The sequence below is a fragment of the Protopterus annectens genome, chromosome 4.part1 (assembly GCF_019279795.1).
Source record: "Protopterus annectens isolate FY-2018-M chromosome 4.part1, PAN1.0, whole genome shotgun sequence".
Taxonomy (NCBI): Eukaryota; Metazoa; Chordata; order Ceratodontiformes; family Protopteridae; genus Protopterus; species Protopterus annectens.
Genome location: NC_056734.1, coordinates 776571452 through 776643540, shown reverse-complemented (window position 1 = coordinate 776643540; position 72089 = coordinate 776571452).

Genomic DNA, 72089 nt, shown 5'->3' with positions numbered 1-72089 from the left:
ATGCACGATGACATCAGCTCCATCAGGGCTACCAGCCTGTTGGAATTGAGCTCAAGGAGCTCACATATTTCTAGCTGGCCTGGCAAATGAACGAATGTGGGAAACAGCAGTTACATGCACGCACTACACTATGCAGCATGGGAAACAGCAGTTACAGGCTAGCACTACACAGTATGCATCATTATTATTTATGTTCAGGCAGATAGCGGGCACTATGCAGCATTATTATTTGGGCCGATAGTGGGAACAAATGGATTATGTCAAGCTGATAAACTATGATGTTTGGACCGGGGAACCAGTGGAATGAGCGTAATGAACACTCCAAGTAAGGAAACACACAGACAATGGTGTGTGTGTGTGTGTGTGTGTGTGTGTGTGTGTGTGTGTGTGTGTGTGTGTGTGTGTGTGTGTGTGTAGACTGATTCTATGCATAGAGTTTATATGCGCTGTGCAAAAAATGTGAATAGGAAGTTGAGAGAAAGAATCTGTGATTATGTTTCAAATACAAACAAGAAAGTGATGACAAATGCGTTACACAAGCTTATACAAGTTAAAGGGGTTGATCATATGTCTGAATTGTATTAGAAGAATTAAAGCTAGATGGCAGAGGTAGTAATATATGAGGTAAAACTAAGCATTTAGAATATAAGTGGATCAGTACTTTTAGAGCGGACAAGGACCTGGTTTACATTGGATTGTCTGCTTAATACCTATCTTTAAGCAAAGCAGCTTAAGAAGACAATTCATGAATTGCTTGTTAATTAATTATGTCATGTGGTAAATGTGTATAAATGGATTTGCTTTGTAAGCAACTGTTTTTTAACACTTGATAAAGTTGTAATGCGAAGGCTCTGAGGGCTTGTGTTTTTTATATGTGTCCTTGTTAACATTAAATATTTGTGGTTTTCTTGAGACATTTTTTCTGTTTTATTTCCTGACTGGTATACGGCCCAAGGACTTATCTGCTTTGACTTACATTTTTGGGGCTGCTGTGTGGCAACAGTACTAACAGTTACACTTTAGTTAATAAAAATAGACATAAAAAAGATATATCATGTACACCAGCCCTCATTTATATGTAGTTAATAACACTTATTTATGCTGTACTTTTTAGGTAAGTCAGAAGTTAAATTCCTATTGTTATAAACAATAATCTAGATCTTTAAGTCACATGCACAAATAGTGAAAAGGATTTACCTCAGTACTGAGATTGTCATAATGCAAGTAATTTCAAAATGTAAAAATTAAAAAAAAAACTGCATCATAAGTCTATAGCAAATATTACAAGAAGCACAGCAAATCACACATTTATTTTTCAATAATCAGCTGACAGCTGTTATGAAAAAAATACAATGCTTGTCAAGTATGCTTTATAAATGCTTCCCACACTCGTGAAAAGTGTAGGATGTGTGTGTGTGTGTGTGTGTGTGAAAATGCCCCCCATTGGTGGCTAGAGATACTCAAGCTCAAACCCTGTACCTTGGGTACAGGGTAAAAAGAGCCTAAAGTCCTAGCCACAATCACTTGTGAGCTTTGTCCAGGTTTTTTGTGCTAAGAGTTGAGAGTTATGGTGAGAAGTGAGAACTGAATTTGTATTCCCTCATTATTGGCTTTATATGTCCAGGGTTTTTGTGCTAAGAGGTTGAGAGCTATGGTGAGAACTGAATTTGTATTCCCCCATTTTTGGCTTTGTCCAGGTTTTTTGTGCTAAGAGGCTGACAGCTATGGTGAGAAGTGAACAATTAATTCTCTAAATGATAGCCATTAAGTTTCAGTCTTCCTATTTTTCAGGAATCTGCTGATTTGGCATAGTGGTATTATGCTCTGACTGTAATGCATAGGATCCTGGGTTCCAGACTTGCCAGTGAAATGTATGGTGGTAGCACAACATGTTATTCTAGCAACTTTCCAAAATTATACAAGCAATGTTTAAAATGTGTCACTGTTTTTTGACCTTTTGTCCCCCTCCCCAAAAAAATTTTAATTGAAAATAAGTTCGAGAAGCTGTGCAAGATGCCTATGGCTTACACTACTGTCATTCTATTTATAGTGCGGGTGTGAAAGTAAACGATTATGATGGAAATGTTCTGAATTGGGCAGTTTTGTCATTATTGGTTCATGCATTTTGTTTCATTGCCTACAGAACAGCCTACTGGAAAAAATGTTCAAACAATAAATTTAAAATGTGCTCTGTCTAACAAGTGTGCTGTATTATACAAGAAATATAATTTAATAAAGTCAGGAAGGTGTATCAAAGAATACATGTATGTTTCTTGTTTTGTGTGCAAGGGGCCAATGATATGAAAATAGCCCAAAGGTAATCTTTATCCACCACTAGCCAGATGCATTTTCTTTGGATGTGGTGTGGGTTTCAATGCTGTTTCAATGAATATGAGTTTCAAGGACAGAGAAGTTTTAATGCCAAGTCTATTTTCATTGTGAGACAGTATTGCTTTATTTTCCAGATGCCTATTGGTGTTTGTGCATTGTTGTGCTGTAAATATAAAATCAAAATAATCATTGTAGAAGTAAAGCAGTATGCACACATTAGTGTTTATGGTAAATGGGGTGAAATAGCCAGGTAATGGGACATTGGAATGGCTGCAGGGGGACTCTGGTGCCATATTTTGGTTGTCTGTTCTTCAGTTTGCATTTAAAAGTTGATATCCCACAATTCCATTGGAGTGGGTGGGGTTACGTAATTATGTTTGCAAATTAGATGTTAATCAGCGTATGGTTTTGTACCTATTTTTCATGAGCCTTGTCCAGATTTTTAATGTTTCCCGGTTGAGAGACATGATGCTGCCCCTCCTCGACAGCCCCCAGCACTGCCTCCTTTGCAGCTGTTTAGATGCAGTGGCAGCTGCCCATGGCTGGGGACCTCTGCCCCACTGTTTCCATGGGCTTGTTAATGCCAAACACCCATCCCTGTCCGAGGTGTATCCCCCCACATGTGTCATATACCAACCCTGTATGCTGTCTTGTCTGTGATCCTACCCTACCTATCCTCCACAGCCATACCTACTCTCCTTCCCCCACATCCAACCCTCACCCTACAGAAATATAAGGCCAATTGGCTCCTAGGACATCTGCCCTATACATAGCTGTCCATTTATCACACGTGCCCACTGGACACATGTAACCCTTGTAATATGCATCACAACATACTCCTGTTATCCTCACCCCTGTCCCTGAGGTGCAAGATCCTGGTATGCACATCACTCCTACATGTTCCAGGTACACGTGATGAGGACGACCCCATTGCACACATAATACCACCGGTCTCTCTATGGTTACCCCATTTACCTTTATCATGATGAGGATGTTGCACACAGCACCTTGCATGAGTACTGTTCACACATAATGATTGGACAAGTACTGTTGTGTTAATATACATTACATGCACAGAGTGATGTATACGACCAATGTACAACTGTTTGTGTGTATGAATGACACATGTCTGTCTGAGGGAATCTTGAAATTATATAGAACAACACCACTACATAATACAGGCATCGCTGGTGTTTCCCGTTTCATTCATTTGTAATGATTTATTGCCACATGGTATGTTCCAGATATATCTCTATATATGTATGTACCTATATGCTGGACATAAACACTCACATATACATCTACATGATGAGATACATTCTTATACTGGTGAATGACTTCGCTGTATGATATGTTTGTGGTACTGTCCGTTGTCTGTATATCTGCCATGGCATATTGGTAAATCACATTAGCTGTGTGTGCAGGGTCCTGGTTCTGAGCCTTGCAGAGGATGTTTATTTGGTTGCAGGGCAGAACAAGGCCATTGGATACGGAGGGAGTAAGGCACATTAAAGCAGTTGTGAGTGGGTGTGCATGGGTTTGCATGGTGTTAAGCAATGCTAACCTCTGGTTACAGCTTCTTACACTCGGTTAGCCTCTACATTGCTTTACCAGTGCAATACTCACATACTGGTAGCCAAACAGGCTTACACCTGCTCGCTCCTACACTTGCAAATGCACCGACATTGCTGCTTGCATCTAGACTGTGATGGATATCTATAAGAAAAGTGCCACTGACCATTTCGATTTACTGTTATCAATGCTGACCTCAATAATTTCAGAATCAGAACTGCATGAAATAAATGAGAATTTATCAGAGGATGACATAAATAAAAATGTTACCACCTCTTTTGTTCACTCTGTGGTTATGGTACTGCCTGTAATCCTGAAATAGGCATGTTCATTTTGCTAAACGTTGTTTTAGTAATTGCAATGATATCAAGTCTTCCTCCCATCAAATATGTAAGCCCTTCTAGTAATGATAGTAAATTGATTATCTACCTTAATAAAAATAAGATTGCTGTGAGGTGTAGGAAGAACATCACAAAAAAAAACTGGAATTGAAAAGTTTCAGACTTTCAGTTAATAATACTACCTACTTCTGTGGTAAAACCATAATCACTGGCTTTACCAGAATCATTGTAATCACCTACCATCACCACCAACATATCTTTTTCTACCATTAAACACATTTTTCAGTGCCACTCTGATATCACTGATAGTCTTCTTCTTCTTCGGCTGTTCCCGGTGTGGGGTCGCCACAGCGGCTCACCTGCCCACTCATGACTGGCAGTAAAATTTTACTGTGTCGAGTTGCCAGCCTGGCACCCAACCTTCCACAGAAGGCACACACACACATGCACTCATGCCTAGGGCCAATTTAGAGTGTCCAATCCACCTACAGCATGTCTTTGGGATGTGGGAGGAAATGGCAGCACCCAGAGGGAAACCCACGTGACCACAGGGAGGACATATAGACTCCACACAGAAGGCACTCCAGCCGAGGATCGAACCGGGAACCTCTTGCTGTGAGGCAGCAACGCTAGCCACTGCACCACCGCGGCTGCCCTCTGATGTCACTGATAGTGCTGCCACTAAAACAAATTATACTAATTTTTTCCTTATTAAAACTGGGGAGTGAATTGTATGTCTCTAGTCACAGAGTCCCCTACAAGTACTTTCAAATCTTGAACTTTTAAATTCCAACCCCTTGCCTACTTATTACTATACATCAGCAGTGAGTCAAATGCTCCAACATCAGTGTGATAACATGGACTGGTGGTTTTAGTTATATTTCCCACTTGTGCTCTTCTTCCCTTTTTTTAACTATTTCCATTTATAACTGCATTAAAAACACCAGGAAAAAAGGTCAACTTTTCTATTATTCTGGTCCTAAAACAATGAGTGAGAAGGTCACTGAAAAAAACAATCAGTAAAAACAAAATGAAAACTCCAGCAAAGTTAGAACTTTCAATGAGTGACCTCCCAAACCTCTTGTATCAGATGCACATGGGATATATGCAAATGATCTTTATGAACATCAGGTGTTTAAAATAATTGGTGGTTCTGAATACCTATGACTTGTTTCGTCATTTTAATGGACAATTTCAGGCCAATGTAGCCAAACCTCACTATCTGTGGATATGCATATTTCGGCCTTGTTATGACCTCATCAGCACAAGTGGAGTGTTTGACTAAGCATTAGAAACACAGGGCTGTTATATCCAGCTGATGTCAATTATCATTAGGGTCACTGTAAAAATATCCCAAACAACAAACTAAAACAATGAGTGAGAAGGTCACTGAAAAACCAATCAGTAAAAACAAAATGAAAACTCCAGCAAAGCTAGAACTTCCAATGAGTGATCTCCCAAGCCTCTTGTATCAGAGGCAAATGGGATATATGCAAATGATTCTTATGAACATCATGTGTTTCAGCTAATTGGCGATTCTGAATGCCCATGACTTGTTTTGTCATTTTAATGGACAATTTCAGGCCAATAAAGGACCTTCTCACTCATTGTTTTGGTTTGTTGTTTGGGATATTTTTACAGTGACCCTAATGATAATGGACATCACCTGGGTATAACAGCCCTGTGTTTGTAATGCTTAGTCAAACACTCTGCTTGTGCTGTGCTGATGAGGTTATAACAAGGCCGAAATATGCATATCCACAGCTAGTGAGGTTTGGCTTTATTGGCCTGAAATTGTCCATTAAAATGGCGAAACAAGTCATGGGTATTCAGAATCGCCAGTTAGCTGAAACACCTGATGTTCATAAGGATCATTTGCATATATCCCATTTGCCTCTGATACAAGAGGGTTGGGAGGTCACTCATTGGAAGTTCTAGCTTTGCTGGAGTTTTTATTTTGCTTTTACTGATTGGTTTTTCAGTGACCTTCTCACTCATTGTTTTAGTTTGTTGTTTGGGATATTTTTGCAGTGACCCTAATGATAATGGACATCAGCTGAGTATTATTTTGGTCCTGGAAAATATGTCCTTTTCTTTCCTGACTAACTAGAGCTGCAATAGGCAAAGGAGTTCCCTGAGATAAAACACAATACCAGCTCCCCAACAGTGCCATGGCCTCTAAAATACTCACCCACTTCACGAGTCCACTGAAATAAATTCTGCTTGTTTATTTCCAACCTCACCAACCCCAAGAACACCACCTACCATTTTCAAACCAACATGGCTCTTACTCACTTATAGAATTAAGCTACTCCTATGGCCTCTTCTTTTCAAACTGCTACAGCCAGGTGCCTTCCTACCACTTGTTGCCATCATAAAACCACCCATTATAATCTTCTCTCAACTGACTCCTTCACTTCAGTCACCCCCCCAAACTAAATACACTTTACCAACCTCTTCTTCTTTATTTTTACACTCAAACTCTGTCAATCCCTCCTCATCTAAAATAAATCTCCTCTTTCCCCACTTTCAAAGCACAACTCAAAAGACACCTCCATCAAATATCTGACTGCAAGTACTTTTCTACTAGATATCACCAAACTCCTCCTCTCACTGACATAATTTCTACTTCCAGCTTCTGTTCTCACCTGTTGCTTACCTCCCATATTTACTAATAAAAATAATCCACATTTGTTTTTCTCCTTTCCTAATAATATTTGGATCATTGTTTTATTTGCCTGCTGGACTTTGTATCTTCTATGTTTACTTCACATTTGTGAATTAGCTCTGTCTTATTTATTTATATAATCCATTATTTATTTATATATTATATTATTTATTTATTTTTTTTCATTTCTTCACCCAGGTTGTGCCTGTACATGGTCTTTTGTGATTAGCGTATACATCGGTAAACAATCGTGAATAAATAAATAACTAAATACATTTCCCAACATTCAGCATTAATCCCAAATGATTCATCTTCACTAAAACATATTTTTTGTAACAAGGGCAATGCTATCCTTGCTCGAACAGTTAGTTTATGAGCATTGAGGGTCTTTACATCAAGTCTTGCATAAGTTGTTATCAGAGTATAATTAATCTTGCATGCCTATATCAGATAGAATCACCATATAGTCTGTAAATCTATAATCCTGTAATATCAGTCTGCTCCTCTCTACGTTATGTTATTATCAACACTGGAAAAATATGGTTACATTTTGCATAGAAAATCCTTCAGTCAAGTAAAAATTGTAAAGCATTAGTCAACGCACTCACAAACCAAACTATTTAAGTGACCTGAGAAATAAGTTCAATTGCCTACTACCAGCAACTGTTACCTGTGAATGTCTGTCAAAGATAAAACCACACCACTTGTGTCTCAAGGAATCCTAATAGAAAGTAGTCGGCAAGACATAAAAACTGTTGAATACACTGAACAACTAAGAAGCACTTTTATTCAGAAACGTATTTAGACACATTACCTTTATGTTTTATTATTTTAAAATTGAAAAGTTTATTCCTGGAAAACTGTAGTACATTTTACATCAGAGAATACATTCCAGACAGAACAATGTTACTGATTGATAATCAGAAGCAAATAAGTATGTGCTAAAGCTTGCATTTTCTTCAAAGTAACTGCATTTATTAAGAGCCAGGGAGACGCGAGAAGTAACATTTCTAGTTAATAGACTAATATTAGACAGGTGCTGGCATATTGCCAGATGTGTAGATTATAACTACTAAAGATTTAGAAAAATTGTCTTGAGACACAGTACTGTTAGATCCATGCATAGAGGGCAGACAGAACATTATACCTGGCAATTAATTTAGATTTTTAAGCAATGCAAAGGCAAAATCAGTGCAAGGGTTGTTAAATGGTCTATGTAAGATGGAAAAAGCAAACCAAAGGGTATGAAATCAAAACTCTACAGTTAAATTATACACTGCAGTTAAAGAAAATAGAAATAATGTGTCTGTTTTCAGTACCATGTCACAAGTGCAGAGGCATAATCTTAAATTTCAAAACCTGCACTATGTCTTCTACTACTATGGAATGCAATCACCTGTTTCAGAACATAAATATTATGGGTCTCTATGTACCCTACCCTGTCCTTTACGTTTCACACAGAGCAAACAGCTGGCAAAGTCTCACTATAGCTGAAGGTGAGTATCTAGCTCAGCAGGTGTAGAGAGCTCATTCCCTGAACACAAGCCAGGTGTTCATCTAGCAGCACAGGACCCTGCTGAATGTGACATGAGAAGGATGGGTCTGCCTGACCTGGTAGAGAGATGGAGTAGGACTGTCCTGCTCTATAACCTCACTGGCCAGGGTGTTGACACTTGGGTGCAACTTGTGGCATGTATTCAGCTCATCAGACTGCAAATGCTGTAGTCTTTACTGTCAGGTGCATATGCACAAAAAGGCATAGTAGCCCCTGAACACTGTACATGTCATTTCCCTCACCCAAAAGGAGTGGTTTACCCTTAAAGAGATATACCTTCCATGGCTGCCTGTATGACAGCCACTTCTCAGACTGCTCTCACCCTGATGATGGGGAATGAATCACCAGTGGTGGCAGCTCAATGATTGGCAGGTACAGAAGACATAAAAGATATTAAAAAAATCTCTAACCTTTAGTCTCAAGAAGCAAGAAAAGCGCTTAACAAAAATATCATGCTGTCTAAACTTGAGTATTTCTTAAGGGTGCCCTCCAAGCTGTCCTCTTATAAAGTCTCACTACCACAGACCAGTAACACCAAGATCTGTTGATTATTCTTTTTTGTAGATTTCACAAATCAAATTACTGTCATGTACTTTAACGTATAATTGGATCCTGTAACTTGAAGGGTAATATAACTATTGGGCTACCTACTTATACAATTTAGTCAAACTTGTCCTCGTCCACAAAACTTTTTGTAAGAATAACTGCATACAGCATTAACTCTAATAGCAATGACACTGTCACCTAAAATAGACCCCACTATGAAACAACAGTAGCTGAAAAAAGTATTTTTTAATGGAATCACCATCGAGTGGATATGTGTTGTCCAATCATCACTACATACTGACCTTCCAGATCATGTCAAGGAAAATGCCTCCTCGCTAAATGCAAATGAAGATGCTTCAGAACTACAACACCTGTAAGTCTGTTCCAAAATGAAGTAAAATGTTTTAACAATTAGAAACTGATGCCTCCTTGGGATGCAGTATAACTAAATATTGCACTCTCTTTTTTTATGTTGTGTAATTTTTTGTATTTTTATTTTGTTTCTCTTAGATAATATATGGAAATGAATTGTTATATATTATGCTTAATGATATACTAATGAGAATGTGAATGCAAAGGATTTATTGTCTGTTGTTTTCAGTTATACACCAATGACATCATGCTTGATTGTGTTTGCTGTGAAGAAAATTACTTTGTTTTTCTCTGTTAACATTGTAACCTACTTATTTGGTAAATTGCTATGTGTATACAGTTTTCTATGTTGGTGTTTTGGAGTATCAGTTATGACTGAAAAGGGCTTTCAGGGCAATTCACATAAAAACTACTTTGGTGCAAAGACAGAAGGCTATGAGTCAGTAATGAGTATTGTCATGTAGTCTAGGATTGATTCCCTCGACCTCCATTTGATTATTGAATGAATCAACAATCAACCAAGCCCTTCTCCTCATGGAACTCAAAAGATTCAACTTTGGAGATAACACTATTTGTTGGTTTTGCCACTCTAAAAGACAGAACCTTCCAAGTCTATAGCAATAGCTAATCTTTTACCACTGATAAACTTTATACAGGTATACCACAAAGGTTTGTGCAAGGTTGTCTTCTGTTCTCTCTCTCTCTCTCTCTTTGTTAATAACCCCCCAGAACTGCCAAATATTAAATTAATAATGAATGCAGATGATATGCTGCTCTTGCATTCCAGTTCTAGCCACTCTGACCTGCGAAGCAAGTTACAGGACAATGTCAATTACTCACCTGGTCCACTTCTAATAAACTAATAATTAACCCTAAGAAAAACAATATCATGGACTTTGCCACAGCTAAAAATTACCTACTATTTCTCCTATTGTCTTAACAGATTTTAATGGGAGCATAGCACCTAGCTTCACTGAACAGTGGACCCTATACTTAATACTTGACTTTGCTCTTTTTACAGCTTTTGTAACTAATAACATCCTTGCTCAATTAAAACCATGTTACAAGATCTTTCACTTTCATTTACCTACTGCTTGCAGGGCCATTGCTAAAAATATACAGTGGAATATTTCTTTCCTTTTGTCATTATGTATTCAACCCACAACACTGACAGAATACAGACTGCTGATTATAAAATCTGCTGATTCTTCCTGTTAGTAGATCTCTAGATGCTAAAACATTCCCGTTGGCTTACAGTGTCTCATGGGATCACTTTTCTTCTAAGGTTCTAAAGCAGAGTCACTGCCCTCTTTAAGAGTGAAATTATTATTACAAGACAACAACAGTACAATGACAATAAATTGTGTTTAGTATGCCTTCCATTTAAAACTTCTGTAGGTAAGTGAGCTTCTCTACACAGGCACCTGCTACCTGTAACCACCTGCCTACTGACATGAAAAATCTAAAAACAATTATAACATTAAAATCTTTAAAGATGAAGTTACAAATCTTTTCTTTACTGAATTTACCTGCAACTTTTGCCATGACAATGGTTAGATAACTTACCAACCTATATTATGAAAGCAGAATATATTTAAGAAACTTTTCTCAACCTCTTACTTAGGAATTTATATGCATGTATTTCATAAGCATATAGAAGATTTATCTATTATATCTATAACTGCACTGTAGTTTATGCATATCTTTCCTTGCTTTCTCTATATATATTTTTTCTTTTTCTTTAAATGCACTCTGACTGTGTCTTTTAATCTTAGCCTATCTTGAATCTTACCATTATGTTACGAATGTTATGTACTCATTCTGTGTATAATATTGTCAATTAAAAAGACCGCAATGCATTTTCTGCTCCTTAGCATTATGTCATGGCTGAAAAGGGTCAATAGACCAGTCCACTTACGCAGAGAACAAATAGTAAATACGTCAAATAATAAAATAAAAAAAAGAGTCATGTGGCCAGTGGGATTGCCTGGTTAACAACTGAACTAAACTATATTAAATTAATACATACATATTGCATTCTATATCAGCATCTAACTTAAACACAACTACTAGCATCTTTGAACAAAATTCCAAATAAATAAATATTGCATTCTGCACCAGCATCTCATTTAAATATTGCTATTAGACTTCTATCGATATCAACTCTGAAAAAATGTCCTTTTCACACTCATTTACACAACTTAAAGCCATCAGTCTGTCACTTTAACAATTCGTGAATGCATGAGCTCTGCACTTAGTGTGCACAGTAATTCCTAATGAAAGTGCAATCAATTTGTGATCAACCTTCTGAAATATGACAAAAGCATCACAAACTTTCAACACAAACACACACAAGAAGTTGCCAGTAGAAAAATAATTTAAAAAATCTTTTTATATGGGGCCAGCACATCTCATCCCCCCAATATTATATATAACAACTCTGAGATCATTGTAACTCAAAGAAAAATATAAATCTCCAGGATAAAACAATCTTAATTTGGCATTCACACGTAAGAATAATGATTACTAATACGGCATCTGCAAACCTGGCAAAACTTATAGCCTGTTCACAGACTCTACTGAAGTTACTCTCAGAAACATTTCAGTTTTAAATGCTCATTTGATTCTACAACATTAATATCCTGACATTGAGGGGTTTTTTTTTCAACACACTATATTAAAATGGTTGCTGCCTACCTGTAATTTACAGATTTAGTTTTTAGCTATACATTGTTTATTTTCATGCCTCTAATAAAAGTGTTTACAGAGAATATAGTTTCTGCTATGTCATCTCTTACCAGATGACCTTCTCGATACTATGCTATTACCAGTATCGTCACTTTTGTTTTTACTAATTTTGAAGTTTTTAGGCTTCTCTCACTTTATTTGCATAAACAGTCTTGGTCTTGCATATTTCCATCTCTATAATTTTCAGCTGCATAATTGACAATTCATTCATGCAACATACATCTATGACTTTTCCAGTCTTAACTTGGCTTTTCTTAATAATCATCCATTTAAGTGACCTCTTCATTTGCCTCAAACTATTCCATCTTTTATTAGTGTGTTACATAGTCTCCCAGATTCACAACTTTGTAAACCATATTTAAAATCAGAAACATAAACATCTGAATACTCTTGGACTCATTGATTTCTTATGAAAAATAATTGCCTCACTTAAGATAAAGTCATCTTTCACTTGCAGTATGCCTAGGATTTACTTTTTTACCTCTTCTTTAAAAGTAAATATGTAACTATCTTGGTAGTGGTTGCATTACCTGGTGTATGAAGAAGCATGGCAGACTGGAGCCTTCCAGTTGTGCCCCTAAAGCCATTCACAACACAGAATCCAGTGAGTTCATTGCTCAGAGATATTTACTGTAACTTTACAGGTGTTGGTTGCAGGGTCATCACCTTGAGCTAAAATTGAGGAAATTCATCAAAATATTTTCATGAAAGATCCATATGTTGATTCGATGGAGTGTTAATCAAGTCTTCTGTATGAGTGCAAGAAATTGAAACAGCTGTGTGGTTAAATAAATTATTTTATCAAAATTTAAACTGAAATAAAACAAAATCAACAACAACAAGACTAATGGCAGGATTACTCTTGGTGTGCCCCTGAGACATCATTGGAATTATTGAAGAAACAACACAGAGGGCCAAAGGTAATAAGCATAATTGTTCTAAATACAACAGGAGTAGAAATAAGTTTTTTTATGACACTGTGAAGGCAGTATATTAGTTAACATAGCAGTATAATACATGGAACACAAATGATCACACATTTACAGATGCTTCCACTTCAAGCTTTTACTGTAAAGTGAAACCACAACCGTGTCACATGATTCCTCCCCTAACTACTTATACTTGTAAAGGTACAGTACATCACATACCTAATATTTGTCACACATAATCTTAGCTATATTTAAGAAAATGACAGAGTCTGATTATTTATGAAGTTCCGTTATGTATCTGTGGAATCATTGAGGCTTAAAAATGCATAAAATGAATATATACTATAAGAGCTATCCGATCTTAACCCACCCTCTCAGCCTAATTACCCAATAGCAGCTCCCCCTCATTACTCCTCCCACCTATAGCCATCCTTCTTAAACTCTGTAATCTGTACTCCGCCCAATAATTATAGTCCCCTCCTCTTTCCTTAAATCTCTAGAATACCTCCATCACTTTTTTAAACCCTTTCTTCTTCATAGCCTTTTCTATTTTCCTAACCAGTCATACCCCTCTCCCTTTGCTCCAACATGCTCGCCTCAAGTTATCACACCCTCCAGTCCCCCAGCCTCCTCTTTCTGTTCCTACTTCCCTTATACTATGCTACCTCATATTCCAGCTATGCTTGTCTAATACCACCTACAAAGACAACTACCATACAAACCCACCTTCTCCCTCACTCTTACTCCCATTTCCACTCTATCTCCTCTTCTCTCATTCAGCCCAACCCTCTGCACCTATTCCACCCTAAACTCTTCTCCTCTAAAGTCAAGACACTGTCACCTGCTCCAATCTAAAATCTGCTAAAATTCATGCCTGGCAGACCAATATGGCTAAAGGATATCTCCTTCAGCAACCTAGTCCAAGCTGGTGATATCCATCCTAACCCTGGTCCTACATCCTTTATTAACAACACTCATCCCTTACCCTCTTCCTCCTATCTCAACACTCTAAAGATATTTACAATTAATGCACAAAGTCTAAACAACAAAGTACACCAATTTCAAGCTTGGTTAAGCCATAACCAACCAGATATCTTAGCCATCTCTGAAACCTGGCTCAAGCCCTTTATCTCCAACTCTGAGATTCTGCCCCCAGAATTTTATTGTCTCAGAAATGACTGACTAAATAAAAAAGGTGGAGGCCCTGCCCTAGTCTACTCCAACCTTCTTACCTTAATTCCCCTCCAAATTCCAATTCCTCAGTTCCAGAACACTGAACTAACTGCTGGAATTCTTAAACTAAATAAACATAAAAATATCTGCACCGTTGCCCTATATATCTCACCTGGTAACAATATCTCTATACTCGAAAATATTCTCTTATGGGCCTCTACTGAAATTAACTACGAAACTTATATCCTTGATGATGTGAATATTGACTGGAATAAAATCAATTGCCCCTCTCCCTCCCTATCCATTAACCTCTATAACTTCACTCAAATAATCCTCACCATCACTCGACCTAACAAAATAAACCCTCCCGGATCCACTATAGATTGGATCCTAGTCTCAGATCCAAATAAAATAACCAATTCTGGCACAATTCCTGATACCTTTAGTGACCACCTCCCAGCCTTCATGCATCGTTCAACTAGCTCCTCCCCACACCAGCATCAATACATTCAAACTCGTAACCTCAGTAGCTTCAACCCAACTACTTTCTCAAATACTTTCAAACAAATTAACTGGCAAATTCTAAACATCCTTCCTCTTGACAAGGCTATAGAATACTTCAACTCTGTCTTCTTTGATACTTTAAACTCACTAGTCCCACTAAGAAACAAAAGGATAAAAACTAAAACTGCTCCTTGGCTATCCCAAGAGACAAAACAGATTATGCACCACAGAGACAAACTATGGAAGCTTTACCAAAACAATACACTGGCCAATACCTTGCTCCAATATAAACAGCTCTGAAACCATGCAAAAGGACTAATCACCAACGACAAAAAATCCTGCTATATCAAACTTCAGTCCAATAACAATAAAAGCCCCCAAAAATTCTGGAACTCAGTAAACTCACTCCTCAATCCAGGCTCCAAGAATAACCCCTGTCCTGACCCAAGTAAATCTGATCTCAAACTAGGCTCTGAATTTTACTCATTTTTCATAGACACTAATACTACCCTCACCAAGACATTTCCCAAAAATAACCCAACTGCTCTATACTCTCCCCCTTCTAACTCACCTCATCTGTTTGAACTCAAACCCATCTCCACTAACTTTATAAAAAAGCTTTTGCCCAAACTTAAACCTTGCTCTAACGCTCCCGACAATATTCCCTCTTTCTTCCTAAAATGTGCTGCTGATGGCATTGCTCTCCCAATCAGCAACATTATCAACCGATCCATAAAAGAATCATACATCCCTAAACTCTGGCACTCAGCTTATATTCTTCCTCTTCATAAAGGAGGCAAAAATACCAGCATCTCAAACTTTTGCCCCATTGCTTTGCTCTCACCAATCTCCAAAATCCTAGAAAAATGCATCCACCTCCAACTTATGCCTTTCCTGACCCAAAACAATCTTCTAACTCCTACCCAGCATGGCTTCCATCCAGGCCATAGCACAATAACCGCTCTACTCTCTTTCCTAGAAACTGTCAATCAAGCCTGAGATTCAGGACACTTAGTTTCTACTGTTTTACTCGATCTGTCTAAAGCCTTTGATACTGTTTCCCACAAGCACCTTCTCTGTCATCTCTCAAACCTTAATCTCCCACATAATGCTTTATCCTGGTTCTCCAGCTATCTATCAGACAGATTACAGGCAGTCAAATGGAAGAACTCCATCTCTTCCTTCCTACCTACTCAGCTAGTGTACCACAGGGATCCATCCCTGGGTCAATGCTTTTTAATATCTTCATCAATAACTTTCACACTGCTGTTCCTGATGCTAAAATCATTCAATATGCAGATGATTCAACCTTAGTCTGCTCTGCCTCAAACCTCTCTGAATTGCTGACTAAAACCCAAACTGCCTTCTCAACAACTAAAAACTGGATGTGCCAAAACCACCTCTCTCTCAATGAAAATAAATCAAAGATTCTACTATTCCCTCCCACAAAGACCCTCGCCTATGATAAAAACAACTTCAAAGTCTATAGTCAAACCAACTCACCTACAGAAGTAGTTCCCTCTGCCAAACTACTTGGCATTACTGTAGATGAACATCTCAAGTTTGATATTCATATTCAACAAAATATTAAGAAAACCCACCAAAAGTTAGGTATGCTGTATAGAAATAATTGCTTTCTCTCCAACTCTACCAGGCAAACCCTGGCCACGGCTTATCTTCTTCTTTCCTTATTATATGGAGTCCCTCTCCTAACCAACCTGTCCTCCTCTACCACCTCTAAACTAGAAAACTGCTACAACAAAATCTCTAAATTTGCCTCTAAATCAAAAAATACCACCCATCACTGCCTAACCCTACAATCCCTGAATTGGCTTGAACTCCCAAACTACCTAGACTATCTCCAACTCACTACTGCACATAGACTCATATTTCATCCAACAAAATGTCCCGCTCTAACTAACCATCCTTCCCCCTTATACACCCAACAGAGCTCTCAGATCTGAAAATCAGAACTTAATTACTATCCATAAACCTGAACTTCCTGCTGGCCAACTTCTCCTATCTTTCTCACTAGGCAAAACATGGAATTCTCTTCCCTCCACACTAAGAACCATAACAAACTCAGAAAACTTCAAAACCCAACTATTCAAACACCTGTCCACTAAATGGAAATGTACCTGCCTTCACCCAACCTAATCCAAGGGGGTTCTTGCTCTGGTTTCCAAGCTCTACAACTCTCATAGTTATCTTCCTATGAGCCTATCTAAACTCTCAACAATTTCTATTGCTTCTCTCTAAGCTCTCAACAACTCCTACAGCTACCCTCACACAGCCCAACCTTGTAAATATTGTAAATAGCATTCTACTGTTGATATGTGTATGTAAAGCATATTTACATTTTCTTAAAAGGTTTGTATATTCATAGGTTCATAGGTTCATACTAGGCTATCTGCCCTAGGGCATTTATAAGCCTAGCCAGAGTGTGTTTGGCTTTTGCCACCCATTTTAAATTAATTTTGCTATGCCCTTTTTCGAGGTTAGTATACTGTGCCTCTGTCTAACAGTGACACAGAAGTGATACCCGGGGTAAACCTACGATCTCCCATCCACTCATCAAGATTCCTCTTGAAGAGAGTCAATGAGGGACTCTGCCTAACCTGGACTGGGATTTTATTCCAGAGTGAAGGGAGCCTCTGGGTTATGAATCTGTCCCTCCAGCATGTCCATGTTCAAGTCTCTCAAGCACGTAGCTCGATGGGATTTGGATTTTCTGAGGTGCAGCATGTCCATTAATTCCAGGTTGGACATGGCTTTATATGTCAGGCACCGATTGCCTCTGAGCAGGCGGTATGCCACTGAGTAGAGCTGGAGTTTCTTTAATCGAGCAGCATATGGCATCTGTTTGAGCCCTTTGATCCTCTTGGTGAGGTACTTTTCGAGTCTTTCCAGTTGCTGCAGGTGTCTGGTAAGGTACATCCCAAAAGGGGCATTGTACTCAATTATGGTTCTGATGAGGGATGAGTAAAGAGGCACGATGACTTCCCCTGATCTAGATGTGAATCCCTTCATGATTAGGTGGGCTATATAAAATGTTTTTATAACCACTTTGGCCACGTGGTTGTCAAATGAGAGATTGCTATCAACTTGGGTCCCAGGTCCCTAATTACTTCTTCTGTACTTAATGGATTACCACCTATGTGGTAATTTGTGGGCACTTTGTTTTTGCCAAAGGGGATGACTATACACTTTTTGGCGTTTAGCTTGAGGCCATGGCTCTGGCACCAGTTCCCTTTTGGAGGAGGCTTTTGTCGGCTGGAGAGTCGATTATGGCGCCCAGTTTACAGTCATCTGCGAACTTGGTCAGCCACAGTTCTTCCGTGTTGGCCTGTACCTCCGAGAAATATATACCGAACAAGAGAGGTCCCAGAACTGAGCCTTGTGGGACGCCACTTGTAACTGGTTTGGAGTCTGACATGGCTCCAGCAATTCTAACCATGTGGGTTCTGCCATTGAGCCAGTTTGCAACCCATCTAGTGACATAGGGGTTTATATTTAAGCTGGTGAGCTTATCTATAATGCCCGAGTGGGGTATTGTATCGAAGGCTTTTGCGAGGTCAAGGTAGGCTGTGTGGACCACCTTCCCCTCGCCAATGGCCTTGGTGACTGTTTTAAAGAAATCAACCAGGTTTAAGAGGTAGGATCTGCCCTTAACAAAGCCGAACTGGGTAGGATCCAGTGTCTGTAGGTCCCCAATATCTTTATTTATGTAAACTGTTTCCACACCTAACACACATCTGTTTTCCTCAAATTAAACTGTATGATCCCTACCTTCAAGCTTAATGAATTTGTTAACTATACATGATATTGAATGCATTTATGAGTAACTATTCTACATAGTAATATCTTTAATATTAACTATCAGTTGTATCTAAATTGTATAATGCATCTTAGAGCTTTTCTCCACGGGCCTCCACTGAAAATGGGTCAGTTCAGCCCAGTGGACTTCCCCAGTAATCAAACTGCAAATAAATAAATAAATAAATAAATAAATAAATAAGAGCTGGAAGGGACATCTAGACCCTAGCAGACTGACTTCCAGAATGTAGGTGGCACATTTCTGCTGGCTTTTCTCCTTGCTTTGTGGGCAAGTACTTTGCTTATCTCAGTGTATTCTTTAGAAATACTTCCAAATTTCCCAAACCATCAGATACTCCTATTTGAATCAGCAGCATATGAGTATAGACCTTGTTTAGGACCTGTTCTCACTTTTCACGGAGTACCTATAATTTATAACAGTCAAGTGTACCACACAAATCAGTAACACATGTGATCTAACAAGGCAGCATTTAGAAATTACAGTGTAATGAATCAGGCAAATATCAAGGGAAAAAAAAGAATCCTGTAGGATTGCCCACTGTTTCTCTTTTAATAGCTATTTGTCCCCCCAGAGATATAAATTTGATGCACTTTGTAAATGTTTCCATAATTTTGATGACAAATGCATATCAGGGACTGTCCTATAGCCTAACTGGTATGGTACAATTTCAACAACCGTGTCCCACTTGTGTTGGAAGTAACACTACCCACATTTAATGAAGCATGGAGCATGCCCACACACATATAACAGCAACAAAGCACACATAGCTAACGAGTAACACCCTAAACTCAGTTACTTATATCTGCCAACTGTAAAAAAACACTGTCACAATCTACCTTCTGTTCACCTTTCTGCCTTTTCATTCCTCTACATTGCTGTGTAATGCTTTAGATTTTTCTTTTCCTACTGAAAACCCATAAGGATTAATCCTCTTTGCACATCTAGGAAGTCTATGGCTTATAAACTTGCCACAATGTGATAATGCTGTTGTCTATCCACTTGTCTAATGCTTCCTTTATACATAAGATTCAGTATTGTACTGCAGGCAATTTGTTTATAGTTATAATAGTTTGTTTCATCACTCCTATTGTGTCTGGTTTGTTTTTAGATTAATTTCTCCATTTTGCATGACTTATTTAATGTTACTTAGATGTTCCTTCCACCAGATCATCAATGTTTTGCCCATTTAATGCTGTATTACTAGTCCATATCTGGATAGGTTCATAGGTTCATAGGTAGGTGCTAGTCTATCGGCCCAAGGGCCTAAGTAAGCCAAGACAACAAGATTCCCTGGCTTATGCCACCCAAGAAAGTTATTTTCCTGTACTCCTGTCAAGCAGAGCCACAGAAGTGATCCCTGGGGTATATTTCCTATTTCCCATCCACTCATCGAGATTTTTGTTGAAGAGTGCTAATGAGGAACTTTGCTTGACATAGATGGGTAGCTTGTTCCAGAGTATGGGAAGTCTCTGGGAGAGGAATCTATCCCTCCAGCATGTCCTGTTTATTGTGGTGACAAGGTTTAGGTCCCTTGAGCATGTAGCTTGGAGGGATTGGGATTTCTTTAGGTGTAGCATGTCCAACAGCTCTGGGTTTGACATAGTTTTATATGTTAGGCAGAGATCACCTCGGAATAGGTGATATGCTACAGAGTAAAGCTGGAGTTTTTTGAGATGGTCAGTGTAGGGCATCTGTTTGTGGCCAGTAATCCTCTTTGTGAGGTACTTCTGTGGACTTTCCAACTGCCACAGATGTCTTGTGAGATACATTCCAAAAGGGGCATTGTACTCTATAATGGGTCTAATGAGTGTCGAGTAGAGGGGAACAATTACCTCTTTTTTCCTGGATGAGAAACCTTTTGTGATGAAGTGTGCCATGTAGAACAATTTCCTTGCTACTGTAGCGATGTGATTATCAAAGGAGAGACTACTGTCCACCTGGGTCCCAAGGCCTCTTATCACACATTTGGCATTAAGTAGACCGCCGCCTATGTGGTAGTTCATGGGTACAGAGTTTTTACCAAAGGGGATGACAATGCACTTTTTGGCAATGAGCTTGAGGCCATGGCTCTGACACCAGACATCTGTTTCAGTGAGGCCCTTTTGTAGAATGTCCACATAATTTGGGGATTTGACTATGGCTCCTAGTTTGTAGTCATCTGCGAACTTCATTAGCCAAAGGCCTCCTGTGTTAGCCTGTACTTCAGAGAATTAGATACCAAACAGGAGAGGTGCCAGAACTGAACCCTGTGGTACTCCACTTGTCACTGGTTTGAAGTCAGATATGGAGTCTGCAACTTTTACAGTGTGGGTTCTGTCAGTGAGCCAGTTGGCAACCCAGCTTGTGACATAGGGATTTATTGCTAGTTTAGTGAGTTTAGCTATAATTTCAGAATGGGAGATGGTATTGAAAGCTTCGGCGAGGTCAAGATAGGCTGTGTGAACCACCTTACCCTCGTCTACAGCTTTGGTGACTGCCTCAAAGAAGTCAATCAGGTTCATGAGGCATGATCTGCCTTTCACAAACCCAAACTGGGTGGGGTCCAGAGTTTGGAGGTTACCAATATCTTTGTTTATGAGTTCCATGATGATATGTTCCATGGCCTTGCAGACCAGGCTCATCAGGCTAATAGGGTGATAGTTCCCAGGATCAGTGGTGGCTCCCCCTTTTATGGAGTGGAATGACTGTTGCTGTGTGCCATTCAATGGGCACAAAGTCTGATGTGAGGCTATGATTGAACATGGTGTTTAGGTGAGGAGCCAGTTCGTTCTGAAGATCATGTAAAATGCAGCCTGGGATGTTGTCCCATCCCATGGATGCTGTGTTTTTGGTTTTAGAGAGTGCAGCTTTTACCTGCATAGTTGTGATTACAGGGACTCTGCATTCTTCCTGTATAGATATGGTCCCTCTAGGGCATGAGAGGGGGGTAAAGTTAGCTCTCAACCTATCTGCCAGGATGTTGGCAATATCAGTTGGTTCTGTAATTTTCGTGCCATTGTGCTGCAACGCCGAGCATATCTGGGTGTTGTCATTGAGATTCTTGACATAGCTATAGAATGCTTTGTGGTTTTCCGTAGAATCAGTGGCAATTTTGTTTTCGTGGCTAGCTTTGGAGGATCTTATAAGGGATGTCAGCTTCTTACTGAGACTGACCAGGGAGCTCCTCCACTCATGGGATTTTACTCTCTTTTGCAACAGTTTCTTTCTTCTGTTGTAGAGTTTGTTTATGGCAGGGAACCACCTGATTGGATTCCTTTTTATGGAGGATAGGGTCTTGGTTCTGTTTGGGATAGCACGATCCATGCACTCTTTAATCTTTAAAGTATCTTCAATTTTTTTAATTTATTACACAAGATACCATTTTTTTTTTTGCTTATTATGTGTTGATGTAATTTATGCCATCATCTTAAATCATTTCATATTAAGGTACTATAAACTTTGTTCTCCAGTGCAAAGAAATAAACAGACATCCATCTCAGAAAGTCTGACATGAGAATGCTTTTAGATTTGAGTTCATTAACCAACATGGTGGATGTGAATGAGTCTATAATCAGTTAAGCCAACATATACATATTAGAACCTATTCCTAAAGGAATATACTTAAACTCTTATAGAAACACTTCCAGTATTGAGATACTTCCAGAGAGATGCCAGCAGAAATAAAAATGCAGCCTGGAAAAACATCCATATCCTACACAGCAATGTTTTTGTCTACTCAGTTACCTGACAGAAAATGCACAATACCTTTTCCAGATTAGACTCTAAAAGGCATTCTTATTCCATACATACCAAGAAGAAGTCTGAGATCTACATACAAATACATGCAAAGCATATACAAAGCTAAAAATTCAACATATGCAGTCCTGTATGGAAACCAAATCTAAAGAATAAGGAGGTCAGTCTCTCAAAACCTAAGGATAACCTTTCCTCATTAAAAGCACAACTGAAAATGCTACTAGCAGACTCAAAGATATGTTCTTGTTACACAGCAGGACAATCACATCACCCCCACCATTTACTTTCCCTGTCTGACCTCATTAACTATTCTGTCAATAGATAAGCCTGTTGGGATAATCAGGAGTTTCTTATATAAGTATACTGAACATAATACAAATCTTTTGTAAATAATTCTGTCTGATGACAACTATTCCTATACTCATTAACTCAAATTGTACTGGAATTAACTAAACTCACTTTAAATACATTTTTTAACTCCCATACTGAAAACATTATTAGCATTCATTAAAAACTGATTTTGCCATTATAGTCTCCTTTTATAGTCTTTCTTTTTGCTCAATAGATAAATTTGATCAAAATGACAAGTTGCCACCAATGAGTGCTACTGATTTATGTAATTGTTTTATAATTTTGTTTCATGTATCGTTTTATATTTGTGTTTCTATGACACTGTTTCATGTATTGCTGTAATGTTGGATTTTTTCCCCTTGGCGTCTGCTGAAAAACAAGCTTCATGCCCAATCTTTTACAATAAACAAATGGAAATAAACAAACAAACAACCAGAAGAGGTAACTTTACCAAGTAATGGGCTATACAGCTTGGGAGCCCTACTGTTTGTCACTGACCACTTGACTAATTCTGATACAGTCAAACCTGACAGATCTCTGACATCTGGTCATGATGGCTGGACTCAGCGTATAGAAACTGTTCAGCATTCTCACTTTCTACATAATATGAAAAGTGATTGTAAAAGCCCACGAGTGTCCCTAAAAGTAACACCTTCCAAACCCAAACAAAAAGCTTTTGCCAGAGAATGCATAAGTATTGTGCAAGCTAAGCAAATTCCAAAAGGCGATACTTTCAACACAGTATGGTAGCATAAATGAATAGCACAACAGTACTTACAAAGTTAGATTTAATGTCAGGGTACCACAAACTTGAATTACCCCCTAACAGTATAAGAATCTCAAAATACTTTACACGTATAGGCCTAGAGCAGTACAAAAGGTTGTTATATGAAGTAAATTCAGGTGCTGAAATATTTCAAAATATAATAAAATTAGTGCATGAAGGAGCTCAGATGTCAAAAATGACAGTGATGGCATCATAATCTATGGGAGGACAGCATACGAATTTGACACAACCTTAAGAAGAGTAATGTAAACACCAATGTGAAACAAATAAATCACTTAAAGTATAACTCTGACAAATCCATCCTACAATATCTGTTTATATTTTCAGAAAAATACATATCTGGGATTCAAAGATGGCTGCTGTTCTGTGAACACTGCTGAACTGCAGCTCTACATTTAACCTGAGGAAATCAAAACCCTGACATTGGTTTGGCCAAAGCCATCAGGCATTTCTGTGAGAGAGAATTGTTTGAGTTCATTGGCTGACTGAGGTCACCTGGACTACAGCTTAGACTAAGCACCTCATTGGTTCTTTTGAGATTTCTTTCTTAAAAGCTGTCTCAGGTTTCAACTTTCTGTTACCTAAGAAGTTCAGTTGTGAATGCTCTGCCATTTCACAGTGAACTGATCGAAGGAAGGACACTGAGGAAACTCAGAGCTATAATATATAACATTAAGTATCCTGTTTTTTGTTTATTTTGTTCTTTATTTCTTTGTTATTTATAGCACTTTGTGTACTGTGTATTTTTCTAGCTAGTTTCACTGTGTGTGAGGTATTAACTGGAAATTGTCCACCTTTATTAAGCATCTGTTGGGTTGTTTGTTTCTGATAACTGGTTACAGTAAACTCTTTTTTTCTAGAGGCTCCTTTAGCTGTTTAAAACTTTCATTTAAAGGCTCACTGCTGCTTTTCAGCTGTGAAACATTTCTGCAGTTTGTTCTAAATAGTGGGGATATTTGTAGCATTTCTATATTCAGGCTTGTATTTGGGCCTAGTGTTTGTGGAGGCTGTGTGTCTGAGCACATATTCAGAGACATTGGTTTGGCCAAAGCCATCAGGCATTTCTGTGAGAGAATTGTTTGAGGTCATTGGCTGACTGAGGTCACCTGGACTACAGCTTAGACTAAGCACCTCATTGGTTCTTTTGAGATTTCTTTCTTAAAAGCTGTCTCAGGTTTCAACTTTCTGCTACCTAAGAAGTTCTGTTGTGAATGCTCTGCCATTTCACAGTGAACTGATCGAAGGAAGGACACTGAGGAAACTCAGAGCTATAATATATAACATTAAGTATCCTGTTTTTGTTTATTTTGTTCTTTATTTCTTTGTTATTTATAGCACTTTGTGTACTGTGTATTTTCTAGCTAGTTTCACTGTGTGTGAGGTATTAACTGGAAATTGTCCACCTTTATTAAGCATCTGTTGGGTTGTTTGTTTCTGATAACTGGTTACAGTAAACTCTTTTTTTCTAGAGGCTCCTTTAGCTGTTTAAAACTTTCATTTAAAGGCTCACTGCTGCTTTTCAGCTGTGAAACATTTCTGCAGTTTGTTCTAAGTAGTGCGATATTTGTAGCATTTCTATATTCAGCCTTGTATTTGGGCCTGGTGTTTGTGGAGGCTGTGTGTCTGAGCACATATTCAGAGACATTGGTTTGGCCAAAGCCATCAGGCATTTCTGTGAGAGAGAATTGTTTGAGGTCATTGGCTGACTGAGGTCACCTGGACTACAGCTTAGACTAAGCACCTCATTGGTTCTTTTGAGATTTCTTTCTTAAAAGCTGTCTCAGGTTTCAACTTTCTGTTACCTAAGAAGTTCAGTTGTGAATGCTCTGCCATTTCACAGTGAACTGATCGAAGGAAGGACACTGAGGAAACTCGGAACTATAATATATAACATTAAGTATCCTGTTTTTTGTTTATTTTGTTCTTTATTTCTTTGTTATTTATAGCACTTTGTGTACTGTGTATTTTTCTAGCTAGTTTCACTGTGTGTGAGGTATTAACTGGAAATTGTCCACCTTTATTAAGCATCTGTTGGGTTGTTTGTTTCTGATAACTGGTTACAGTAAACTCTTTTTTTCTAGAGGCTCCTTTAGTTGTTTAAAACTTTCATTTAAAGGCTCACTGCTGCTTTTCAGCTGTGAAACATTTCTGCAGTTTGTTTCCCATCCTCCCTCCCTGTTGGTATAGTGTTTTTATAGTTGGTGGCTTTGCATTTGCCCGCCCCTAGTGTAAATTTGATCTGGGACCCTCCTCCCAGTCTAGTGTCATTACCTCATTCTACCCAGTACAGGGAAAACATTTGAGAAGGCCAATCAGCTTAGTTTCGGCTACTCCTTTCTCTCTTTCCTTTCTCTCTTTCCACTAAAAAAAAAAAAAATAAATAAATAAATAAAATGTATCTGCTTTTACTGTATTTGTGTTTTTTCCTACTTTATTTTGCTTTTGCATCATCTTAAAAGTACTCAATTGTATTTATTACTGCTTGGTGTAACTTATTCTAAGCCTTTTAGTTTAAGCACTTGGGCTTTAGACCAGTTGTTTTACATTAGGAAGGTCTGTGGGCTGCACTGTGGTGGCAGGACAGGTAACTTACATCCTTCTAAGTTGGGAACTGCTGATTGAGGGCTCAGTGTCTGTTATTCTAAAAGTGTATTAGTTCTGGTTTAAGCACCAGGGCTTCAGGCCAGTTATTTTACATTAAGAAGGTTCATGGTCTGCACTCTTGTGGGAGAAGAGGCTGGACTCTGCCCTTCTGAGCTGGGAATTTCTGGTTAAAGGCTTATAGTGCCTGCATATTTGAACTATTTCTTACTGTAATTGGTACACCTTGTTTGCTGTAGCATAGACTAGATCCAGGCCTGCTGAATCTAGTTTTGTTTGTATGCTTGTTATTTCCCTGAAAAGCTAATTCCACCTAAAATGCAGCTTTTCAGTGCTTCTGTGGATCCCTAGTGATATCTGCATTGCTTACTGTACTTATTTCCTTGTTTCACTTGAAAGAAAGTTACTGTTTGTCATTTTTGCATTTAAGTTACCTGGCACTTGCTCACTAAAGCTTAAGTCAGCACTAAAAAATTAAAAGCACTACACCCTCACAAACTCCCCCTGGAGTACCTTGCTCCCCATTGGCCATTTTTTTTCAATTATAAAGAAATTCCCAATACTATTCTAGCATGTCCAAAGGTCAGTTGTCAATATCCTCTCCAGTCCAGCTGGTGAATCTGGGAATCTTGAGGCAATGTTACAACTGCCTCATGTACACAGACAACCCTCTCCTCCTCCCAACAAATTCCAACACATGTGAGAGATGCAACCATATAGCCAAACTGGAGGCTAAGCTCTCTCAACTCAGTACTGGCGTAACCTGTCAGGAGGAGAACGAAACCACACTCACTACATTTCCAGTCTCACATAGACCTACCACGACAGCAAACCAAACACATAAACACACAAAAACATACTTGGAGGCTCTAAATAAAAATCTGCCTAAGCAGCAGAGACCTCCAAAGCAGACACCCAAGCAACCGCTACCCCAAAACAAAACACGTGCAACACATAGCTTACAAAGCCAGTGTGCTGAACAGTCACAGCCCTTAAGGCTAAACAACACACCTGATACACTTGTAATAGGTGACTCTATCATCAGGCACACTGACGTCCCACTCACCAGGCTGAATAAGGAGAAGGTCACGGTGAGCTGCCTGTCGGGTGCTAGGATCTGCCACATAACACAAGCACTCAGGTCACTCCAAGGCAAGTACAAATATGACTCAGTCATTGTCCATGCTGGTGTGTATGACCTGAGACATACCTCCCTGGACTACATGAAAAGAGACATAGAGGAGCTCTCTGAGCATGTAGCCCAGGCCGGTATGACCCTGACCTTGAGTAGCATCTTACCCTCACCAAGGATGATGCCACAGTATGAAGACAAGATTATCAATTTCAACAATTGGCTTAAGTATTGGTGTCATTCAAAGGGTATCCAATGCCTGTCAGCCTGGGATGACATGCTCGACAAGCCACGATGCTTCGCTAAGGACGGCTTGCACCTGTCACCCCTGGGCTTTCGGATATTGGCAAAGGCTCTTGCTACCCCCATAGTGCCTTTTTAGGCAAGGCTCAAAAGACAAACCCACCTCCATAGGTATCACAAGGGATAAGAAACTAAGAGTAATGCTACTCAACGCCAGAAGTCTAAACCTCAAGATGCATGCACTCGAAAGTCTTCTTAGCATGGAGAACATTGATATCTGTGCAGTAACAGAAACCTGGTTCAAGGCTCTCGAGAGCACCCCAGCACTACCAGGTTATACCTCATACCATGCTTTTCGGCCCCAAAACTTGGACCGAACCACAAAAGGAGGGGGAGTATCAATATTCGTCAAAGATACCCACACCTCCAGGTTGGTGGCACAGCACGAAGCATCAGAGACTATCCATGTGCAACTAACAGTGGGTAAAACTGCCTTCCAGTTTATAGCCTGCTACAGACCACCCTCCCAAACCCAGGAACCCCACTCGGCCTTCCTGAGAACACTGGAAAATATGAAGGTCTCTCCAAACACCATTATATTAGGTGATTTCAACTACCCAACCATAGACTGGGAGCATTACTCTAGCTCCAACACCCTAGCCCAAAGGTTCCTAGAATTTATAAACTCAAATGCTATGGAACAACTTGTTACCACTCCCACAAGAGGGGAAAACATACTGGACCTGATCATCACCAACATGGGGACTCTATGCTCCAGACCAGAAGTGTATCCTTCACTGGTAAGATCAGACCATAAACTAATCTCACTGAATGTTCACATCCCGACCCCACCCCATGCCCAGAAAACAACAGTGAAAAACTTCTCTAAAGCAAATTTCACACTCCTCAAAACCAAGGTGGAATCCTTCAAAGCCCCCGGGCCTGTGGATATCTGGCCCAGACCGCAAAATCCTTTATAAATGCATTCTATGAACACCTTCAGGAATGCATGGATCATGCAATCCCAAATAAAACCAAGACCCAATCCTCCAAAGGCAGATGTCCTGTCTGGTGGACCCCAGCCATAAACAAACCATACAATAGAAGGAGGAAGCTACTACATGATAGAGCAAAATCCCAAAAAGGGAAGGCATCTCTGATCAGTATTAGAAAAAAACTACGGGCACTCATAAAATCGTCTAAGGCCAGCTTCGAAAGAAAAATTGCACAGGACACTAAGGATAATCACAAGGCATTCTTTAGTTATGTTAGGAACCTGGGTGGGAATTCCCAGATATGGTCAGAATTAGTCCAAAATGACAAAAATACACGAACCCACAGACATTGCCAACATCCCAGCTGACAGGTTCAGCGCAAACTTCTCCCCTTCCCCACCAAAGGGCTAATATCTATCCCAGCAGAGTGCTGCCCCCCTGACATCTCAGATGCTCAGGTAAGAGCTGCCCTCTCCAAAGCAAGAAACACAGCATCAATGGGACCAGACGGTGTCCCGGGCTGCATCCTACATGAACTCAAAGAAGAGCTAAACCAAAACCTAAAACTACTGTTCAATCTCAGCCTTACTACAGGATATGTACCCAAAGAGTGGCGTACGGCAACAGTGGTCCCTCTCCACAAAGGTGGTACCTCAATGGATCCTGGAAACTATCGCCCCATAAGTCTCACTAGCTTGGTCTGCAAAGCTATGGAAAGGATCATCATGGACCTTATAAATAAAGATATTGGGGACCTGCAGACACTGGATCCTACCCAGTTTGGCTTTGTTAAGGGCAGATCCTGCCTCTTGAACCTGGTCGATTTCTTTGAAACAGTCACCAAGGCCATTGACAAGGGGAAGGTGGTCCACACAGCCTACCTGGACCTCACAAAAGCCTTTGATACAATACCCCACTCGGGCATTATAGATAAGCTCACCAGCTTAAATATAAACCCCTATGTCACTAGATGGGTTGCAAACTGGCTCAAGGACAGAACCCACATGGTTAGAATAGCTGGAGCCATGTCAGACTCCAAACCAGTTACAAGTGGCGGCCCACAAGGCTCAGTCCTGGGACCTCTCTTGTTTGGTATATATTTCTCGGAGGTACAGGCCAACATGGAAGGACTGTGGCTGACCAAGTTCGCAGATGACTGCAAACTGGGCACCATAATAGACTCTCCAGCTGACACAAGCATCCTCCAAAAGGGCCTCATAGAAACAGACAACTGGTGCCAGAGCCATGGCCTCAAGCTAAATGCCAAAAAGTGTATAGTCATCCCCTTTGGCAAAAACAAAGTGCCCACAAATTACCACATAGGTGGTAATCCATTAAATACAGAAGAAGTAATTAGGGACCTGGGGACCCAAGTTGATAGCAATCTCTCATTTGACAACCACGTGGCCAAAGTGGTTAGAAAAACATTTTATATAGCCCACCTAATCATGAAGGGATTCACATCTAGATCAGGGGAGGTCATCGTGCCTCTTTACTCATCCCTCATCAGGCCCATAATTGAGTACAATGCCCCTTTTGGGATGTACCTTACCAGACACCTGCAGCAACTGGAAAGACCCCAAAAGTACCTCACCAAGAGGATCAAGGGGCTCAAACAGATGCCGTATGCTGCCCGGTTAAAGAAACTCCAGCTCTACTCAGTGGCATACCGCCTGCTCAGAGGCGATCTGTGCCTGACGTATAAAGCCATGTCCAACCCGGTATTAGTGGACATGCTGCACCTCAGAAAATCCAAATCCCATCGAGCTACGAGCTCGAGGGACTTGAACCTCAGCACTGAAATAAATAGGACATGCTGGAGGGACAGATTCATAACCCAGAGGCTCCCTTCACTCTGGAATAAAATCCCAGTCCAGGTTAGGCAGAGTCCCTCATTGACTCTCTTCAAGAGGAATCTTGATGAGTGGATGGGAGATCGTAGGTTTACCCCGGGTATCACTTCTGTGTCACTGTTAGACAGAGGCACAGTATACTAACCTTGAAAAAGGGCATAGCAAAATTAATTTAATATGGGTGGCGAAAGCCATACACACTCTGGCTAGGCTTATAAATGCCCTAGGGCAGATAGCCTAGTATAAACCTATGAACCTATGAACCTATGAGTGGATAGTATAACGTTTTTAACATCAAAACTTCGATAAACTTATTCTAACTACACTTATTTATCCTGGATTGAGAAGAAAAAACGGAAAAAAGGAATATATTTCACTGGATTACAACAGATTAGCTAGCTCTGCAGAGAGGACTACACAAAGGAACCGTGTGCTTTTTATATTGCAACTTTTTGTGTTCCAATAAGATGTCAAAAGAGGACAAAAGCATGGCTATAACTATGACTAAAACAAAATTATCGGAATTGCAATCACCAGAAAAAGATGTGACTACTAAACGACAAAAAATTACTAAAGCACAGGAACAACAGAAACTAGGGACTAAAACTAAAGCTGATCAAGCTTTAAATATGGAGGATATCAAAACTGCACTTCTGCCTATACAAGAAGCTTTAAAAGAACTGACTTGTCAAATACAATCATTTGGAATTTCATGTACTCAGTTGCTGGAAAGAATGGATAAGACAGAGGCTCAAATTTCTGATACTGAGGACAAATTAGTTTTACTGGAAAAAAAACTAATCTGCATGATGTGGATATACAGGCTATACAAAGTAAGCTTACAGACCTAGGAGCAAGATCCAGGAGAAACAATATCATTGTCAGAGGGATTCCTGAATCCATTCAGTATAATGAACTAATTCCATCCATACTACAAATATTTGCAGTGCTTTTAAATTATTCTGATAGTGTGAAACAAATCATCGTGGAAAGAGCACACAGAGCTTTGAGAGAGGTACAAGCATCTAATTTTCCTAGAACTGTGTATGTTAAACTGCTTAATTATCAAGATGTAAATAGAATACTTATTACTGCAAAACAAGGTGGAGGCTATATTATGTGGAAAAACAATAAAATATCTCTGACACAGGATTTACCTATACAGATCAGACAGGCTAGACAGTCTCTGATTCCTTACTGCAAATTTCTTATTGACAAACAAATTAAGTTTCAAATTAAATATCCTAATATGCTTATATTTACAGTGGATGGGGTTAAACATTCTGTTTCCACCAAAAATGAGGCAAGAAATCTGTTTCTTAAAATTTTCAAGGCTTTAACTGCATCAGAGACTTGAATTGAACTGTTGCTGAGACTGGCATGTTGCTAAGGCTAGATTCATTGTTTACTGTGCTTTGAGGACTGGGTAATCCTTTGTTTGCATTTGTGAAGCTTTAGGCCTTTTCCTGAGCAATAAAACTGTTTGTTTTTCCTTATCTTGATCTCCTGCACTTGTTTCCTGACATTTTATGGCTTTTAAGATCTGTTTTTGACAAGGAGGAAGACAGGAAGTGCTTAAAATGCTGTCGAGGGTGCAGATTTCATTGTGGGACTTCCGGGAGTCCGTCTGCAAAAGCGGTCCCCCATCGCGAGCATTTCATAGGACTTCCTGATTTGGAAAACCAAAGAGAACTGTTTTAAACACTCTCTTGTTTATTTAACATTAAATAACACTGTTCTATAGTAATTTAAGCACATAGGAACTTGTTAGGAACTTCATTTATTAACTTTTAGTCAACATTTTGTAGTTATATTATTTAGAGAGGGTGCAGGGATTTAACAATGTTTATTTAACCTGTCAGCATAGTTTTTAATGTTTTGTGTTATTTTTATTATTTTATTTAGTTAGAAGCTTGCTTTATTATGAAACTAGTATAAGGTGAATGTATAACAAAGGATATTAACAATTTGCTGTCTATTTGCTTTAATATAGGGTTATATATTAGTATGTATTTTTTTTTTTTTTAATGCATGTGGTTTATGTATAGATAGCTAATCCAACTACTAAAAGTGCATTATTTTTTTTACTTAATTCTTTTTACATGTACTGTACTGTTACATTTTTAATTTGATTTCTTTAAACGGTAATTAACCAAAGAGATGTAGTCTATGGCAATGTTTGTTAGGGAATGTTTAGTTTAGGCTTTGTCATAGTGAAGCTAGGTTTTATAGGTCTTAATTGTGATACATGTGTGAAATTTTACATTGTGGTGTTTTTATATCTGCTTTTTCTTTTAAACCCTTTGTCATTCTATATTATACAGGACCTATACATCTCCTGGTCCGGGGTTAGAGTGGGTATGCACTGGTTGAGGATGGGATATAAGGATTGCTTCCAGATTATGTATGGTTTTGAATTTACTGTTTTTTGTTTTTTCTATGCTCTCTCTCCAAAACTTTCATTTTACAGTGAATCTTTGAAATGTGGGAAGTAGAGTCATGGAACTTTAAAGGGCTCCAGAGCTTGAAGAAGAGGAAACTGGTGTTACATGTATTGTTGCAGGCTAAGGCGTGGTTTATCCTACTCCAAGAAATGCATTTAATGAATGATCAATGGGGTGATGTTAAAAAAAAGAAATGGATTAGAGAAGTAGTAGTATCTGAAGGTAAGTCAAATAGTGCTGGAGTAGCCATAATTATTAAAGATCAATACAAGGAAAAGATATTAGATTCTAATACAGATAAAAATGGACAGTGGTGCTATGTTATTCTTTCGTCTACCTTATTTGATAAACCTATTTTACTTTTAAATATATATGCTCCCTGTAATGATCAACAATTATTCATAGCATCAATATATTCAATTTTAACACAATTTGATAGATATTATGTAATTGTTGGAGGTGATTGGAATACCTACCAGAATCCGAAGTTGGATAGATCTTGTCCACAAAGAGCATTTAACAAGCATGCTGTATTAGCACCGAATGATCTTAAAGAAGACTTTCAATTATATGATCCATTTCACTATCTGAATAACAATAATAGTACAAGCAATTTTACCTTTTATTCCCCATGTCACAAAATGTGGTCCAGAATTGATTTCTTCCTCATATCAAGAGTATTGATCAATCTAGAACCTACAGTTATTGTACATGCCCGTTATATGTCAGACCATTCTAAAATTTCATTGAGTTTTACTAGGGGGTAAAGGATACTTTGAGACAAAGAGGTTATAATTGGTCTCTTAATCCAAATTTATTGAATAAGGAGGATATAATACTGGAAATTACAAAGTACCTGAAATACTTATTGATTGGTTTAGGGAAACAACAATTTGTCCCAGATATTGAATGGGCAACAGTTAAAGCTCAAATAAGAGGGACACTTTTGCAAAAAGCATCTTATTATAAAAAGATATTAAACAAAGATATTCAAACTTTAGAAATAAAAATTAAATTACTTGATCAAGAACTGATTAGGGATTTTCATGAGCAAACAGAGGAGGAACTGATTAAATGTCAAAAGGATCTCTTTTTACTTCAGAATAGTAGATTAACATTTCAAGAATACAAGACGTTAGTGAGGTATGCCAATCATGTTCAAACACCATCGAGAGCATTAGCTAGGATCATTAATCAAACGAAACCAACCATGCAGATTTCGGAAATACAATTTAATAATAAAATATATTCTAAAACTGAGGATGTTCTTAATATCTTTGAGAAAATATACACTAATATTTATGCTGGACAAAAGGATATGATCCCTAACAGGAATTATGAACAATTTCTACATTCAATTAAGTTTCCAACAATAGGAGAGGACATTCAAAATGACTTGGTTAAACCGATATCTGAAGAAGAAATAGTATATGTAATTCAGCATATGAAATCACATAAATCACCAGGTCCTGATGGCTTGACAGTGGAATTTTATAAAAGTTTGCAGATATTTTGGTAAGATACTTTCAGTTGTGTTTAACTACATAATTAGGAATAAAATTAATGATCCACATCTTAACACCTCAAAAACTATTTTTATACATAAAGCCAATTCAGATCCTCAAAATCCGGATAATTATAGACCGATATCATTAATAAATATAGACATGAAAATTCTAACCTCTATTATAGCATCTAGACTGAAGAGAATCATGACTCATATCATTTCCAAAGAACAGACTGGTTTTATGGCAGGTAGACAAACCAGTGATAATACACTCACATTGCATACTATGTTAGAGCATGCTAAGCAAAATAATTTAAATATTTATGCCCTTATAATTGATACCCAGAAAGCCTTTGATAGGGTTGATACAAATTTCTTGTTTGATCTTTTACCGTATTTTAATATATCACATGAGTTTGTCCAAATGTTACAAATATTATATAGTAATCCCTATACTACATTGTATATTAATAAAAACTTCTCTAAAAGAATACAGATTAAGAATGGAACACGCCAGGGTTGCCCTTTGTCCCCTTTATTATTTAATATCTATCTTGAACCATTGTTTTTATATATTAAACAAAATGTTTATCATAATGTCCCAATAATTTATAGAACTAAAATATTAATGGCAGCTTTTGCTGACGATCTTAGCATTTATTGTGCATCTCCATTATCAGATACTGAAAAATTATTGAAGGCTGTTAATGAGTTCTCAAAAGTCTCTAATTATAAAATTAACTTGAAAAAACAATATCTTCACTTTAAAGATACCTAAACCCTTTTCGTTATTGCCCTTAGTGGGACAGGTATCATTTAAAGAAAATATTAAATATCTAGGTATTGAGTTCTCTACAGATATGAAAGACTTTTACAATAATAATATTAAAGCAATCTGGGAACAAATAATTTCGGATTTTGGGAGATGGAAAAATTTACGACTGCCAATGTTAGCAAAAGTTTCAATTATCAAAATGAACATATTACCACGATTACTGTATATTTTTAGGTCAGCCAATTTATTACTTTCGAAGATGTTTTTTAAAAAGATTCATAAAGAATTGGCTAAATTCATTTGGGAACCAAAGAAAACCAGGATATCTTATGATAAATTAATGACCCCAAAAAATAGAGGAGGACTGGAATTACCTAATTTTGAAATGTATTATTTAATTGTAAATTCTAATAGAATTTTAAGAATTGCCAATTATGATATAAATAATACTAAGTGGACACCACTTTGGGTAGTTCTGAATTATAAATATATTCTAAAGTTAAATATCAATCCTAAAGCAATACTTTTTTTAGGTAAGGATATGTTGAAATTCTATGGGATTATTGAACACATCAAAACAAACATATTTTCTTTACATAACTTATTTCATTCATTAGATTTGGTTCAACATATGATGGTTTTTCAACCCTTTCATAAGAATCCTAATTTAAAATTGAATAATCAACTAATTGATCTCAACAAGTTTCCATTGATAGTTAATCTAACTTTGATTGACATATATAAACATCTTGACAGTTCGGCCAACCAAATAAGACAAGAACTTAACTTACCTAAAAAGTATCTGGTTATTCTGAGACAAATTAGAGAACTCACTATAAGCTATTTTAAAAGTTTTAAACCGGAAGAAGAGGCTATTAATAGATGCTCTTTGTTGTGGCAAGCTCTCCAACAAGATCTTAAATATATCACAACAGCAAATCAATTAATTAAAGAATTTCAATTTCATGATAAAATTTTGTTATCAAACTACTGGGAAGAGAAAATTTTACTGACAGATAGAAGTAATATGTTAAAAGCAATTGACTTGACCATCAAATGTACTTCTCTTCAAAAATTAATATATACCCAGTTGATGATTTGGAACAATGCATATTATACACGCCTTACCCTGCATAAATTTAATCCCAAAAATTCACCAACTTGTCCATATTGTAAGAATCAACCAGCTGATCTTCTTCATATGTTCTGGAGTTGTAAATGTATTTTCAAACTTTGGAATTCCCTTAAGAGTCAACTTCAGAAGGTGGGTTACCAAAGTACAACATTATCATGGAAATTTATGATTCTGCATATTCCCCCGAAAGAGATCCCTAAATCACAAATTATTATATATATTAATATTTTTCTATTAATGAAGCTTTATATAGCTTCAAATTGGTTAGACCCATCTAAAACTTCATGGCAGAACTTTAGAGTTCTAGCAACAAAACATATATTGGCTCATAAATTACTATTAAATCCACAAAATAAAAATGTTAATAATCCAAAAATTTGGGAACAGATTTTTAATATTATACTAGCATAGTATTTTCAACTTGGAAATATTAATAATTATTTATGTGTGTGGAGAGAATTTAGTAATCAACTGTCTATTACTTGCATTTACTCTTATGCTTTTTATATTTAAATGTATTACATGGAAGCATTCTTGTAAATATTGTATACAGAGTGTGGTTATTAGTGATATTAGTTAATGTTTGATTTGTGAATATATGTTATTTTTGTTCTTACTTGTGTTTGAAAATAATATAACAATAAAGATTTATTATGGAAAAAAAAAAAGAAAAATACATATCTACTGTTCCGACAAGGTGAAATCTTTAAAACATGTACAAAACATAACACCTTCTAAATAGCATTAAGGAAGACAGAAACGTACTAGTGTCATTGAATTGCAGATACTGCTTTATGAAAACCAACAGCATAATAATATTCCCATTGAAAGGCACTGCTTAAAAATATGTAGACTTTACAATTAATTTGGATAGCTTGGGTGTTGTAACAAAGGATGAATGAAAAAATAGCTAATCAGCATTTTGAAAAGGTATTTAATAAATTATGTAAAAGTAAACCAAGACAAAATAAGTCAATTTTTAAAATAATTTTCTAACATGTCTTACTACACAAAAATAAATAATTTATTCTTTCAAAAAGCATGCTATAGCATATATGGAATACACCTTGTGATGTCTGTGCCAAAAGGTGACTAGACAGTCCTCTAAACTGCCAGGTGTCAATAAGTGCATGTGTGTGTGTGTGTGTGTGTGTGTGTGTGTGTGTGTGTGTGTGTGTGTGTGTGTGTGTGCGTGTGTGCATGTGTGCGTGTGTGCATATGTGCGTATATGCGTGTGTGCATGTGTGCGTGTGTGTGCGTGTGTGTGCATAACCTATGACAGAACTGAAATTCGTTGTTTATACCCATCACATGCCAGTATAGAATCCAGGTCCACTGTAACCCTAAATAGCATAAAGGCTTACACTCAAAAATGAATGAATGAGTGAATGAGTACATGAATAATAATATAAGTGACTGCAGGCAGTCATGGAATTTCAATTTATGAATATATTAAGAACAAACTATAGTACAGATGCCATATCACTTAAAACATGTGGAACTAAAGTATCCCCAGCAAGCAATGGGTACTCATTTGATGCTAAGCTGATTTATTATGTAGTTGATAAAAATCCTGTGATCTGATTCTCAGGTTCAAGATCTTCTCCTACAGTACATGCAATTGATCCAATGTTGTTGAAATGTATCTATTTCCTAGAGCTTCCTCGTGAATAGCTGCCACCTTCCATACAGTTTACTAAGAAAGAAGGAAATGGAAGTAGACTGCCAGGCCTTTTTTCATTATCACAGACAAACACACACACACACAGACACACACACACACACACACACACACACACACACACACACACACACACACACACACACACACTCTGCGCACACAGCTACAAAACATCCATAGCTCCCTATCCACCTACCACATATCCTTGGGATGTGGAAAGAAACTACAATATACTGAGAAAATCCATGTGAACACAAGGAAAACATGAACTCTCCACACAGAAGGAGACCCAGCTGAGAACTGAACTAGAAAAATTCTTGTTGTGAGGTGCCAAAAGTCCTCACTGTGCCACCCCCCCCCCACCCCCAGCACATAGTCAACATTTCTCACTGAAGTGGCTGGAGAAGCAGGTCAGCTTAACTTTCAAACCTGGATTTCAATTTGCTCTCAGTCATTTGTGATACTTCACCACCTCCATGGCACAGTGGGGTAATGCTTTGACTACATCTCAGACTACCCAGACATCTATAGTGACTCATGCACCTGTAGAAGCTGATCAGGGAGGATGGAACTGACCACTCACTGCCAACTCGTCCATCCGTGGGTGTGACAGGCAGCTCTGGCTCTTCAGAAGGGTGACACTTTGTAGGAGCACTAGGTGCGAGCAGGTGAAGTTTATGCTTGATGAGCCCATACTGCTGCAGTGCATCTCACACTAGCAGCTGAGAAGAACTTGGAATGCTTCCCCTTGAGAGACTGCAACATCAGAGCTTGAATGAGATGTCAAGGTTAGACAAATATGCTTACAATGGAAGACTATAGTCTGTTTCCATAACCAGCAGGCTGGCCTGCTTCCTATTATCCTTAAAGGGAACAGACAGAATTTGATCCAGGCCCTCAGGGAGGATCTAATGGGCTGTAGGGGGTTTATCTAGTCTGAAAATGGCCAGTTCCTATACTCTCAGAACAAATGGGTCAATTGACTACCAGTCATGGAACCCTCAAGATACACCATGGAGGGGATCCATATGTATAAGCACCTTGCAGAATAATATGAAAAGTGTCAAACATTTTTCAGAATTACCTTTCTCCTGTCTTTGACAGTACTATTTTATTTTCAAAAAAGCAAGCATTATTTACACTTGTGGCTCTTTTCTGTGTGCCATCATATCTCTACTTTGGCATCAAGAAGTCTGAACTGATCTATAAGAATCATACGATAGGCAGCATGGAGCTTTTGACAGGCTATATAGGAGATTTGTTGTAGTTGCATGTTGCCATGGGAAAACAACCAATACTAACATCTTCCGCAATGAGCTAAGCAAATAGCTATACTTTATTAGTACTATACAGGAAATATGCATTTATTGGTATAAACAAAAAGCTAACTGCAAAGGATGATTTGATAAGTGGCTGTTGCCTTGATTCTATATGGCTTCAGTTGTCATTCTAAAACAACTTACAGGCTATCATTTTGTAGACTCTCCTCATTCCTTCACTTATGGTAGAGGTCACTTCCAGAAGAGCCACTATTCCCCTACACTACTACAGTAACTTCCACAGTAATGGCCTTTTGCCTTTTGTTTGTAGCATGAAAACTAAAACTAAAGTGGGAGGGCCTAGGCAAGAATGTATTACTACTATCTCAGAGATGTGAGAATCCCTGTCAATGTAGACAGGGTATCTGTAGCTGTTGGAGCATCCAAATTCGCCATTCCTTTGCGTTTATTATAACATAAATATTAAATTATATGTTAAGAAAGATAAGTTCTGTACTGCATATTAAGATAATTAACATGTGCATTGACATACACAGAGACCCAGAAGCACATGCACACTCTTAAAATTATCCATTACTTTCCTTTCAGTGCTCAAAGTCTGACATCATGGTTTTAACCAGTGAGGGTAAAGAGTATATAAGTGAAAATCATAAACTGATGACTTAAGTGCAAGTTGTTTGCAAGCCAATATTACAGGGAGAAATTATGATCTGACCTCATGGTCTATTACTGTGTGATGAATGCTAATATTTAAAGATGCAGAGAAATAAGTCCACATTGGTACGAAGTTTGCAACAAAAAAAGTGTGTACTGTCCATCAGAGGCACTTGTTGGTCCAGTAGCAAGGACACCACCATAGCATTCTGGCAGTCTTGGGTTCACATCCCAGATGATGGCTATCATTATCTTTCCATTTCTATGATTCTAACAGTGTCTAAGCAGAGGTTTTTTTCTGCATTTGTGTGTGTTTGCAATTTGACCTTGGTCATCATCTTGGGGGTTTCCTAGCTGACAGGCTAAAGCTCTTAAGAGAGCCTAACACTAATCTCTTTAGAGGATATTGTTGATCCAGAAGCAGTGACAGTAGTCAATTATACTGGAGGTCTTAGGTGTGAGTTCCTAATGACAGCCAAAATAAATCTTTGACTTTGATGTCTTTTTTTAGAAAACTGAGCCTTGTGATGATGAAATGATAATTCAGAGCACTGTAAACAAAGTACAGCAAAGTTAGACACAGCAAATGAAGATTTGTTCACAGTGTATACAAGTACAGCTAAGTAGGACATACCCTATGTAGTAGGACAGCCCAGAACTACAGATCTAGGTATTTTTCCTTCATAAAAGCATCATAGATTTCTTTAGGTAGAATCAGGTTATGCTTTAGATGAAACAAAACAAAACCTACACAATGATCAGCCAGCAGGAATTCCTGAGTAAATCTATTCACTTCTGCGTGCAGGAGTAACATTTCACAACACTTGTCTAACACCCTAGATCACTGCCTAAAATTTGTATCGTACAACTCCTTAGCAAAAAACAGGATGGCTTTGTGTGAGGACATTACGTGTTGGATTATATGAGGGCAGCCCACTACATATCAGTAGATGCAAAAAATGTGGAAGGCCCTCTTACTCTAGTCACATTTTGTGTCCATATTTATTTATTTATCTATTTATTTATTTATTTATTTATTGCATTTGTTGACTGGGAAAGTCCACTGGGCCTAGGAAGAGTCTTTTTTAGTGGAGGCCTGGGGAGAAATGCTCCACTTTAATTACATACAAAAGTAAAAAAAAAAAAACAATGTTGATATATAGGACATTTTAAGCAATACTATCATTTCATTAATTACATACAAAGATCCTTAACTACATGCAAAAGTAAAATATGTTAATATATGGAATGAAGTATTATGGGCAGTACTATCACAGGAGAGAAAATTAATAGAAGAAATGGCAATAATGTTTTACAGTCAGCTATAAATGTGAAATTTCATGCATATTACTCTGCAGCCTGTGAGGTTCACAACTTATTTTAAGACATGCATCATGAGTCTATCCTGATTTTTTCTCTGGGATAGAGCAAAAGGCATGCCATCGTTCTGCATGAAGATCAGCAGAATTCATGGTTGTTCTATCACTTGTACCGTTTTCAATTGATCCTCGGATTTTGTTTACTTATTTTAATTATTTACATTTTCTTGTCAGCATAATAGACTGATTCCCAAAGGGCCATTCCAAGCAGAGCCTATAATTTGCAGAGTACAACATACCCTTATACTGTTTACCTTAGATTGTATCATTACAATTATTGTGGGTAACATTATATTAAAACTATTGATCTGTGCAGGTGGCATATTGGTTATGTCAGGTACTTCACTGCATTCTCTTAAATTGGTGCCATAAATTGATGAGGGATATGTGGCACTTTCTAACAATGAAATTAAAAAAAGTAAAATATGTTTTTCCTCCATCTTACTACACCAGAATCAGTTCTAGCATGTTGGGGCTTGAATTGGAGATGGATCATGGTCAAAGGGGGCCCTTTGGAGGGCAATGCATCACCCCCCAACAGCAGGCACCTCAAGCAGTCAGTCCAGTATCCCAGTACTTGGCTATTTCTCCCAGTTACCATAAACACTGTTCAAACATGTCAGTGTTTATACTATTTTCTTCTTTACCTCTACAATGATTACACATATTTGGATTTAATTTAAGACTTTTATTTCAAATTTTATAGCACAAACACTGATAACCATTTGTTAAACTTAACAAAACAATACAGTCTCATAATGAAAACAGACTTAGCATGAAGAGTACATTTCTCTGCCCTTGAAACTCACATTTATTTAACTGTATTGAAACCCACATTAAAAAAAAAATGCATCTGGCCAAGGGTAGATTAACTTTACATTTGGGCTGTTTTTGAATCATAGGCCCTTTGCACACATTTTTAGGACGATGCATATATGCATGTATTCTTTAATTCACCTTTTTATTTGTATTAAATTATATTGTATATTGTAGTACCAGTTGTTAGTGTGTTTTAAACTGGTAGTTTTGAACATTTTTCCACTAAGCACTGGAAAAAAACATATGAACCAATAATGATAAAACTACTCATTTCAGAACATTTCAACCATAAAAGGCCACTCCAGCTGTGCAAAATCTCTGTAGAAGTAAAAGTCATCTGAATAATTCCACACTAAAGTGGTCTATAACTAATGAAGATGCTGCTGCTGGTAAACAACTTTACATCTCATTTCATACATTGTAGCAAGCAGTTTGTTACAGTTTAAAAGTAAAAACATAAGTTTTTTTCAACAAAATCTGAGTGCTATAGCGCTCCATGTAGACATAAACTGTAGCAAATGTTTTCTATATTTGTAGCAAGCAGTCTGATACAGTTTTCAAAACATAAGCACTGCAGCTCACTGTTCAGGCAGAGTACAGATTGTATAAACTGTAGCAACTGTTGCTTTTGTTTGCAACAATTTAAAAATATTTTTTTTCATCTAAAACATAAGCACTGTAGTTCTCCATGCAGGCAGGGTATAAACTGTAGCAGCTGTTTGCTACATCTGTGACAGTTTTTATAGTTTAAAAATGGAAGTTGTTATTTTTTAATAAAATGTGTTGAAGGAGGGTTGGGGGGCAGGGTACAGAAATGGGACCTGAATGGCTGGGGCAGGGGAGGGGACATATCATGCATCTGGCCACCAGGTGTAAATCTGAGACGCATCCCTTCCATGTCTATGAACAAACTACTTAGTAGTAGGTTGGTAGGACTTCCCTTAACAACTAACCTTAAATTGTGGATGAGACTAACATATACAGTGTAATCCCTGATCTGTCTTCTTCCAAGAAAATACAGTCATACAGTTGGTCTCTGGATTATGTTGAGCAGGACTTTATGAACTCCTTGTCAAATGTACTTTGCCTCGCTCACATGTTACCCCTGCCAGTTAGGCTTTGTTGCGTACCAGTTTTAGCACTCCATTATATCAACCATATGAGTCTCCCTATGACTTAATAATTTATCTAACTGGTATCAGGTGGGTATGAAGTACTTGGCAGTACATTTTATGCTGAGAGGTCATTTTTCAATGCGTTTTTACCCCTATGCTTGCCAACCATCCTGACTCTCCCACAAACTCTTCAGAATCATGCCCCTGTTCTAGGAAATTACCTTGGTACAGTACAGGAGAGAGAGAGAGAGAGAGACTTTAGGATGGGGTAATTATACAGGTAGCTATGAGGGCTTTTTTGTTTCCTCACAAGCATTCCAGCAATGAGGGCATTTGTATGGTCTATTCCCACTCAGTGGGCAGAAGGCATGCTACTTTCATCACAAGGACACTCTGCATCATCTCCCCTCCAAGTGCATGCTCCCCATGCAAACTTTAATGAAGACTACCACCAGACAGTGGTTTGCTAAACTATAATTCCATCCCCTGGATATACACAAGTCTGCCCATCCCTCATCTGAGGGATTGTGGCTGTATACATTGTTCTCCTTCCTACCCAACCCCTTGGGTAGGAATGCCCATCCTTCCCTGCCACCTGTATCTGAATATGTAATTGAACTGTGGCTGTCCATGCTTTAGTAAGGGACTTATCCTTCCTTGCCACCTGCATCTGTATAAGCAATCGAACACTGGTTGCCATAGCTGTAGTAAGGACATATCCTTCTATGCTACCTGAGGTCTCATGCTGAGACATAATATAAATAATATTACTTCTGTTTTGTTTTCTCTGAGACCCATCAGATTTCAGTGCTGGTCTGAGCTATCATTTGATGTAGGCTTAATGTGTCATGGGCCTCAAATGTCCTTCTACACTCCTATGTTAAATATATCTTTATGAAGATATGGTGTAACAGCTATTTCTGAAAAATTAAGTCCACATACATACTTAAAAAAAAATTGTAACATGCTGCAAAGTACAGTGACATCTGCATTAGGTTTGTCTTATACCTGCTTATAGAGGAATGTCCTTTAGATTTTGTCACACTCCTACTCTGGACACAATAGAACAGTCTTCATGGGTTTTGTTTAAGCAGTTTTATTTTATACAAACACATCATGATAGAAGTTTACTGACTTTAAATTAAGTAACTTATTTGGGTTCCTATTAGAACGACGAAAACGCATTTTGTCAAATGCATTTTCGTTGACACATAAAGAGCGAACACGCAAAACAGCGAAGCGGCTATTCAGCAAATGCTTTCACTGGGAAAGAAGTCACTTGACCACTTCATTGCTTTGCCATGTTCTGCACTGTAGTGTGGTCCCTTATCCGGTATAGCTCTCGAGTGTGAATGCAACAGTTACTGACCTTAGAGTTAGGGTGTGGGTTAAGGTAAGTGCATATGTATGAAAGTGTTTACTGTTTTTTTTTTGCGTTAGATGCATGGTTGAGTTACGTGTGTATGTGTTTTCAGCTGTTTACTTTTGTTTTGGGGGAGGGTAGAATTAGGGTTAAGGTAAGTGTGTATGTGTTTGGAACTGTTTACGTAAATGTGCAAGAGTTACTGACCTTAGGGTTAGGGTTAAGGTAAGTGCATATGTTTTAAAATGTTTACTTTTTTTTCCGTTAGATGTATGGTTGGGTTACGTGCATATGAGTATTCAGTTGTTTACTGTTTTTTTGCGGGGGTACAATTAGGGTTAGGGTACATGTGTATGTGTTTGGAAGTGTTTAATGTTTTTTTTTTTTTGATTGGAACAGCAATTTCTTTCCCTAGGAAAGAAATCTCTGTTCTGTGGTGTAGACATTTTCAGCTTTCGCTGAAAATGTGTCGATGAAACTTTGTTCACTGTTTTAAGCATTTGATGTTTTGATATAGAACCACTTAAATACAGACTAACTGTTGTAATCATACGTGCTTACTCCCTGGCTTCTTTCTCAAAATGGCACTAGGAATGACACGTGCTTGATATTTAAACGTGCACTCTCAGTCTTTGATGTGCTCCTTAAAGATATAACACATAGCACATGCTCTCTGATCTACATCCTCCCTCTTGAAAAAACAAAACATGCAATGTTATGGATATTTTGGCATGCAGATATCACAGACAATTATTAGTCCTGCATTAGTACAAGATATAATACATATATACACAGTTAAGTCCATGTTGCTACATATTTCATACTGGGCTTAGATACTCGTCCATAACGTGTGATATAAAATTGAGAACTGGGCTTTACTACTAGAGCTGTATCTGAAAAATATTCGATCTGTGATGTACTTTGAACATCTTTAGGGATGGAATCCGAGGTAGGAACACCTTCTGGGATGGAAACAATAGTTGGCTCTCTCTGAGACTTAGAGTCTAAGTTGCTATAATAATGTTGTGATGATGATTCTGGTACAGGTAACAGATGTTTATGGTTTCACCTGTACTGCGTACCTTCCAAGTCTGTAAGATAGGATCTTGGTTCAGGACATTTACCAATAACTTGCCCTATGTGGTCAAAACTTTTTTTCTGTTTGAAGTCTGACCATTTATCCTTCCCTTCATGGAGAAAGAAGTTTGCTTGACTTGTTGTATGATGACTTTTGGATTGAACGTTTCCTAAATAATTGAACCTTGATGGTCTTATTATTCATGGCTTTAGGCTTTAGCACATTGATGGGAATAGGAAGCGTACTGCTTGTTTGTCTGGAAAGAAGTCATTGAGCTGGAGATCCAAAAGCATCATCACGAGGTACATTCCTAAGGTTAAAGAGATTTAAGAAAATGTCTGAATTGTCACATCTTGACCATTCAAGTAGCTGTTTCGCACTCCTCACAGCTCACTCAGCCAGGCCATTCAACTGAGGATGCTCAGGACTGCTAGTAATGTGTATAAAGTCCCATTATTTTGCAAATGTCTGAAACAACTGGCTAGTAAATTGTGTACTATTGTCAGAAATAACTTTGTGTGGACTACCATGGACTGAGAAATTATGTTTCAGCTTAGTGATGAGTAGTAGATGTTAGATTAGTTAGTAGATCAATCTCAAACCAATTTGAATAAGATTCTACCAAAACCAAATAATATTGATTTTTCCACTCAAAGATATTAGTGGCTACTTTCGACCAAGGTAGTTCAGGAACTGGATGTAGCTGAAGCGGTTCTCTTTGCAGGTGTGGTCTAGTGCTGTTGCATACTGAACAAGAAGAAAGTACTTTATTAGTGTCTTTCAATAATGTAGGCCAAAATATCAATTCTCTCACTCGCCTCTTGGTGGATGCAGAACCTGGGTGACCAAGATGCAAAATCTAGATGTACTCATGTTGTAAGGAAGCAGGAACATCAATTTTAGGACCTTTGCAAATAATGCCATCTTCCATCAACATTTCAGCTCTGTAGGGAAAATAGGTTTACACTTCAAGTGGTACACTAGATTGTTTTGATGGCCATCTAATATTAAGGTAGTGATTGAGCTTTTGCAAAATTGGATCAGTCTTAGTGTGATTTCTCAACTAATCAAGCCTAGTGGTAGAAATATTATGTCCTGCCATCACATCAAAGTCAAAGTTCTCTGCATCAAGCTGTTCCATAGTATTCCTGGGCAATCTGGATAAAGTATCAGTCAGAGTGAGTAGCTTGCCTTTCGGATATACCATTTTGAAGTTGTACTTTTGCAATTTGAGCATCATTCTTTGTAATCTTGCTGGAGCCGAATGAATAGGTTTCTTTAGAATAGTAATTAGAGGTTGGTGGTCAGTCTCAGTCTGAATAGCTCAACCATAAATATAATCATGAAACTTTGAACATGGAAATACTATTACCAAAAGTTCTTTCTCGGTTTGAGCATATTGCATCTCAGTTTGATAAGTGTTGTAGATACATAGGCTACTTGTCTGCCCTCTTGAAGTATAACTGTGCCTAGACCAAATTTTGAAGCATTACAGGAAAGAGGAACTGGTTTGTTTACATCATAGTATCTTAATGTAGGTGGGATGGCATTTTTTTGCTTGAGGTCACCAGATGCTTTCTGGTGCTGTTCTAAACATTACAGTGCAACATTTTTGCGTGTCAGATCTCTTAAAGGTGCTGTCAGCTCACTGAAGTCTGGTATAAGCTTGCCTAAATAGTTGACCATGCCTAAAAGAATGCTGTAGAGATTGAACATTATCAAGTGCTGACATCTCAAGAAGAGCTGCTTGCTTGTACAGGTCTGATCTCAAGACAGTACTGGTAAATAAATGACCTACATATATAACTTCTGGTAGTCTGAATTTTCACTTCAGAGGATTGAGCTTCAAGTTTACTTCACATGCTCTGTCTATAACTTTCATTAGGTTTCTGTCATGGTCTGCTTCACCATTGCCTCCACCCAATAAATTGTCTACTATTATGGTGCAAGGATAACCCAAAAAAGTTTGCTCCATTGCACGCTGGAAGACTTCACTTGCAGAATTTATTCCAAACAGCATCCTTAGAAATCTGTATCTGCCAAATGGAGTACCAAAAGTGGTTAGAAATGAGGATTTGCATTCAAGCATCACTTGCCAAAATGAATTCTTTGCATCCAAAACAGAAAAAAACAGTGGCATTTGGAATTAGATCTGTGACCTCTTCAACTGTGTACATTGTATGATATGGTCTTTTCAATGCTTTGCTCAAATCTCTTGGGTCAATGCATATTCTGATTTCATCTGAGCCTTTTTTGTGAGCTGCTACCATAGACAATACCCATTCAGTTGGTTCAGAAACAGGAGAAACTACACCTTGCTGCACCATTTTATCCAAATGATCCTAAATTTTGTCTTGAATGGCGATCAGAACTCTTCCTGCTGGTGTGACTACTGGAGTATCCTCTAGGTCTAACTTCATGGAATACACTATTGGAAGTTTGCCCAACCTATCATCGAAAACATCAGCATATTCTGAGAAAATGACTTCTGAAAAATTAGAACTAGGAGATGCACTTACTTATATGATGAACTTCTTTGGTAAAAGAAAGCAGATTTATTCTCAGACTATCTTTGAGACCCAGTAAAGACTGTACTGGTCTTCTGACTACATAGAATAACAAGTTATAGCAGTTCTTAGCCAAATAACATGAAAGCATCACTGAGCCTTGGTTTGAATCGCCATAAGCAACAAGTTTCGCACCACTAGCCACATTGAGTTGCTCATTAGTTCTCATTTTAAGAAATGTGTCTGCTGATATAATACTTTGAACCAGTGCCTGCTTTAAGCTCTGTGGATTTAGCATTGATCCTGTCTGTACAGAACACTTTGCTTTTTATTAGTAAATTTACTGCATCAACTCTTTCACTAATTACTGATACACCATCCAACATAGAAAGCTGACTGCTGCAGCTCTACTTGATCAACCTGCTTTTTCATATGATCTTTCTTTACTACTGTGTGAGGTTTACCTGATTTGCAAACTTTTTGGAAATGGTTCCATTTCTTACACATGTGACATTGCTGACCAAATGCTAAGCACTTCTCTCTTTTAGACTCATGACTTGCACCACAATTTCAACAGTTAACAATAAAGGTGGATTTGGATTTTGCTGATTCATGTTTGTACTGTACTGAGCATGCGCCTTTAACTGAACTGGTCTTAGGACTTGCTGGAAAACTATGTGGTTTCCTTGGTGAGCCAGCAGGAGTTGTGGTTGCCATGTGCTTAGTAGGCCTATTTCTGTTTGCCACATTTTGCATGCTGTCTACATTTGCTCTGGAGCCTACAGAAACCATGCTCTTGTCACTTGCACTCATACTTATGTGTTTTTCTGTCACTTCATGGATTTGGCAAATCTCTATGGCTTTACTCAATGTTAAATAACTATCATGAAGCAAGATCTTTCTCATAGAAGCACTATTAATACCACACATGAGCCTGACCTTTATCACCTCATTGTTTAAGTCACCAAACTGATGCATTTTAGCCTTGTTTCTCAGATCAGTTATATAAGCTGCAAAAGTTTCCCCTGGTTTCTGATCTCTTGTGTAAAACAAATGCCTCTCTAATGTAATATTTGTTTGGGGTTACACATTTCTCTGATCTTGTCCTTCAAACACTTGGGGTCTTTCCATGACTCAGCCTGTAGAACAATACAATGGTTTTCACCTTCTCCTTCATATACTGCTGATACATACACAAATGAACATTCTCTTTCCATAGCCTCTGACCCAGCTAAGTTTAGCAAAATGAATGCCTTGGTGCGTGCATCCTTTTCTGAATAAGCTGCTTATATAAAAATAGTGTACTCTTGCTCACATATTCACCAATTCTCTGCAATATTTTGATCAAATACAAGTGGTAAGGGCTTTTGAAATCCATCTGCCATATTAACCTTTACCAGTGAAGGGTTTTGCAAATAAGCACAGACACATACACATGCACATATGCCAGACATTTATGTCAGTACTTGTAACTTTGCTAAACACCATAACGAGTCTCTGTCTAACTGAACATTTGCAAAATAAGTTTCTCTCTAGCATTGTAATAACTTTTGAAATTACTGTATTGCATGAAATCACCTCTTATCAGTATAAGAAACACATGAAATAGCTGCACAATGTGAATGAACTTGCAGGCGAAGCTCAGCATCAATAACATTTCAAAGTAATGGCATTTTGCAAATAAACTGTACACAACATACTGAAACTTCCCCAAAATGGCAGTACCTTTCTAGGCAATTCTCTACAGTGCAAGAAACACTGTAATGGCAGCACTTTGCAAATAGACACACCCAGCACAATAAACTACTTTATTTATTATTTATTTATTTCCAGTTTAATTACTGGGGAAGTCCACTGGGCCCAAATGTGCCCGTTTGCAGTGGAGGCACAGGGAGAAAAGCTCCAAGGTACATAATGCAGTAAAGATACAAAAGTATAAAAGATACAGTATATAGAACCGTTTACAAATATGTACATTCAATGTCAAGCATGAGTAACAAAATTCATTGTGGTTGATCGTAAGGGTTGTACTGTACAGACTTACTGTACTTTGACTGTACTTCATGAAATAGTTGCACTTTGCACACAAATAACTCTTTGAAATACATTCACAGCAGTTCACACACTGTAAGCACTTTGACACACTTTGAGATACCTCGAATAACTTTAGTTAAGCCCTTGATACAATATGAAGTCGTAGTTATGCCAAAACACAGCCCTTTGCCAAAGAACATGCAGTTGTTTTGCTTTATTTACACTTAATGTGCCCTTTTTGCCCTTATTATATAACCTTACCTGTCTAACTTTAAGTGAGTTCAGTAAGTGGTGAGTACACACTTCTAGGTCGGATCTGCCTGCTCCCAACCCCTACCTTCCCCTCCTATTTATTTCCTACCTTATTTGCCATTGTCTGCCTAAGCAGTGACTCAAACAGGAGAACTATTTAGCCATTTCCCAACCAGACAACTTTTACAATGGCATCCTCTCTGTATAACCTAGAGCTATACAAGCATTCATCTAAGTGGAACATTACTACATTTCAGTGACATCTTAGATATCCACTAACTCCAGCTACTTAAACTGCCATTTTGCAGATTATCCTGATAGAAAATAGCCTCTCTCCTGAATTTTAACTACTAAAGTGCAGCTACTCCACGTACTGACCTGTACTGTATGTAACTGATTGTTTCTGCAGTCGGGACACAGCTGCTTCTCTGGCTCTCACTGCTCCCCTACCCTGCCCCCATTTCTCACCTGCCCCCACTTCCTGTCCATTTATCCATTCCCAAATCCTCCCACACCTTCTACCATCCAATTACACTATTCCCCAGCCAACATACCCCTCCCACACTTAAAATACCCACCCAACCTCAACAATGTCCCCTACCACATCATATCTAATAAACCTAAGAAGTCTCTCTGCCCTGCTAACTGCCCTCACTTATCTTATTTACCTCACACAACTCCCTAACCCCTCTCATACCTCCCCATTACATTGCACAACCACTTTCCAACATACTTCTACACCACCCTTCACCTCTATAACTCATGAACTCTACTCCTCTAACCCAACCCTCCTGTTCAGAAACAGAATCCTACCTATCCCACTCTTACATATCTCACCTCTACAACCTCCCACCAACAAATCCACTCCTTACCACCACTCATACTCTCCTTCCACATTAACCTGTCTTATACTCATTCTCCACCAAATTTCCATCTCATTCTCCAGTGGCATCCACCCCAACACCGGAACCACTACCACCACACAAGCCACTAATACCACTCCCACACACTCTCAAACTCCCAAATCTATTTGCCTCACTACATTCAATGCCCAAAGCCTTCGAAATAAAATCCCTAACCTCCATGCTTGACTTTCCCACAACCACCCTGACATAATAGCTGTCTCAGAGACCTGGCTTAAACCCTGCATAAAAGATAATAAAATTCTTCCACCGGGCTACCAAATGATTTGCAGTGACAGCCACCTCCTCCTCCTATACCATTACCCCATACACTAATAACATCTCAAACGTCTCCATCGTTGAAATAACTATCGCTCTACTAAAAATGAATAATCACAAGTCCATATGCATAGCCGCCCCCTATATCCCCTGTGCATTAATATCCCAATTCTAGAAAATATCTTCTTTTGGTTTTCCTCTAACATAGAAAATGAAACCTGAGATGAACATCAACTGGGCCACTATAAACTCACAAGCCCCATTTCAAATAATCAATCTCTTCAAATTCACCCAACTAATAAACTCTCCTACCAGGTCAAACAAACATGGGGCCTCTGGCACCATCAATGACTGGATCTTAACATCCCATCGCAACCTTATCTCAAGTGCCAGAATCCTTCTAGACCCTCTCAGTGACAACCTGCCAGCCTTTGTCGACCATCACTCCTCTCCTCTACAAAAGCAACATGTCTACATTCACACTCGTGACCTCTCCTATTTCAACCCTCAAACTTTTTCAGAATGTCTAAAACTTACTGATTGGACCCCCTTAAGAACTCTACCCCTTGACCATGCCATCACATACTTTTACAAAACCTTCTTAAAACCTATGCAACAAACATGCTCCTCTAAGAACCAAATGTGTCAAAGCCAAAACCTCTCCCTGGCTATCAAAAGAAACTGAACTTACTATTCTCCAAAGAGACAAAAAATGGAAACAATACCAAAACAACAAACCTCCTAATATCCTACTTGAATTTAAACAACTCTGCAACAGCATAAAAAAAACTAATAACTAGAGACAGCAAAGCATACTACTCCAAACTTCAATCCGATCACTCAACAAACCCTAGAAAATTCTGGAACTCCATCTCCTCTCTCCTCCACCCATGAAATAAAGATAACCCCAGTCCCAATCCCAACCTTACTGATCTTGAAACTGCCAATCTATTCAACTCCTTCTTTGCTGACTGTATAGCTAAACTGTCGTCCTCCTTCCTTCACCCCCCAATCCAAACCCCACCTGCCCCCACTCCTCTAATCACATACCTCCTTCCCCACTTTCAACCAAAAACCCATCCCCACAAGCACAATAAAAAACTTCTCCTCCAACTTAAACCTTGCCACAATGCACCTGATAATCTATCATCATTCTTCCACAAAATATCTGCTGATAGTATTGCCCTTCACTTCTCCATCTTAATAAACAGATCCATCCAAGATTTTTCTATCTGGTGACTTGCAAACATCATCCCACTCCATAAGGGTGGTAAAAGTACTGACACCACCAACTTCAGGCCCATTGCCATACTTTCCCTACTCTCTAAAATCCTGACAAAATGTATTCATTCACAGCCGATGCCATACCTAATGCATAATAAACTTCTCACCCACACTCAACATGGCTTCCGCCCAGTCTGCCATGACTGCCCTCCTTTCATTTCTTGAGACCATTAACCTAGCACGTGACTCTGGTAAATTTGTATCCACCCTGTTCCTAGACCTATCCAAAGCATTTGACACCGTCTCCCACCCCTTATTCCTATCCCAACTCTCTTATCTCAACCTCTCTCCATCCACCGTAGCCTGGATCTCTAGCTTCCTTTCCAAATGACAAAAAGGCATTCAATGGAAATCCTAAACCTCTCTCTTCCTTCACACCCCCACCCGATGTGCTACAATGTTCTGTCCTAGGGCCTTTACGTTTTAATATATTTATCAATAATTATCACTGCACCATTGCTGAGTCCTCACTAATCCAGTATGCAGACAATTCAACAATCAACTGCTCAGCACACTCCCCCTCTGACTTACTTTTACAAACCCAATCTGATTTCTCTAAAGCTGAAACCTGGATGCAAAACAATCACTTGGCCCTAAATGCAGATAAAACCAAACTGATGATCTTTTCTCCTTCTAGAAACTCCTCTATCGACAAAAACTCCTTCTCTATACTTAGCCAGAATAACATCTCCATCAAAACTGTATCAAACACTAAACTCCTTGGTGTCATCATTGATGAACATCTAAAAGTTGACACCAATACCCAAACTGGCATCAAAAAGACAAACCAAAAACTTGGACTCCTGTACAGACACTACTGCTACCTTACCCCCTCCACCAGAAAAACCCTAGCCCCCTCCTTCCTTCTCCCCTCTCTCTTGTATGGTGCCCCTTTGCTAACCAATCTCCAGCTTGGCCTACAATCAAAACTAGAATCCTGCTACACTAAAATAAGCAAATTTGCCACCAATTCCAAAAACTCATCCCACCATTGCCACTCTCTCCATACTCTGCAATGGCTAGAATTACCTAATTACCTGAACTTCCTAAAACTCACCACTGCCCACAAGCTCATCTTCAAGCCTTCCAGCTGCCCCTGTCTTGCTACTGCCTTAAACCCCTACTTTCCTAACCACTCACTCAGATCCAAAAACCAAAACCTCCTACAAATCCACAAACCCTCACGACCCCCTGGCCATCTCCTGCTATCATTCTCCATAGCTAAGCTATGGAACTCTCTCCCTCCCTCCCTTTGCAATACTCCAAACCACACCAACTTCAAATCTCTCTTGTTCTCCTACCTATCATCAAAATGGATCTTCCCATGCCACTCTCCAAAGTGACTACCCCCCAGCTACTCTCTCCAACATCCCTTACTACACCCACTTCTCTCACAATTACTTTCTCGATTAATACTCTCTACTAAACCAATTAGTGGAAATCTTCTGTTCACCTTAGTTAACTGTGTTAGTCCTTCTGATATCATTAAATGTGTTAAGAATTGTATATATGAAAATTTCTAACAACAACATACTATTTGTCATTTCTTTGAATTATTGTATTCTACCACGTATGTGTTAATTTTACTTCCTTCAATGACTGTATTGTATTTCTTTGAATGATTGTATTCTACCTCTTTCCCTTGTACTGTACTCTCAGCCTGTTGTACATTGACAATATTGTTTTGTGCATTTTTATTTTGTTTTATTTGTAATTGTCATTGGAGCTTTTCTCCCCAGGCCTCCATTGAAAACAGACTCTTCTTGGCCCAGTGGACTTCCCCCATCATCAAACTGAAATAAATAAATAATAAATATTCATTTTGCTCGGTTAATCTCTTTTCATGACAGTTGTACTTTCCTTTATGCTTGTTTTACTCTAAACATGCCTGTCTTGCCTTTAAACATACTCATTATATTTGTAAACATACTCGTTTTACTTTTCTGTTAATTGTTTCATCAAACACCTTTACGTTAAACATTTCCCTTATTTAGTAAGCCTTTTGTGCCTCCCGTTTGTTTAACAATGTGTTTTGTGCCCTTGTACTGCCTTGTTTTGTCCTTTTTATGAAACAAGTAGTTTGTGCATATTCTCATTACCTTTGCTTCTTTTCTGGCACTTTTTCATGCTCGTTTCTCTTAGTTTACCTTCACTGTCATCTCTTGTACCTCATGGCTCCAAATCTTATTCTCTGCGATCCTGGTTCTGGCACCATGTCGCTCTCCTACTCTGGACACAATAGGAGAGTCTTTGTGGGTTCTGTTTAAGCAGCTTTATTTTATACAAACACATCATGATAGAAGTTAATTGCCTTTAACTTAAGTAACTTATATACAAACTAACTGCTGTAATCATACATCCTTACTCCCTGGCTGCTTTCTCAAAATGGCACTAGGAATGACACGTGCTTGATATTTATACTTGCACTCTCAGTCTTTGACGTGCTGCTTAAGACACAGCACATAGCACATGCTCTTTAATCTACAGATTTACCAGTCTGAAATAAAGACTGTCCAGGCCTTCATTATTATTGTTTTATCCTTTCTGATTCTACCATTGGAAGTGACTAGGTCATCTTGAGTCGCAAAGGCTAGACATACAGATTAAAAAGTAATTGCATGGCTTCAACAAGTTGATATGGGAAAATTATATGAATAAGAGATCATTCAGTATTTACACCCAGATGGTTTCTAGTTTCAGATCAACTGCTTTTATATTGGATGGATTACATTTTTTCTTTTGTTTTGCATTGTAATGTTAACTATAATAACTGTATTCTGTTTGACACTGTACCACATTTGGAGATTAATGGGTAATTATTACTAAAGTGATTTTGTTGAAACAAAGACAAGGACTGCGTTTTTTTTTTTTTTTTTTTTTTTTTATCTCTTAGGGTCATGCTGTGTGCTTATGCATTGTACCACATTCACTACAGAGTCCTAGTATTTAGATAAGCTCCCATTGCAATGACGACAATTGTAATTGAAAACTTTTAACAAAATATATTGAGTTGCAACAAAAAAAAAAGAAAGAAAAAGTGCTATCACATCATTTCACTGCAAAATTCAGGTGGAAACCATAATAAGCTGAGTCTTGAAAATGATTTTCAGAAATAATAATCAAGGCAAAGTTAGAAGGTCCTTCAAGACATAATACAAGGTCATTTGATTGTCCAGATCACTTATAAAAGGGTATTATCCATCTATTTAAGTGATAAGCATTGTTCAGCAGTCCACAAAAGACTTAAAACTTGCAGTAGCCTTGGTACAATTTTTGAAGTGATTATATGCAGAGGTGAAAAAAGAAATGCTGAGAACAGCAAGATTAGCTGAGTTTCTTTCTCTTATTTTGTCTTTGAACTCTTTCCTGAAATTAAAGACTGAAAGGGGAAACAACACACCTTTGCTTCATAATGGCCATGGGGTGTACAGTTTCTACTTTAAAAGCAAATTGTTAAGAGATGCCACACTATCCTTTCTTTGGAAAAAGCAAGACAATAGTTTCTCTGGTCACAAGATCAAAGCACAATGTACTATACTGTATAGCTGCAGTTAATAAAGTTATCAAAAGATGAGTTCATAGTCATTTATCAAACATCCAATCAACGTTAGAATTATTAAACTGCCCAAGACTAAATGTGAAGTGAAATGTAGGTGTTATCTCAAATTCCAAACCAGTAATGGAAAGTTAGTTCCATCCATTGCAGTAAAGAAAAATTATTCTCCATCAGCTGACATTTCAGCAAATATGGAATTATTTAGTTCAAACACCACACTACAGCCAATGAACAAAATGTGTACTTCAGGTAATTTGAAAATATTTTTTTTTATAAAAATTTATATTCAAGGGAATTGAGGAGTCTACAATTTAAATATAAATGCGTAGCACAAGTTCTACCAAAATACAGTACTGTTTTCAAAAATGTGTCACATGACTTGGAATACTGTAGCAAAGAAAATTAATACTCTCCTTAAATTTTTCTTAATTAAGGAAATTTGCAAATAATTCGTGGGATTCAGAAAGTTTGTGCACACAACTGAGACCAAGTCAATGCTGTTTACTTTTTGTGTAGAATGCACTCTGAAGTTCAATAACAAAGTGGCTGTGAAGTGTGTGTGTAAGGTGAGTTGCTTCTTGTAGTGACCAAGGACCCACAAGAAGAATTTGCTGAACCCATTCACAGTCACGGTAAATTATGAGCAGCTGTTGTAAAAATTAAACGAGCATGTTCTTCTAGGGTAGACATGAGAAACAGCATAAACTCTGTTGGTAGTGCTCATGTGTGCATCAATTGCTGTAACTCAAGGATACATATATGGAGATAAATGTGAAAATGAAGGAAGTAGATGGAAGTATGCACAAGGTGGGATGGCAATTATAGGGCCTTCAAAACACACATAACAGATGCAAGACTTTAAAGGGAGGTGGCAACAATTCCAGGGATTAAGAAAACAGTGGGGAACAGGATATGGATTATATAGACAAATAGCAGACTGAAGTACTTGAGGTTAAAAAATAAGAAAAGCTAGCTAGGGTACAGAAAAGTAGCAAGATGTATTGACTGAAACCAGTTCAGCAACATTTGATTACCAGACCTGAACTATAATGCAAATGCCATGAAAAAATGCACCTACAACACTGAGAAGATTTGAACCCAGTACCTTTTTTACTGATAGTTTGGCAAGCACGTCCCTTACAAGCTGAGCCATTGAAGCAGTTTTATTGAAAGTTCCAGAGAAGTACAGAGCAGGTGATTGCTACTTATTTACTGAATGGAAACAGAGAAGTCAAAAATACATGTCCTGAGGGATTTGAACCCTGCATGTTGTTCTCTGACACTATGTAAATCACTTTATTTAAAAGCTAAACCACTGAAGCAGGTAGACTGATTGTCTCAGTGAAGCACACATCAGGTGGTTGTTACACATTTACAGAATGGAAGCCAATAAGCCAAGAAAAAAATCCAACCCTGAGGAGAGTCCAACCCTGCACTCATCTGACTGACATTATGCTATGCAAGCCACCTCATTTAGAAGCTAATACACTGAAACAGCCAAACTGACTATGTCAGTAAAGTACATAGTAGTTGATTGTTGCACATTTTAAGAATGTAAACAGAAGCATCAAAAAAGTCATAAAGCCCAAGGAGATTTGTACCCTCCACTTATACCCTACAAATAACTTCATTTTCAACAGAGCCAGTGCTGCAGTAAACTAATGATGCAAGCTTTACCCTTTTTAGTATTTGCATACTGCCACACTAAAATGCTTAGCACCTATGTATGATTTATTGCAGATGAAGGCAATTTATTCAGGAAATGACAGTGAATAGACACACTAATGGTGGCTATAGTTTGAGGTCTCAATTCTTGTTGCTTGTACATGTGCATTCACTAGCTTTTCATAACTGACTGAGCACAGTACTACCACAAAAGATAGTGATTTAAAAGTCTTCTATGGGCATGTCTGAGGTGGGTTTATCTATTTATTTTTGACAAGAATAATGGTTGGAAATGAGAAGATAAGAAAGAGAGGACAGGGAAAGCAAGCAGAAGATAGAACAATAGCAGAACAAATAAGGATTCAGCAGAATGGAGGAAGGGATAGGAGGAAATACTTTTTTTGTGGGACAACCATCTTTTTATAATTTTGAAGAAAAGACTAAGTTGGGGAAAGAATTAATGTAAGTAAGGTGAAGGTGAGCATGTATGACTAGGCAGCAGGTGAAGACAGAAATGACTAACACAGTGTGTGGAAACATGCTGATGGAGGGGGAACACAATGGTGAAGAAAACATCAGTGAAACAGAGGGAACACAATGATGAGGGGCATAATGAACTACCAACAAGCATGAGCATGGCCACAAAAGGGAAGGGAAAAATCAGTTGGGGGGATATGATGAGGTATCCTCAGCTGCAGTCTCTGCCTGCTAAAATCTGGTGGGAGATTATTTATCACCCTGAGTGCCATCACTACTCACTCAGATTGTGGAGGCAATGTTGGACAGGGATGTCATTCAGTGAGTCACAAGAAAAGATTTTCTATGTGGCCGATTCAGACATCCAACCTCCTGTCCATAATATTCCCCATAATCATTTTCAAGTTCATGTGCATTGCAACACTTATTTTCTAAGCATGTTACAAAAAACAAACACTGAAACAGTATTACAAAATAATTTGCTCCAAATTAACATCAGCAGTGGTATGTAATACATTTGCCCCAGATAAATCTCCTTAAGCAAAAATGTAATGATAATTAGCAAAATATTGTATTAATAAGTGCTCTCATACACAAATAGTATCTAATACTAACAATCACTCTGTGTGTCAACTTCAAAAATAAAACATAAAACACAATAAAAACTACTTGAAATATTGTTACCCAAACTGACTTGATTGCTATATTCACACACAATCAAATAGGTTTTAAGAAAAACATTAAAACATCATAACATTAAAATCTGCAGTTTCTATATTATCTTCCAGCTCTGGAGTCTACAGAACACCTCTTTATTCAACATATTATCAATAGAAGCAAATAACTTCTGTTGCAAACAATGGTTGCCCTAGTGCTCATATCAAAATTCTCAAGGCATGACAGAGCAGCATTCCTTTCCCACATGCTAGTGTAATCAAAATATGTGAGTCATCCCAAGATTAAAACAGAGTCAGTGCATTGGTCCCATAAACACAAAATACTCACCTTCCTAAAAGGAAGTATTCCTCCAAAGTTCTTAAGTAATAGCCTATTCATCGTGCTGGTGATAAGCACCATTCAGTTCTATTCTGTGCAACCCAATAAAACCCAGCACCATGAATGAGCATAGCTGACAACCAGCAATTAGTAACAGAAGGACAAACTATGCAAGTTGCCAGAAACAAACAGGCATCTTTACAGCACGAAAACAGAAACTTAACATCCTAATCCAATTTTCTATCTAGGAAAGATAAGGCATGCAGAAACATAATGTGGGGACAATACCAGAAGTGGCATTGAAGTATGAAAATTATAATTGTTTGAATGAATCCCACTACTGTTCATAGGTTCATAGATTAGTACTAAGCTAGCTGCCCTTGCAAGCCGTTTTAAGCTTAGCCAATTATCCCTTGGGAGACTCAAACACTGCACCTTGCGTTTGTAAGGCAAACACCTTAACAATTAGGCCACCCTCCCAACCCCAATAATAATATTTAATATAATATAATATTTTGTATAATGTTAATATTAAAATAAAGATATTACCATAATACAGCATTATGAAGCAGGAATACTCACCCTGACATTCTCTGAGGCAATCCGGCCTTCTCCAATGCAATTATCTATTTGCTTCAATATCTACAGGTGCTGTAGACATAAAGAAAGAACAGTGTGATATATGTGGATGACATGCAGTGCCAGTTTAAATGTATAGATAACATATGTTATAGTATATAGGTGGTGCTCGCTATTTGACTTCATCCACCCATCAGCATAGAATGTCAAGATTGCAATGCCTTCCGTCATTGTAATGATGACCGCACTGCTCCCCCATACGTGGGATGCCCGTTACATGGCTGAGAGCATGGACTAAACAATTTAGGATTCATTATTAAAATGTGGAGCTGTATAGCCTGTAGCCCTCAATAAGTCTCCAGCTTTAATCCTTATCCAGAAGGAAAATAAATGCCTTTATCTTTTACTCATGCCACCTCTGTACTTTAAAAGGACTACCATCTTCTCCTTCTCCAGACATGATGTCTCATCTTGAAGAATATCTCTAAAAAATGCCAGAGAATCAACACCCACATCAGAGGTTGGTGGACAGGACAGCCATTATGAAATGGTCCACTGCAGGGTCAAAGATATGATCCATGATGTCCCTCATAGTGCAGATGCCATGGCAAGGGAACTTTGAACAATAGGTTGTGAGCCATTGAGTGAACCACCTTTTACCTTTTACAGAGGCTGAGGAGCTCATGGCCTCTCTTAAAGGCAATATTGCCTCTGCAGAGTCCCACACTGTGGAAATGGATGTATATAGGTGCATGGCCAGACTCAATGGCCACAACCATCTGCACAAGGTATGGGCATAGCTCATAGGTTCATAGGTGTGTACTAGGCTAATGGCCCTGGAGTCTTTACAAGCCTAGTCCATAGAAGTGCCCTGGCATTGTGCCGCCCGATGTTAGTTCCCAGTGCCTCTATCAAGTACAGCCACTGGAGTGATCCTTGGGGTGAACTTCCTATTTCCCATCCACTCATCAAGATTTCTCTTGAAGAGGGCCAGTGAGGTGCTCTGCTTGACATGTATGGGAAGTCTATTCCAAAGCATGGGCAGTCTCTGAGTTATGAACCTGTCCCTCCAGCATGTTCTGTTGATTGTGGTAATGAGGTTGAGGTGTCTGGAGCATGTGGTCCAGAGGGACTGGGATTTCTTTAGATGTAGCATTTCTAACAGAGGTGGGTTAGACATGGTTTTGTAAGACAAGCAGAGATTGCCTCTTAGTAGACGATATGAGACAGAGAAAAGCTCTGTGTAGGACATGTGTTTAAGACCTAGGATCCTCTTTGTGAGGTACTTTTGTGGCCTCTCCAGCTGTTGCAGGTGTCTAGTGAGGTACATGCCAAGTGAGGGAATTATACTCTATGATTGGCCTAATGAGGGAAGAGTAGAGAGAAATGATAACCTCTTTCTTCCTGGATGCAAAATTCTTGGTAATGAGATATGCCATATAGAAGGACTTTCTGACCACAGTGGCAATGTGATGGTCAAAGGAGAGGTTGCTGTGAACCTGTGTCCCCTGATCTCTTATAACACCTTCAGTGTTCAGTGGCATCCCATCGATGTGGTAATTAGTGGGAACTGAGTTTTTCCCATAGGGGATGACAACACATTTTTTGGCATTAAGCTTAAGGCCATGGTTTCGACACCAGTCATTGGTCTCAGTGATGTTTTTCTGTAGGATGTCTGCATCACTTGGGGGGTTAATAATAGCTTCCAGCATGCAGTCATCTGTGAATTTGGTCAGCCAGAGTCATTCCATGTTGGCCTGGACTTCTGAGAAGTAGATGCCAAATAGGAGAGGACACAGAACCAATCCCTGTGGGACTCCACTTGTGACTAGTTGGCAGTCTGACTTGAGTCCACTACTTTCACACTGTGGGTTCTATCTGTGAGCCAGTTTACAACCCACCTAACAATATAGGGGTTGATGCCTAGTTTGGTGAGTTTATCAATAATTCCTGAGTGAGGAATGGTATCAAAGGCCTTGGCCACATTGAGGTAGGCTGTATGAACTTCCTTACCTTCATTCACAGCTCTGGTGACTGACTCAAAGAAGTCAACCAAGTTGAGCAGGCATGATCTACCTTTCACAAAACCAAATTGCATGGTATCTAGAGTTTGGAGATTCCCTATATCCTTGTTAATTAGGTCCATGATGATGCACTCCATAGCCTTACATATCAGTCTCATCAGGCTAATGGGGCAACAATTTCCATGGTCTGCAGTCGCTCCTTTTTTATGGAGAGGGATGACTGTAGCAGTGCACCATTCGGTAGTGACAAAGCCTTAAGGGAGGCTGATGTGAAGAGGGCACACAGATGTGGTGCCAGTTCACTTTGTAATTCATGTAGAACACAGCCAAGGATATTGTCGGGTCCCATGAAAGCTGTATTCTTGGCCTTGGACAATGCAGCTTTAACCTGTGCTGCAGTAATGCTGGGTGCCTGGCAGTCTTTTGATATTCTGATTGATCCTTTAGGGGGAAGAGAGGAGTAAAGTTGACAATGAATCTGTCAGCCAATATGTTGTCAATATCTGTTGACTCAGTATAGGAGGTACCATTGTGCAGTAACTCAGTGCAAATCTGGGTATTGTCATGGAGATTCTTGATATAACTATAGAAGGCTTTGTGGTTGTTTTTTGTGTCTGCCACAATTCTGCCTTCATAGCTGGCTTTGGAGGTTTTGTTGAGGGATCTCAACTTTTTGCTGAGGCTGATAAGGGAATTTTTCCAGTCTTGGGACTTCACCTTTTTCTGCAACAGTTTCTTCCTTCTGTTGTAGAGTTTATTAATGGCAGAGGACACCAGATTGGCTTCCTATTTTTGGAAAAGAGCATCTTGGTTCTGTTGGGTATGGCTCATTCCGTGCATTTATGTATGTGTTCGTACAGTGCACTGGTGTATGATTCAGCAGTCATGCATCGATTTTCCAATGGCATGGGTGCCGTGAAGTTAGCCACCTCTGTTTTAGGAGTCCAAAGTCAACTTTAGAGAAGTTTTTCATGGTGGATAACTTTGCGGGGGTGTGGATGAGATGTGGATTTCTATGGTGATTAGTTTGTGGTCAGATCTAACCAGGGGGAATTGACTATTGGTGTACAGCAACGGTTGCTTATGTTAGTAATAACCAGGTCAAGGATGTTGCTTCCTCTAGTGGGGGCAAGAATGAGCTGGTCCAGGGCATTGGAATTGATTAATTCCAGGAATTGTTGGGCCAATGCATTGGTGCATGAGTAGTTTTCCCAGTTGATGGAGGGGTAGTTGAAGTCTCTTAGTATGCGAGTGTTGGGTTGGATCTTAATAGTTTCCAGGGTGCTTAGAAATGTGGAGTTAGAGTTTTGGTACATGGTTGGGGACCTATAGCAGGCTACAACCTGAATCGACGTCTTACCCAATGTTAGTTGTACCTTGAGTATCTCAGATGCATTATGCTGGGCTACTAGTCTGGAAGTGTGCATATCATTTATGAATATGAAGACACCACCACCTTTGGAGCTTCAGTCCATATTCTGGGGCCGGAAGGTGTGGAATGAGTTATAGCCTGCTAGCACAGGGGTGCTTTCTGCTGCTTTAAACCAGGTCTCTGTTACTGCACAAATGTTGATGTTCTCCATTTTGAGGAGTGCTTTGAGTGAGTGCATCTTGAGATTTAGACTTCTAGCTATTAGTTTGATCATGTTTATAGTTGTAAAAACTTAGTTGCATGAATAGTTGTGGTGCTGTGTCATACTTACACTGAATATTTTATGCTTTGGTGTATTCACAGGTGATTTCCTACTCAGCACCAGCACTAAGGAACTGCCCCTTTCTGATGTTGGAGAAAGTATATTCTCAGATAGTGGTAGTTGGAATGAGCTAGTGCAGTCAGTGGGTACAGAGTATGTGTGTTTGACACTGAGAGTGTGACCACAAGATCCCTAACACAGACCATGGACACCATCTCTATGCCTATGGATACCCAGGCTACCCAAAGATCAGAATGAGGTTAATAGGAACACTATAGATCAGGGCAGTATACTAGCCAAAGAAGACAGTGTTTGAATCTGCCCTTAGCACTCATAGGCAGAGAAGTCCACATGGGGGGTATGGTGTTTTCCAGAGACATGGCTACTGCCATCTTCCTGAATTTTGTGTATCAATGGTGACCTGCAGAGGTAGTGAGGGAGATCCAGGTTGTAAATGCTAATCTACAAGCTTACATGTACCCTATATATGTTTATTTGGATAGACTGAATTATTCACTAGAACATGTAATTTCTTCTGTGGCTCACCTGCCAGGGGTGAGGGGCTTTCCTTGGAGCTGGGCTACTGCTGCATCCACAGACATTAGCCGACATGGCTATGCATTTGCAAGACCCCGCTCCTGCAATGCTAGCACTTCCACAGCAACATATATTGCTTTATTTAGTTTAGTTTATTTTAACATTTGTTAACCAGGTATGTCCAATGGAGTGATACCCAATTGCAGCAGAGGCCCAGGGACAAAAGCCCCATACAGAATACAATGACAATCAGACTTAAAAAAAAAAAGAAAAAACAATTATAAGCAGACTATAACAGTTATTCCAACAACTTTTAAATACAAGGTAGACATGCTTATAGTATGATAAGTAAATGGCGCAAGACATATGACATACAAAGTAACAATTAATGGTGGTACAATTTACACTAACAACCTTGAAACTGCATTGGTTGACCAGCATGTGGTCATCTTGCAGTTTTCAAGCCAGCAGAATGTCGAAAAAAAATGGATCGACTACACTACAGCGAATGGGTAGTGTAATTCGAGCATTTGGGTTTGACATTGTGCAGGGAGATTGTGGTTCAATAAAGGAACAGAGAATTAGCCCATTTCCTCACTGTAGTGCACTCTCGGGAGTTGGTATATTTAATGTGCAGGGGGGTGTGGGGTGCAGGGGGACATAGAACCCTGTAACATAGTAGAATTAATGTACCATTGAATGTAGAGTTTAACAGTATTTTAATGTGCATAGCAGGAGGTGAGTGATGTCCCCTCCTTCTGTGTCGAGTACTTCAAACCATGGTTGTGAATGTATTCATTTTCACTTTGGTTTACTTTTCAGCAATCTGAATTCAGCATTTTGGGTCAACATTCTAAACAGTCAACCAAAGTGGATTTGAAATGCCAATAGTAAGCCTGGTGGTACATTAGTAGACAGTGAAGGAGATACATGTAACAATCAAAGGTTATTATCATGGAGGTGTCTATACCCAAGAGAGGCCTTCCTCATGGTTGTGATCATATTCATGCTGGCACATTCCCTAGCAAACATTGCTTCAGGTCATGCAATGTACCATCATCTAAGCAGGGCTGTGGTATAACCAGTGCAAATTCTGACACAGCCAGGTCTCATGGGTGGAGGCATGCACAAGATGCTGTAACCTCTGCAATGCATGTCCTGGACCTCTCCAGCAGGCTGAGCCAAAGTGTTGTACCAACTTCTGAGGCTGTGTCCCTGCAGAACCACATTCACATTGCCATAGTCCCAAGCACATCACACAAATCCACTGATGCCAGTCCTCTCAATATTAACACCCCCATACTGGTTCTGACACTTTTCATAAAGGCGGTTTTTATTTTTATACTCCTCAGCACTCATATCTCACACTTCCCTGTGATGGTCACAACTCCTATGTTTCCTTCCCAACCTAAGCAAATGATGACAGCTGTGCCTGGCCCTTTTTATGTTGTTACTTGGGTTGCCCTATGCCTGATGCATCGCATGCCCAGCCCATGCATGAGCAAGCACAACCTGCTGCTGGTTTTGCATGCATCATTGTTACTGTAGTGTATCTGCTAACTTCTTGTTTAGTAGGTTCTGAAGCTATGTGCAATCCACTGCCTCTTTGCTAGTGCCATGGCATACTGTGCCCACCTCCAATTGGTATGTTCACTCCTGACAGCTGACTCCACCTATGACTCAGCCTCCTCTGCCTGTGAATTTGGCTACAGTGGTTGTGAAACTGTCATGATGTAAAAGCCTGATGGTAAATGACCCTTTGTTTTATTGGATGATTGTGTAGCAGTGGTGTTCTTTCTTGGAAAGTGTGATAAAGTGACAGATTTTGTGAGTGGGTAATTGATGGAGGGTACTGTTTTTGATGGTAGATACAGCATCACTGAAGTCCATATTCTAATTGCGCTAAGAAGATCCTTTGCTGATTGCTGCAGACTGAAAAAGGAAGTCAAAGTTCTTGCAACAGAAGTCCAAGATTTAGTAGTTTATTTCAGATCTGATTTTCTAAATAAGAAGTTGTAAAATTAATGTCTGGTCTGGCTAAAAACCTATTTGGAGAAGAAGATGGTTTTGAATAAGTTATTGCAAATGTCAAATATTTGTAGGGATAAGGTGACTTTTGCTATTCTCTGATGGTACTGAAAATTATGGATGTTCTTTTAGTGGAAATTAGTAGATTTTTTTGTTTTACTTTAAGCAGGAGAGTGTTATCAGGTCTTGCTGTAGCTCATTCTGTAAATCTGGGTGGCATGGGCCTGACCTATGTATTTACATATCATGATAAGAAGGAGGTGGGGCATGTTAAAATATATATATATAATATATCGAATAGGTAAACCTCAAACTCACTCACCCGAAACCAGATTATCTCGAAACCACAGAAAATAGAAAACGGAAAATACTGAACATATCACAGCGCAAGTGCATTTTGTCTGTACCTTTAAATTCTACTGAGTAAGCATAGCTGTTATACTTAGCTACAGCTACTTACTATGGTGGATGTAGGCAGAAAAGCTCCCGGTGTACTGGGAGAAATTTTACAAAACTACTAAATCTCAAAAGGGTAAGGATGTGCTCATAGTTGAAGGGTACATTTATAATTTAGAAAAAATGGGTAATACTCAGAAATATTGGTGCTGTAGGTATAAGAAAGCTGCATCATGTAAAGGGAGAGCAATTACGAGGTAGTCAGCACAGGTGAGGAGTTAGTTAAGTCTGCTGCTCATAATCATTCTGGGGAGCCCGAGGAAGTGGAGAAATATGCAGTGTGCCACAGTCTGAGGCAAAGAGCTGCCCTATCTAAGGATTCACCTTGTCTAATAGTAGACGATGCAGTGGCGACTTCCTCGCTTGATTTTGCTCCCATCCTCCCTAGTAGGAAAGCACTTATAGAGCATGTATGCTGAGTTAGAGTGCAGCAAAGGGGTAGCACATTAAGGTCTTGTTTGGGTTTGCTAGAAATACAAAGCGAGGATTTCCCTTTGAAAGAAGGCATGCTAATAGACAGAAAATTGTGCAATGCTAACAATGACTCAGTAGTTGTAGTGTTGACAACTAGGCAAAACTTAATGGACTTGTGTAAAAGTGACATCTGGCTAATGGATGGAACATACTATTCTAGGGGAACCCAATGTTGACATTTGTATACTATACATGCACTGTTAAAGTATGGAGCGTACTCAAAGAGTGTACCATTACTGTACTGTTTGATGAGTAAAAAGTCACTTCTCTGCAATAATTACATGTTGCAGTGTCTGTTTGAAATGTGTGCTGGTATGGAGCGTACTCAAAGAGTGTACCATTACTGTACTGTTTGATGAGTAAAAAGTCACTTCTCTGCAATAATTACATGTTGCAGTGTCTGTTTGAAATGTGTGCTGCTGAACAATTGCAGTGTGAAGTATTCTATCTGCTCTCTGACTTTGAGATAGCAGCCATAAAAAGCATTAAGTTGAATGTTAGCAACGTAATTTGTAAAGGTGGTTTCTTCCATTTTGGCAGAAATATCTGGCAAAAGATACAATGTCTGGGTTTGGGTGCATTGTATAGCTCCAATATGCAGTTCCAATTGGCTGACAAAAGAGTTAGCAGCATTAGCGTTTCTTGAAGAGAAGGATGTTATATCATTTGTTAGACTGAAGGAGTGTTTTCCTGTTGAAGGTAGGGACTTATTGAAATACTTTGCTGAGTGGTACTTGTATGGTAAGCCACAAACTTTCAGCACCCGGTCTACAACTTCTGTAAGATTTCCACCTCTGTTTCCTTTGATGTTTTGGAATGTCAGCATTTTAAACGAGTTAGGCTTAGCTAGAACACAGAATTGTGTGGAAGCTTGGCACCGGTGGTTCAAATATATGACCGGGAAGCATATCTGTGATGTATTTACTGTAATTTCTGCAATTGTTAGAGAGCAGAACTGGGTAGATGAAATCAGACGCCGCCTGTGTACAGCCTGTCCTCCATCTCCTAAGAAACGCTGCTTGCTAAGAAGACAAAAGCAGTTCCAAACTATATTTGGCAATAAAGGGAAGTATGATACTGTGGCTTTTGTTAAGGCTATAGCTACTCTACTGCAGATGTGATTGGGGAATTGACATATTACGTTCAGGTGAGGGGCGATTATTCACTGTGTTTGGATGTGTTTTGGTCTGATTTCTGCTGTATGATTAACTGGTCTATTTTCACTTTATGGTGATTTCTGTTTGAGAGTGTACCACTTGGTTTGCACTGCGTTCATCCACCTCTGTCTAATTCAATATTTTGTGGTCCGTCATTGTCAGATTTTGTGCAAGTAGCATGTCGGTGTTTTCCTTTCCTGTTTTCTCTGTTCGATATTTTGTCAGTCAACCTTATACACTAGATCCATATATATATATATATATATATATATATATATAGAACCAGACAGCAGGCAGGGTAAGGTTATAAGCACTTTCGTTCCCTTTATTCACACTTAGTACAAACGGAACTTCATCAGATGCAAAACCTTAAACACTTCCCCCCCTTTTTTATATACAATTCACTTGATTAATCACAATCAATTAACTTAAAATGAATTAATTAGTGTGCTCTCAAGTTAAAAACACATTAATATGTTCTTTCTTTAAAAATATATAGCTGTGTATAATACATACATAATTCTCCTATAAAAACACATATATGGTAAACATTTCATCTTTTAGAAAATTTATAAATAACAATACATAAATGAGATACTAACTTAATTGCTTCTATGTTCAACCACTTAAACCATTTTTATATAATCTCATCTGCCTTTAAATGAAGCAAGCTCCTTAGAGAAATCCTGTCATTGATACCAGGAAAAGCTGTGGCATTCAACAAAACCTGCCAGTGTGTTATGTGTTTTACTATTGTGATATGTGAGATATATATATATATATATATATATATATATATATATATATATATATATATATATATATATATATATATATATATATATATATATATATATATATATATATATATATATATATATATATGTATATATATATATATATATATATATATATATATATATATATATATCTATATATAGGTTCATAGGTTCATACTAGGCTATCTGCCCTAGGGCATTTATAAGCCTAGCTAGAGTGTGTTTGGCTTTTGCCACCCATTTTAAATTAATTTTGCTATGCCCTTTTTCGAGGTTAGTATACTGTGCCTCTGTCTAACAGTGACACAGAAGTGATACCCGGGGTAAACCTATGATCTCCCATCCACTCATCAAGATTCCTCTTGAAGAGAGTCAATGAGGGACTCTGCCTAACCTGGACTGGGATTTTATTCCAGAGTGAAGGGAGCCTCTGGGTTATGAATCTGTCCCTCCAGCATGTCCTATTTATTTCAGTGCTGAGGTTCAAGTCTCTTGAGCACGTAGCTCGATGGGATTTGGATTTTCTGAGGTGCAGCATGTCCATTAATTCCGGGTTGGACATGGCTTTATACGTCAGGCACAGATCTCCTCTGAGCAGGCGGTATGCCACTGAGTAGAGCTGGAGTTTCTTTAACCGGGCAGCATATGGCATCTGTTTGAGCCCTTTGATCCTCTTGGTGAGGTACTTTTGGGGTCTTTCCAGTTGCTGCAGGTGTCTGGAAAGGTACATCCCAAAAGGGGCATTGTACTCAATTATGGGCCTGATGAGGGATGAATAAAGAAGCACGATGACCTCCCCTGATCTAGATGTGAATCCCTTCATAATTAGGTGGGCTATATAAAATGTTTTTCTAACCACTTTGGCCACGTGGTTGTCAAATGAGAGATTGCTATCAACTTGGGTCCCCAGGTCACTAACTACTTCTTCTGTACTTAATGGATTACCACCTATGTGGTAATTTGTGGGCACTTTGTTTTTGCCAAAGGGGATGACTATACACTTTTTGGCATTTAGCTTGAGGCCATGGCTCTGGCACCAGTTGTCTGTTTCTATGAGGCCCTTTTGGAGGATGCTTGTGTCGGCTGGAGAGTCGATTATGGTGCCCAGTTTGCAGTCATCTGCGAACTTGGTCAGCCACAGTCCTTCCATGTTGACCTGTACCTCCGAGAAATATATACCGAACAAGAGAGGTCCCAGGTCTGATCCTTGTGGGACGCCACTTGTAACTGGTTTGGAGTCTGACATGGCTCCAACAATTCTAACCATGTGGGTTCTGTCCTTGAGCCAGTTTGCAACCCATCTAGTGACATAGGGGTTTATATTTAAGCTGGTGAGCTTATCTATAATGCCCGAGTGGGGTATTGTATCGAAGGCTTTTGTGAGGTCCAGGTAGGCTGTGTGGACCACCTTCCCCTCGTCAATGGCCTTGGTGACTGTTTCAAAGGAATTGACCAGGTTTAAGAGGCAGGATCTGCCCTTAACAAAGCCAAACTGGGTAGGATCCAGTGTCTGTAGGTCCCCAATATCTTTATTTATGAGGTCCATGATTATCCTTTCCATAGCTTTACAGACCAAGCTAGTCAGGCTTATGGGGCGATAGTTTCCAGGATCCGTTGAGGCACCACCTTTCTGGAGAGGGACCACTGTTGCTGTACGCCACTCTTTGGGTACATATCCTGTAGTAAGGCTGAGATTGAACAGTAGTTTTATGTTTGGGTTTAGCTCTTTTTGGAGTTCATGTAGGACACAGCCTGGGACACCGTCAGGTCCCATTGATGCTGTGTTTTTTTGCTTTGGAGAGGGCGGCTCTTACCTGAGCATCTGAGATGTCAGGGGGGCAGCACTCTGCTGGGATAGATATTTTCCCTTTTGGTGGGGGGGGTTTGCGCTGAACCTGTCAGCTAGGATGTTGGCAATGTCTGTGGGCTCGGTGTATTTTTTGTCATTTTGGACTAATTCTGAGCATATCTGGGAATTCCCACCCAGGTTCCTAACATAACTAAAGAAAGCCTTGTGATTATCCTTAGTGTCCTGTGCAATTTTTCTCTCGAAGCTGGCCTTAGACGATTTTATGAGTGCCCATAGTTTTTTGCTAATACTGATCAGAGACGCCTTCCCTTTTTGGGATTTTGCTCTATCATGTAGTAGCTTCCTCCTTCTATTGTATAGTTTGTTTATGGCTGGGGTCCACCAGACAGGACGTCTGCCTTTGAAGGATTGGGTCTTGGTTTTATTTGGGATTGCATGATCGATGCATTCCTGAAGCTGTTCATAGAATGCGTTTATAAAGGATTCTGTGGTCTGGGCCGTATTTTCCACAGGCCCGGGGGCTTTGAAGGATTCCACCTCAGTTTTGAGGAGTGTGAAATTTGCTTTAGAGAAGTTTTTCACTGTGGTTTTCTGGGCAGGGTGTGGGGTCAGGATGTGAATATCCAGTGAGATTAGTTTATGGTCTGATCTTACCAGTGAGGGATACACTTCTGGTCTGGAGCATAGAGTCCCCATGTTGGTGATGATCAGGTCCAGTATGTTTTCCCTCTTGTGGGAGTGGTAACAAGTTGTTCCATAGCATTTGAGTTTATAAATTCTAGGAACCTTTGGGCTAGGGTGTTGGAGCTAGAGTAATGCTCCCAGTCTATGTTTGGGTAGTTGAAGTCGCCCAATATAATGGTATTTGGAGAGACCTTCATATTTTCCAGTGTTCTCAGGAAGGCCGAGTGGGGTACCTGGGTTTGGGAGGGTGGTCTGTAGCAGGCTATAAACTGGAAGGCAGTTTTATCCACTGTTAGTTGCACATGGATAGTCTCTGATGCTTCGTGCTGTGCCACTAACCTGGAGGTGTGGGTATCTTTGACGAATATTGATACTCTCCCTCCTTTTGTGGTTCGGTCCAAGTTTTGGGGC